The sequence below is a fragment of the Chroicocephalus ridibundus genome, chromosome 2 (assembly GCF_963924245.1).
Source record: "Chroicocephalus ridibundus chromosome 2, bChrRid1.1, whole genome shotgun sequence".
In the NCBI taxonomy this organism is placed as follows: Eukaryota; Metazoa; Chordata; class Aves; order Charadriiformes; family Laridae; genus Chroicocephalus; species Chroicocephalus ridibundus.
The window spans coordinates 57162529-57234617 of NC_086285.1; the positions used below are offsets into that span (position 1 = coordinate 57162529).

The 72089-nt window shown below is 42.8% G+C and overlaps 1 long non-coding RNA gene across 1 annotated transcript; it reads left to right on the top strand.

The window, feature by feature from the left end:
• The first annotated feature begins 12622 nt into the window (after nucleotides 1-12622).
• On the top strand, nucleotides 12623-40108 carry LOC134511522 (uncharacterized). The gene is made up of 3 exons (XR_010069898.1): nucleotides 12623-12769; nucleotides 35089-35201; nucleotides 39868-40108. It is a non-coding gene; the product is annotated as an uncharacterized LOC134511522 (long non-coding RNA).
• Nucleotides 40109-72089: the final 31981 nt, after the last annotated feature.

The window sequence follows — 72089 nt, forward strand, 5'->3', positions numbered from 1 at the left end:
CATATTTTCCTATGGGATGGATATATATCATCAGTCGAGTTGGAGATGTTCATATGTACAGTGAATCCAGGAGTGTAACCCATATCTATTGTAATGTAAGCCATCCCACCCCCTGTTTACAGAGTTTGTAAAAGAAGTGTTAACAGGATAGTGTAGAGAGGGAGGCAGTGATTTGCTGGGGCTATCAGCTTACAGGTCCTGTTACGGCTGGCTCCACTTGAAACTCTTCTAGTCCTTGTGTGATCTGGTCCAAATTGACTTACCTGTCTATACCGTTTGCATCTGTGGTGTGAAATGGGAATAAGGGTGTTTTATCTGTACTTTTTCAGCACTTAGAATCATGGAACCATTTGGTTTGGAAGGAATCTTTGGAGGTTACCGCCCTACCTCCTGTGCAGAGCAAGGCCAACTTTGAAGTTAGACGCAGCTTCAGGGTTAGATCAGGGGGCCCAAGGATGTCACGGTTTTTGCCTGGTACGTGAGACCTCATGCATCAGATTATGGGTTAGGGGGAGCCCATGGGGCAAGGGTCTTTTGCATGTTAGTCCCTGATGCAGGTATTCGAGGGATGCTTCTGGCATCCTGGGCGCTACAGGAGGCCAGGGCTTGGCACTACAGGCGGGTGGGATGTGGGCTCTGCACTGCAGAAGCCCCTGGGCTGTCTCCTTGCTGTGCAGGAGACATGCCAGGCCTAAGGGAGAGGTGGGACTTGAGAGAGTAACAAGAGGACAGGAGCCAGCACACCATTACTCTTGGAGGAGCAGCTGTGGCTTCCCAATGTAGCTACTGCACGCTGGGAAAGGGGTAGCAGTAGATTCAACGAGGAAACTCACAGTCCCCAAGAATAAAATAAAGTCTGAAATAGCCTTCTTGCTCCCCTGCCTGACTCATGTTCTTCAATTCCTGCTTTGGGTAAGACAGACATTTCCCTTTGGCAAAGAATTTGGGCTGCATGGTAAAAAAGGAAAGCAAAAAGAGAAGCTCCTGCAAATGAACTGCAGTTGCTTCACTCCAGCGCGCCTGTAACCTGCTCCCTGACCACCTCTCTTCTGCCTGTGTCTGCCTCGGAGTGCGGGCGAGCTAATCCCCGCAAAAGCCGAGCCTTTAATCGGAGCGTTAATTAGCTGGAAGTGCTGATGAATGCAGTTCCCCGCACTTGGTTGGTGTTCGAGCGCCCTCTCCTGGCGCGGGCCGCCCGGCTGGCCGCCCGCCCGGGCGGGATGGGGGGGGCAATGTCACCGCGGCGGTGGGAAGGGAAGGAAGGGGGGGGCTGCCTTTATCCTACGCTTTGGTGTATGTGGGTAGAATCCCATACTGCGTGTAGGATGTTGCTGAGCGCTCAAAACTTGGCCTAGTCAAGTTTCACAGGCTCCTTCCTACCCCTCTTCCCCACCCGATGAAAGTCTTTCCTTTTTTAGCTATGTTGTTTAGTGTCCAGGAGAAAGGTTGAAGTATCTCGCAACCTTTCCATCGCCAGCTTCTCTCACGGTGTGTGGAGGTAGGCATTAGCCTGGCTTTGCCCTTTAGTCTTGCTCTGTCCCTGTGAAGGAAGCATCATTTTCAACTATCGTTTCTCATCTCTTCCAAACACCTGATTCTAACAGTCTGTGTTGTTAGCAGCGACCCCGGAGTGGTTACTCTGAGGAATTTAATGCTGGTTACATACTGGCGTGTATGGAGATTCTTCAGGAACAGCCTTATAATTGATTTCTTGTCTGAGAAGAAATAATGCACGTATCTCACTGTTTTGACACCGTGACCACTATTAGAGGATGCATAACTTACAAAGGCACAGTAGCTAGACTAATAGTCTTGCAGTGAAAGTAGTGATTTTGCAGAACAGTCTGCATGTAAGTATAGTTTTCATTCATTTAAATACCTTCTCGTATGTTCAATGAGCTGTAATCCAGTGGAGATTTTTTTTCCACACATTCCACAAGGGATTCTTCAATCTCTTGTAAGCGATGAACTCCAGCAAGATAGGAACTGCATGAAGAATCATAGTCAATTACCACAGGGACCAGCAAAGACTGAGAGCACCAGGAAAAAGGAAGAACTTCCACATAGCTATGAAAAAGTACCTGGAAGGCGAGAAAAGGGAATTGCTCTGTTCTTGAACACAGATTGCTGTCACATGTGCAGGACGTTCAAGGAAGCTGGGTTGAATGAGGCAGGAGGGTTCTTTAGAGTCAGAGCAGCCTTTATCCTTGTTCAGCTCTCAGATCAAATATCTAACATACTGTCTGCTACTATCTGGAGTCTGCTTCTGACTTCATTTTGCTCACTCAAAGATCCAGGGAGAAGTCTGTAGTTGTGTAAGGCTGGACATGCCATATGGAATGCAAGGGAGTGGGAAAAAAAGCAAACCTTTGGCTTAGAGGCCACAGAGTTGACACAGACTGAGGTTGTGGGCCAGCCACAATTGTCTTGGGACTGCTGTTCTCTTCTGCTGGCATGTCATCTGCCTGCAACAATGTGCTGACTGAGCCCGCTTGTCTATTGTAGCGCTTATCCTACCACTCCTTTGCCCTGTAGAGGATTTCTGTACTTCAGTTGTGGATCATAGCACTAATCTTGTTTCTGTCCCTCTTTACTCAAGGCAGGAACAGAAGCAAACAGATTTTCTTGTGAGCACAGATATCACCCTAGGGTGTGGGAATGTGCTCTTTGAGATCCTTGCAGCTTTTACCAACCTGTGAGTCTCTCTTTTGTCTTCGTGAAGATCATGTCAGCACAGTATTTAAGCTTTGGTTGTGGTATTTAATAACACAGAGGAGGGTCACTCAGACAGCCCTCCTCTCCCAGCAACCAGACTACGCAATGCATATTGCAGTGCCGTGGGTAGTACCCCACATACCCTAAAAACTTGCGGAAGGTATGAGTAGAAAAGATGGTAAGGAGCAGTTAGACGAGTGTGTTTTGTTCAGTGAGCTCTCTGCAAACAGAGACTTGGTAATGATGAGGAAGAAGCTTCCTTTGAGAAGGGTTCCAAAGTGCTTGTGGGACTGGCAAGTACAGCTAGCAACTAAGATGCCTATGGGTAAAAATGTGTATCAAAAGAAAAATAAAAAGAATAGCTTAGAAGAATTAAAGCTTTGGCTTCTCTTTCTGTGCTTCCTCAGGAAAGGATATAAACTAGCAGTAAAATGTTCTCATTCATCTCAGCAAAAACTGTAGTGCTGTCAGAAAGATCTGAGATGTGTTAAACTTCTTCAGATGCGGATTGAAGTCATATCAGATCTGATCGCTCAAGAATCTGTGTGTCCTGAAATTTCACACGAAGCCATGCCCAGCAGCTCCCAGGATGGCCGTTGGGACACAAGGTTCTACTTACGGTCCAAAACATGGGGGGGGTTGTGAGCATTCTTCTTTCAAAAGTCATTTTCTTGCTGTTGTAGCAAATGCGGACAGTCTTATATTGACAGCATGGGATAAAGAAGTGTAACAGTGCATGAGGCCCCTTGAAGACCCATGGGAATAGCTGGTCCCGCTGTATAACAAAACAGTACCCAAATACTGGAAATTAGCCGAGAGCTACGATTCCCAGCTGACAGCCCAAAAGGAACAGAGAGGACTAGAGGCACCTCTTTTGGAAGGATAGGCTTTCAGAAGGGCCGAGGGACTAAGAGGCTGTTGCTAAGTGAAAGAGTTTTTATTCCCCCCTAGATTAATTTTAAAGGGCATTTCTGTCCAGCTTGCTCAAAAAAAGTTTATCACACAGCTATGGCTTTTGTTGTCCTTGGCTAACAAAAAGCAAAACCAACCTCAACTGTGTACTCAAAAGGAAAATTGTGCTTAACGTACATTTTCCCTCATGATCCCTCTGCTGTTCCTCTAACCTGCTTTTAAGGAGGATTATCTGGAGGTGACCTTAGATAATGTCATTGTCCATTATTAAATACTTGACCCCCCCTACCAGGTGTAGTGAGAGTGGTTTGCAGTGGTGCTTTTTGCGGAGATTTCTGTGCCGCAGGAACAGGACTGCACTCACTACACTTGTTTTACTCAGATCAGGATACAGAAAGCAGATGGCAACAACTTGAAGTCATTAGTGTAATGTTTGACACCGCATAATTTTTTTCTGTTTCACTGTCATAGCTGTTGCTTATTGCAACACCTGAGACTGATTTTTTCATCAAAGGGAGTCTTTGGAAGAGTGAACGGATTTTACCCGGAAAATCCCCAAAAAGAACCACATCACAACAAGCAAGCCCATTCCTCCTGGCATTTTGCCACTTCCACATGGAGAGTGGAGAATTTAAATCAAAACTTATTGAAATAAATGAAAGCAACGGTTCAGTTCTCAGCATTTCTTTCTGAGTGTTTGGTAAAGATGTGAAAGGAACTTAGATGAGCTGTTTCCTCCATCGCTAGTAAAACCTAGTCTCTTGATAGTTGCCACCATCTCTTGAGACTCAGCAGGGTGTGTGAGACGAGTGTGGGGTATGAGAGTGCAACCGTGTCTGCGGTGCCCTTCGCATGCCCTCTTTCCTGTTAGAGCTGTTATTACCGGTTTTATAGCAGCAAATCTAGATCTCGGCAAAGGTCATTGCTGCATTATGCTTCTGCTAAAATAGGGATGAACTCCTTCCTATCTGCTGAATTGTACTTTAGGGCCCTTATCACAAGTGATCCCCCTCTGTTGCAACGAGACGCCAGTTTTCCCCCCTTGCTTCACACTGATGGCTAGCTGGGACGCCCCTGGTGTCCCATATGGGCAGGTGGGACAGCCATGTCCACTGTCCATGGTTGAGAGCCTAAGCCCATCGTGACATTTCTTCCTGACTTGAGACATCTTTGGTCTGTTCTCAGGTGGATAGTCTGGCTTGGCATTGTGACTGTGAGTGTCAGGCTGGAGAGGGTTTTTCTGTGTGTTATTCCTTTGCTGTTGAACACAACCGTAAATACACTATTCATGTACTTATATATGTATGACCTTCTGAACAGCAACGCCCATATTCAAACATTCGGTGAGATCAATGCTGAAGACACCAGTTCTGTTCCGTGGTGTACTCTGAAGATTCAGTTGGACCTGGTCACACATCTTTACTGGCCTTCTGTGCCGGGTTTAGGGGGGTGAAGTTGCTGCAGATTTTCTTAGCCATCGCATTGCCCTGTGAATGTTTTGAGCAACTGATATACCTCGCTGGGTTTTCACTCAGTAACTTGAACTGCTGATATGTTTCGCCTTGCACATCGTGATTTGATATGCATAAACATCGACACTGTACTAATTGTTTATTAGTTTTGGCTTCTCTTTGAATTTTAGAGTAGGAATCATATTCTAAGAAATAGGTTTTTAGGTCAAATTCTCTCTTGCTTTTCCCATAGTCTATCATTTCATGAACTTGAATCAGTTTTTTTCATTTGTGTTCTTTGGAACTATCATGTCTTTTATCTAAGTATATATCCCAGGCCGTAACAAAACTTGCCCTGCCCTTTGCTAACTTTTTTCCATACCTGTGATACTGTGTTTTTCCTAAACTGCTGAAATCATCATATTACTCCTGCAAGGTCCTGTTCATTCTTTTCTTCTTAAAATGCCGAAATTCTGGGGATTTAAATGCTCTTCGCTTACTCTGTCCTTATAAAACAGTGGATTTTATTTAATACAAAACTAGAGGGAAGAAATATATCTCTGTGATAGTTTTCTGACTCTGCAGAGTGAAAAGGAATATGCCTTATTTTCAGTTGGTGGAGATCTGTTTATTGCCTTGCTAAGCATGTGACCCATCTTGAAGACAAATTATCTTTCATATCTGTGTTCTAGTTGCGGCTAAAGACAAAAATGTTTGTAAAATACGTTTTCAATTAGAATGCAATTAATTTATATAAGTAAACTATTATACTGCAACTGTAAAGCTTGAAACAACGTGCCAAAATTCTCTATATCAATACAGGCGTAGTATTTGTCTTCCATTTAGGAGTAAATGATGGCTACAGTGCTGTGGAGAGATGTTGGTATAAATAAATCACTGCCCTTCTTGCACTAAGTACACACGCATTCCTGTGAGAGGTGCATAAAGAAGAAAGTAGCTTGGTCAAGCAAAAATATTTTAAAATAAATGAGCAGAATTCTTGGTGGCTAAATGTTTGTTTATATGTATCTCTTAATGTTACACAAATGTTACTTTTTACAGGAATATCTTCAGTAAGGTGCAAAACCATTCCTGCCTAACTTACCCTAAACTGAAGTTAGTAAGAATTACTGTCATTCTCAAAGTGATGTGTTTGCTTCACTGCTTCTCCCAGTCATAGAGCACCATGTGTTGCAGGGCAAAGAGTGCCAGTCAATGACTTGTGAGCATTTCAAGCATCGATTCCGTGAGTGACCTCATTCACATGCCAGGGAACAGAAGACTGGGCAATTGTGACTGTGGGTGAAAATACCCCAAGCAGGGATTGCTGAGGCCGGAGTCAGCATACTGCTGTAGGAGTGAGCTATAGGAGTGATATGGAGCGTGGCAAAGCAAGGAGATGCCTGAACTAGAAAAAGGAATTGCTGCTGTAAATCAACGCTTTCTGCTTGGTTTCGGTTCCTGGGTAGATGGTGTCTGTTCAACCAGATTTCAGTTCAGCATTATGCCTCTCTATTATATGGAAAAATTGTCTCTGTCTTTCAATATGATCAAACCTCTTTTGTAAACTAAATCATCAGCCGTTATAAATCCATCACTTCCTTCATTCCTCGGCGATCTCTGGTACTGATTTTTAGACTGTCTTAGGGGAAGATTAATATTGACTTAACTCAGCAGAGTTTATTTTAAATATCTTATAATTTCTGGAAATGTAGATATGGTTCATCAATGCATTTTTTAAATATATCTGCAGCAGGTTGGTCAGAATGTATGAATGCTCTGTTTGATATTGGGCAGATGGCACATGTATGTCATTCCTCCTCTTCAGTAATATGTGCAACAAGTATTGCCCTTTTATCACCTGGACGGCTAGAAGAGGTTTATGAATCTGCAGCTATTTGTGGTGTTAGGCTTCATCCATATTATCAAGCTAAATTTTTTTATTAGCACTTAACCAATGGAATTTCTTTTGGCAGGTGCATCATTAGAATTATTGATTTGCATCTCTCTGTGTGGCTTTTTTTTCCAGATCACATAGATCTGAGGGTTTGTGTTGGTTAGCCTCTCTGTATGTGATCTATGACATCCAGAGCAAGAATCTTTTTAGCTAATTGCAAAGTTGAGCGAGTATTAATCCTAACATCAGGGATACAGCTGCATTTCTGACCTAGAGGGCCATTGTTTCATTAGGCCTGATTAACTACAGCATTATTCCCGTTTTGCTCTGGTGTGGATTTATATCAGTGTACAACTTCAGTAATGTGATAAATTAAAACCAGTGCGCCAAAACCTGATTCAGCTGAAGTCAATAGCAGCAGTACTGCTGACCTCACGTAGCAGAGTGACCTGTTTGAAAGCAACCGTGTCCTCGTATCTCAACTTCCTCATGGCTTTTTGTGACTGGGAGTGGAAAAAAGCCAGAACTTTTATTTTTCTTTTTTTACCTTTCTGTATGCTCTCAGCAACATGCTATTGTGCTGCTTTTGCAAAACACAGTATATATCTGTTACAGTGTCCGGTTCAAATGATACAGCTCTGCTGCCATTGTCTGTTTTGTTATTGTTTGCCCTGCATTCGCTAGGCCTACAAAAAGATCTGATTTACTGCCTTACTGTTACCCAACCGTGGGACGTTCTTGTGGCTTTAACTCTTTGACATATCCTTAAGAATGTTTTTCATTTGATTTTTAAAACATAATTGATCAAATGAAGGGAAGTTTACTGGCCCATATGCTTGACCCTTACTTAATGAATAGGAGCTCTTCCTGCTCTGTAAACCATTTGTTCTTGTTGAGCTTGCTAGCTGGCTTTTTGTACTTTAAAGTGTTTTTTGGATGATGTAACATGGACTGTCCCATTTGATAGTGGGGATTTAACACCATTTACCTCAGTCCAGCTCTGACAGTTTTACCAGCTGAGGATTTGGCCCTGATTTCTGCTGCTTTAATTTCACACAGGCTCTTTTCCAGCATCTCTGGTCAAGGTTAAATGAGCATTTCACAGCAGTCAGAGAAAACATCGTTGATTCATTCTGTATTTTACATATGAGCCTTTATTTTATTCCTGCCTGTTCAGAGATGGCTGTGTCAAGTGCCAAGCAGCTATCTAAACACTAAATATCCCCTTGTAATAGAATTACACAGATCCCTTAAAATCATGTTTGAATTCCAAGTTTTAAGGTAGTAACATGAATTGGCCATACCACAGCCTCCATGGTGGCAAATGAAAGACAAAGGTGTCAGACAGATAACGTAGTTCCTGAGATTACTTTGCCACTTATATGTGTCATAACCTCTCTCACATAGTCTTTGTCCTTTTCTCATGTGAAAGTGCTGCTTATGTACCAGCAGCAGGGCCGTTACATGAAGAAATGTCATTATGTACATGTGAAGAGTCTTCTCTGCGAGGAAAGGTATACAAACCATCACAGTAAATTGTTCCTGTTTTCCTGCTTTAGTTCCTTCCGACTGTAGTGGACTTTGACTAGATTGCTAGCTCTAGCCTTGCTGGAATAAAATATCTGCCCCCTCAAAAAAGTCAGGAGTGCTGTGCCTCTGGGAAAGCACACCACTACGTAGAGAGAGAAACACACAATGTATTTAGGGAATAAGCACTTAATATAAATGGATTCTGCCTAGCTTCTGGGAACCTGCAGCTTATGCTGGGCACCCTTATTAACTCACTCTGAGACCTTTGTCATCAATTTAATAGCATAACAATTCCCATTCTAATATCATGATACCTATATTCACAACACCGTAATATACATCGTCTTCAGAGGCATCCACTGAATATGGGAAACTGATAACTCCAGCTGTTGTTACTGCTTTTAACCCAATGTGATTTTGGGAATTATTCCCACTGTCTCTTATGTTCGGATGGTACAGTGCATAGTTTTTTATGACGTCTCGATTTTACTATAACTAATATGGAGTCCGTAATGTAGCAAGAGAAAGTTTGGATCTGACGTATGAAAGAATAAAAGAAAGAAGAGGAGTGGAGAGAGAATGTGAAAAATTTTAGAGATTTTGAGATTCTTTGGCAATGGTAGTTGTAGATCTGTTCTACTCCGATCAACCCCGCATGAAAATGAGATTGGCCTCATGCTTACCCTAGCGTGCCTTGACTGAAATGGATCTCTGGCTAACTCCCATTGGTAGATCCACAACAGGGAAATATTTGTATATCCTGCTAAACCATTTTTGCAATTCCTTTGTGCCAGCAGACTGATTAAAAAAAAACAACAACCACAGCCTGGGCCAAGATCTGGACTTACTTTCCAGTTTCCCGTATGGGAAACTTTATAGTATGTGAAAAATAAAGGGGACACCTGCTTCTATACAAGTTATGTTAAAGTTCTGTGGGACTTATGTGAAAAACAAAACATTCACTATTTCATCCAGGACCAGCCCAGAGGTTGTGCTTTCGTGTCCTATGGCACTGTAATAACGATAATCCAAGCACATCATTTTTGATTGCTGTGGCTTCATTTTCCACCTGCCTTGAATCTGCTTTGCTGCACACCAGCGTCTCAGCGAATGTTAATTCCCAAGAGCCGCGTCTGCCAGTTTCCTGCCATAACCACCAAACCACACACGAATGATTCCTCCCAGTACATGGTGTACTCGTTTGGCCTTGGAAACACAGTCCTGTTGCACTGGATCATCTTTAGATGAAGTCATTCAAGTCGCTAGGAATCAAAGAGAAATTTGTAATGAAGAAAAGTATATGGTGTCCCTGTGTTTAAATCTCATGGGCAGATCAGGGATATATTGTCCCTATGCACAGCGGCAAAGCAATAAACATTTTCTTTGCTGCTGCAAATGGAGACATCATGACACTGGAAGGGCAGGGGGGGAAAACCTCGGGTAAAATTCTTTTTAAACATGTTTAGCTTACAGTTCTGGTTTTTTTCTTCCTTTGACAACCTGTTATTTTCTACATTGCCAAATTCCATCTCAGACTGATCACAGCCGTTTCAAAATGCTGTGTTCATACCTCTGCACAGGCACCTAGCCCCTGATGGGGGAAGGTATGGTGTGTGGGCCTCCAGCTTTCCCCGATTGCAAGTTTCAGACACAGGAGGGTGGGTAGTTCTACAAGGCTGAGGAGCTGTAGCTGATCCTGAATGAACAGAGTCAGCAGGAGGAAAGATTTTGTATGCCCCATGTAGAGCTGGGCAGTCCCTCCAGCAGACCTGTCGCTATACGGGGGTACCTGCTAGATGCATTGTTTTGCACTGACAGTAATTTCTTGCTTTTCATCCTAATAGCAATGTTCAGCCTCCAGTTGTTTGCACTGCAGCATGCCTACGTTAAACCCACTTAATCTGAAACCATCAGTAGAAATCTGAACAATGAAAGTCACTGGGGCCTCTGGAAGGAAAACTAATTTTAGGATAGTTTCACATGTTCAATGTATTTGCTGCTTTATATACTATTTCCATATCAAATATCTGTTTTCATAAAATTTTAATCTGCAGCAAAGCATGGGGCAAGTTTGTTCTGTGAATCTGAATACCCTCGGTTCACAAGTTCCTGAACTTTAGTTGCTAGGAGTTTCAAAGTCTGAGCCAAGCTGAAGGGCAGCCCATTTTTGTAACGGTCGGAGCAAAACCCTTGATCTCAAACATCTTGGCTTATCCGAGATCCAAACCCTGGCCCAAGCTTCATAGCTTTAGCCCGTCTCTCATAGTGACCATCTATCATTCTGCTTTTATCCAGAGGGTGCTACCAAGAAACCACTTGTAATGTCATTATTCCCAAGATGTGTTTTTAATTGTAACAGAAGCTTAGTGTTGCCAGAGGTAAATAGAAGATATCAGATGGAATATTCTGGTAGACTTCACTGTGTTTTTGCTAGACTCATCTTTGAGGCTCAGCTCCTCATCTCAGCTCCAGGCAGAGGTTGCACAGCTGGTTCGTAGCAAAGAAGGGACGTACTGCACTAGGTTGCTGGTGAGCAAAGAAAGTGGTTAACTTTGTGTATGTCTGCACTTATGTCTCTGTGCAGTGTGCACGTTGTTGAATTGGACGGCTATCGTGGAAAGACCACTGATTTTCTTCCCATGTTCTTTAACTGTAGTCACATGTGGCCAAGCTAAACCCCCGCAGTGCAACTGTTTTTTCCTATTTACACATGTTACTAAGAAACATCAGCTAAGGATATGTTATTACAAGTTTGGGAATGACCCCATTCTTGGCACAGGGCCAAGCCAAACATTTTATTTCATTTAAAAAAGCAAAATGTGATAGAGTCAGTAGTTATAATTATGATTGGCAACCAGAGGTGGAGTGCTACTACGAAACAGAAAGACGGGAAATTCCAATAATCCTAATTAATAAGCATAGTCATTAATTCCATCAGTGGGATTATAAAACAGAAATGTCATTCTGTCTTAAGAGCGGTTTGGTCAGGAAAGGGCACAGGAGACAAACTGTAAAAAAAGACTGATTCATTGATCGTGGTGCCTTGATATGATAAAGATGTTAACATTGAAATTTTTATAAAAGATTTAGTTAGATTCATTAAGCTTCATGTCTATAATAAAAAAAAGGAAAATTAAAAAACAGAAATAAGATTTAAGTAGCAATGAAACAGACCTAGAGGGGGAAAAAAATTATGAAACAGTCTTATGAAATAGACAAAGAGGAATCTAAAAAACATTTAATTGTCTCTAAGCACAACACAGAATGCTTTCTCTTTGTTACACCAGTACCGTTGTGACCAATTTCTTAGTCCTCCCCTTCTCCTGTTTACATATACAAGAGGGAATATGTTGCTTTCTCTTTGACAGTGTCTTGTTAGAACATATGAACCACAACATTCTAGTAACAAAATTACCCAGTTTTTGTGGTTATTTTCTGAAGAGGGACAGTAATTCAGAAATGACTATTTTCCTCTCTTTGTACTGGTTATTTCATTGTGGACTCTAAATGCTGGCATGAGACGCACTGACTGCACTGGAGTAGAATTTGGAGGGGATGTTACTGGCGCACCCACTTGCACTGTTCTGCTTGAGAGTTTGTCAGTGTTTCAATAGCAAACCACTCCTCGCAGAGATTTATAACTAGGTCATAAAAGTTCCCTCCCAGCTAAAATTTTCACTTCTTTTAAGTTTTACGACACAAACAGAAAATAGAAGTCTGATTTTTTCATGGGATATATTTCATCATGATGCATAAAGATTTATGCACTTAAATCCCATTCTTGTTTGGGAGAGTTACACATCAGATTCCATCCGCATGCATCAGCATAGGGATACAGAGGCAAATCATCACCTGGTTGTCCCTAACCTCAGTGAAGCCCAGAGAATAACGCCGATTTACACCAGCCCCTCTGGCTCATATTCAGTGTCCTTCATTTGCTGGCTGTGGCCAAATTGTTTTTGTCAGTCCTTTGGTCCATATAATTTCAATGTACTGCCTAAACTAATGGTGGAGGAGAGGGAGAATCCTTTTCAATGTACCTTATAAAGCTGGAGTCAGAAAAATACATTACTGTATTAAAGTCTGAAATACACTTTTTTTTCTCTGTCAGAACCAGCAGCCTGATTCCAAACTCATCAGGGCTAATGATGTCTATTGCCCTCATTGTCTCTGTCAAGAACTATATAAAGCAACACCTGGAAAAGTGCTGAGTCCACAATATCCACAGGCCTGTTTTACAGGATGATCTCCACTGTTATGCCAGGTACGAGGTTTTTCACACACACTGAACGATTGACATTTCATTTGTTTATGAGTTATATTTCATGTCAGACATAAGGATTTATGCAGTTTTGTCCTGTCTGTTACCATTTGTGGACAAAATCTGCGCTTCAGTTCATGAGCACCATTTACAAACATTGTGTAGTGCTGGCTGTAAAAGAAGCGTATGGGCCGTTGCGTCAAAGGTCCTCTTCCTTCCTGAAGCTTTAGCAGACCTATCAGAGATTTATGTTTCTTTCCCAAGAGTACCGACTGTTCTTCCACAGTTACCCTGGACTCGTGGAAGATCTTCTCATTCAGCCAAAAGCTGGATCTTCAGGTAGTTGCGGTGAAAGCTGTAGGCTAGACAATTAAAGGATAGCGCAGTTGAAATGGTGCCAAATCCATCCTAAGTATGGGCTTTCTGCAAAAAAACACCACAGAAATACTTAGGCTGCCATTGCACATTACACTTTTCCTAATAACACTTGCTATTTCACCAATCCAGTTTTCAGGGATTTAGTTCTCTTTTGTAGACACAGCCACACTGTATTTCTTTAGCCAATAACTAGGGCCATGTGAAATGCTCTATGTCAAATCCCAAACCACCAAACACCGGCCAGGTTTCAGTTTTCGTTATGAACTCAAAATTCAGACCAGGATGGTCTGTTGAGGAAATGCTTTGTTAAGGTTCACAAACCTTGCAAACAAACTTTGGCCCTATTTTGATTAACCCCGCTTCTAAGGGGAGGAGGTATGTTTGAAAACCAGGTTGAAGATGGCACCTCCTGATGCATTTCCCAGGTCTTTGGCTTAGCCAACCAGACAAACCAAGCCTCCACTTAGCCACCGCTTCAGAGCAAAATTTGTAGTGCGGTCTGGCACTCTTTACCTCTCAGGTGGTTAACCTATGTTGGAGCACAGCACTGAAAGAGCCATTTCAAATGGTTTTGAAACATGCCTCATTCTCAGGACAGGCATGGAACTAGCTAATCAGAGCTGCATGGATATAGTGTTCAGGCTTCTTGGTCTCCATCCAAGGGTACTCAGAGCTTGAGGTTTTAAGTTACTGCTCAGTTAGTTGCATATTGAGAACAGAATGACAATTTTAACTTCTAAATAAGCTGATTAGAAACAAAAACTCCCCTCAACCCCAGTTTTAACGCTCTGAAACAACTCTCACCATTACAGCATTTGGGGGTGTGGGGGGCGGCGTTTGCATGACGGAGATACTTTTGCTTTTGTTTTTTGTCTCTCCTGGTGTTATATTCCTGAGACATTATTTTATCACCAGATGAAAGCCTTGGCAGTGAAATATTGCCGTGTGGCTTACATTAGTGATAGTAATAGTCTGCTCCGGAATTACCCACCCAACATGCCTTTGAATTTGCTTGATTGAATTGACCTGTCGAGGTCTCAGACATGGCTAATCTTTGTTCTCTGGCAGACTGTCTTCATTAGGACATGGCAGGATGCTGCAGAAGCAGCATTCTGATGAGATAGTGTCATTTCACAGTATGCAGAGCCTGTGGTCAGTGGGTTTGTTACCTGGCAGCACAGTGCATATTTAAATGAGGGCTGGGCTTTTTGTCTGGCTTTTTTTTTTTTTCCCTATGCATGCTAGCTCCAAAGCTGGGCTTCCTCATACCAACTCTTACAACACAGGAAGCCAAAATAGGCAGACTGTACGTGAAGGGAAACTCGAAGTCTGGGAAAGGCACTAAATCTAGTATTGGTTGTGGCACTGTTGAAGCTAATTCTGGCTGGCAAGTATAAATGGGACTGAGTAATGCTGCAATCTGTCACCTCTCACCCCAGTTAGTGTGACAGCACTTGCAAGGCATCCCATGTAAAAATAAAATGTATCTTAAAATGTGTTAGAAACTGGTATGAGGTGAGTTATTTGATTTGAAACACAGAGTTATCAAAGAAAGCAGCCCTCTCTCAGTTCGGCTGTATCCATGGAGCAGTAGTTGCTTCTAGAAGTGCTGTGGGTTTGTAAACTGTCCATGCAAAATATTTCCCTCTCTTTCTCTCCCAATACCTTAGTTTATCTATATATTTAGAAGATGTCCAACTTTCCATTCTTGATGTTCTGTTCAAGTTTATTTCACAATAATGAGTCACGTAAGAGAAGTAAAACATTTTTTTCCTGTGTGGCTGAGAGTCTGAGCTCTTTCCATCTTAGTGAAAGGGGGGAGAAAGAATGGGAAGAGTACTTAAGAGGCAAGTAGAGGATATGATGCACATATATCTAACACCAACCATCAGAATATTATCTGCAGATTGGGACATATATTGAGCATAAAAAAAAAACATCTTAAATTGATTAAAAGAAATCTTATGATCCTGCGTGTATAAATTCATCTGTCACAATCACTGCTACGAGATGTTCTTGAGATTAAGAAGAAAATCTCAAACTATCTGGGAAAAGGGACAGTGCGTCAGGTGGGGAAATGATAAGGAGAGAGCAGGAACCACCAGGAGAAAGAAGGGAAGTGAGAGTGGATGAGAGGATGGAAGAACCTCATGCTGTCTGGGAAATGAAAACAGGATTAGAATATAGCTGGGCAGGGGAGGAAAGAGAGGGAGAGAGAGGTGTGCTAAAGACGAGTCTCAAACTGGGGGGAAATTAGAACTCTCTGGATGGAGATTTGAGGGCAAACAGAAGGCAGGTACAAAGACTGTATATATCCTGTATGTTGGAACATCGTAAAGGGAGATACTGCAACAGGGAAGAGTGGATGGTCAGGGGAAGTTGTCATAGAACAGCAAGACTGAGTAGATGAGGAGCTACAATGTAAAATGGGAATTGATGCTGTCTAGACGATAAGACTGGGACTGGGAGAAGAAAAGGGACTGTGCGTAAGCATCCGGAGGACTCAGATTTGTTAGGCAAGTAGAGAGATGTGCTGGGAGCAGCGAGTGGAAAGGTTTCATGAGAAAGATGAAATTTAGATCCTGAGGCAGCAGCAGGGAAGAGATTAATGAAGGCAAAGCTGTGTCAGGGAAGGTGAGACAGGAGGGGTAATGCTGACATGGGATAGACAAATAGCCGAGGAACATGCAGTAGTACATGTGATATTTAGGTCCCCTCACAGTTCCTCTGCTGTCAGCAAAAGTCTGTTTAAATGCTACCAGAGTGCGTGTCATCCCACTTCAGTGTTGCCAATAAAGAGGTCAACAACCTATTGCTATAAGCTACTCCATTAAATTAAATTACTTAGATCTGTGTGGAAAATTCATATGGTTGACAGTGCAGTGCTGCAGTGCTTACAAGTAGTTTACAAGTACATTATGGAACTTCTGTTTTTTCACTTTGCTTTCAAGAAACATAAAAAAAAACCAACACAAAATGCACAGAAAAATACACATTGAGAGTACTATTAAAGTTTCACTTAAGCACCTGGAAGTTTGCAAATTTCCAAAGCACTCAGAACTTTGTAATCATGATTACATTTCCCTGCCCTATTCCACAAATCTGCTCTGTGATACCATCTTAAATTGAAAGCATGCTGTTTTTTGGGGTTTTGTTTGGTATTTTTTTTCCACAGGCCATTTACTCACTGACCTGCTTTGAGAGTGAATCAGGAATGAGTACTGGGGCAAGGTATTGCCTTTAATACTCTTGCTTCGGTTGTTACAAAAACCTGTGAGATGTATAGTAATGGAACATGGCAGCTGTAGGAAGAAAAAGAACAAGTCATACATCTACAATAGTTGAATACTGGCTCACAGAGTTGGATTCTCTCCCTTTGCCTTTACCATTCAGTCCCTGTGCCTTGCCAGGCATCACACTTTTCCGCAGGTGGTCACTAATTGTGTGTTCCTCATTTCTGGGGTCCTGACAGGAGACTCTAGGGTCTGTTTTGCAGAAGCGCTGAGCATTCACAGCTGCAACTGAAGTTAGTGGTACTTGTGTTTTAAACATATAAAGGACTATGTAATGTTATATACTCTGAAATATCCATATGACAAATTTTAAGGGAACTGGTTAGTGAAGTCAACTGGCATGAAAAATACAGGGATTTGAATGTGGAGGAAGTTTGGAATTTCTCAAGTCAAAGGTACAAAACTATCTGTAATTTGGATCCCAACAAGGTGGGTGGAAAAGACTTAGGAAGAGGGCCCCAGCCCTAACTGGATGAATAACCATCTCAAAGGGGATATTAAGAGTAAGCAGGGAGCTTACAAGGGATGGAAAAAAGGATCAACCAGCAAAGAAAGCTATGTCTTGGATGTCAGGAAATATACAGGCAAAGTGAGAACTGCCAGGAATCAGACTGAGTTGAACCTTGAAAAGAAAATTAAAGCAAGCAGCAAGAAGTTCTTTGGTTATAGAAATAAAAAGAGAACAAGAGAAGAAAAGAGATGAAATTGGAATGCTATATGAACTAAAGATATGGCAGGGATTTGATTCTCAAAATATAACCCAAAAAAGCGAGCAAATACTTTTTCAATTTTTCAGTTTTCAAATAAGGGTGGTGATGGGCAGGATGACAAACAGGAATAAGGATATGGAGAAACCAAAATGAGGTGAAGCAAAATTCAAAATGCTTACTATGATCATGTGAGAAGAGTAGATAATCTCCACTTCTGAATGTTGAAAGAACTGTCACATGAAATTGCAGGTCACAGGGAAACTAATTTAATAAATCTATAAAAGGGCTGGTGCCAGGTAACTAACAAGAGTAAATGACACGTTACTATGAAATTATATTTAATATTTCTAGTAAATTGAAAGCACAAGTGTGGTGCTGCTGAAAGGGAGGAAATCTGATTTGGGGAACTTGCCTTCTAGGCTCATCTCCCTAATATGCAGCATTTTAGATTATATTTTAAAGATAAGGACAATTAGAAATGGTGGGGGAAAAAACTATATTGCAGCTGAGGTGTATTGAATTTTGTCATGCCAGGATAATCTGATATCTACGTTTGATATGCAATGGCTTTTGTCTGTGTGTAGTTCACTGAAAATTTCTTGTAGATTATATATGGACAATGTAAGTCATTAAGAGCCAACAGACAGGGTTTAACACTGAAGCTTCAAGGTGAGTAAAAGGGTATGCAAGAATGGCTGGTACTCACAGGTGAAGGACAGCTGGCAAGAGAACACAAGTAGACATTTGGAAAGATGGTTTTGGTCCTTACCTACTTGAATATTTTCAGTAACAATGCTGGCTCAGAATTAACTGTATGCTAATAAAATCTGCTCTTTACTTCAAGACGGGAAGCACTGTCAAAAAAAAGGAGAGATCCAAATATCATATGCAAAGAATCGTATGACACTGAGGACTGGACTGTTTGTGAGGTCATTCATATAAAGAGCTAAAGCCAGAAATTTCTGCTCTAGGCTGAGAACTCATCAATTTTCCTATCCATGAGGAGGAAAAAGGCCTAGGGTTTTGAGTTACATTGTGACAACAAATCTTTTTGTCATTTGAAGGAGCCCAGGAAGCAGCAAATGAAACTCTTAAACTATGTCAAGGATAACTTCAGTAAAGATAGGAAAGTATTAACACTATTTTACAAGGCGTAGGTGAGATCCCAGAATGGTATACCACGTACAGTTCTGGCCCTGTGTGGTGAAGAATGATGAATTTAAACTAGAACCTATGTCTGTCTTACGGGAGAAAATAAAAACAGCTTTGCCTGCTTTGTCTGTTACAAAAAGAGGCTGAGGCAGGAAATTTTTAATCTCTATAAATACAAGTGAAGAGGTGGAGCTGGTCTGAAGGTATGGGGGCAGTGAGAAGAATAGTCAATCCTGGATTTCAAGAAGAGTTCTCTAAGCTAAAGGAAATTAAGGGCAAAAGAATGCACAGATATGAATTACACATGTATGTATTAGCCTAGGAACTGGGATAAGCTTTGTGAGTGTCAGAAGGCTAGTGAAAAGCTTCTGGTAGAAGAGAGATGAGCAAAAACGATGTACCACAGCTGCAGCTAGCATTCCTCCAGTGCATACTGACTTTCCTGCTGATTTCTCTCCCTCTGACCAGCAGCAGCCTGGATTCCTCCCTCCAAGCTCCACGCAGGTTGCTACATGTTCCGTTTTAAAATGTTTGTTGTTGCCATGTCCTTTGTGCCAGTACTTGCTGATTTTCTGAGGCCAGACATTACAAGCACATAAGTCACAGAAGAGACAAGGAATCTTGTCTTGCCAGCCCATTACAGCCTCATAAGTCTCACAGATGTTCAAATATATTGGTTTTGAAATGAAACTCCCACTATGTGGTTGAATTATTGCTGCTAGTGAAGGACCTGCCTCCACCCTATCTGGCTTCCCTTTATTGTTTGGTGGTGCTTTCATGGTTGTTTGCGCGACTGGCGTATCTTATTTCCAGTGATGGCTAAAGCTCAGTGTTCCAAAATTCTGGGCTTGGTTCCATTTATCGTGACACATGGACTTTCTGCACTTATTCCGTAGTAATATTCATGCTTTTCTTTACCTTGGTCTTGCATTTGCCCACAACAATGGGCTGGGTCAAGCTTGAAGGTCCATCCCTAACCCTGTATCTCATTTCTGAGGATGGTCAGGGCCAGATGACTGAAGAAGGCTGTGGACAGAAGGCAAATGTAGCAAGACTTCCTCAAAACACTCTTCAGGCTCCAGGAATTTGTGGCTCAGGTAATTCCTGAGCCAGAGATGGGGCCTTTGTTTTTAATAGCTCTGATGGATTTTTCTTCTGTGAATTCGTTCATGAATTTTTAAATGCAAGTTAACTTGTGGTATCCCACAATATCCTGTGGCAAGAGGTTAGCTGGATTTACTGTGAGTTAAGAAAGGGAAAAACTACTTTTTTATGTTATTGAAAAATGCTTCCTGCTTTTCATTTGATGCCCTGTGGCTTGTATACCAGAAGAAACAGTGTGTAGTTGTTTGTTTCCTATTTACCATGCTTATGCCACTTCTGATTTTACAGACATCTATCATATTGTCCCTTAGGCTGAAGGGTCTTAGTCGTTTTAATCATTCCTTAGATGGAAGCCAGTCTATAACTTTTGTCAGCCTTGGTATCCTGCTCTGCACCTTTACCAGATTCACTAATTGTTTGGGTGTAGTGGACAGTGGTTTCCTTCTGTGGTAGTTTGTATTGGGATTTCATATGCAGCCAGTACTGACAGGTGAACTGATAGCACCCTTGAATTCTCAAGAGCTCAGTCAGATGGTGTTTTGATATTGAGCCTTTAATGTAGCTCTGTCCAGTGCTCAAAGCAGTGCTTTGAGCTGCCAGCTTTGCAGAGTTCTTCAAGGTGCTTAACATTGTCCCTGTTCCTCCCTTACTTCTCTCTGAAACTCCCTTTACCTTGTCATACTTTCCCTGTATGCATGTGTCCTCTCTGGCCTTCTGCAGACTCCTTCCCCCCAACCTTGAGTGCCCCCATCCCAAGTGTAACAAACATAGCTCTAAAAAATGAATCTCTTCCTAACAACAAGCCTTACAACTCCAAATGCTAGCAGATCAGAGCCTGTCTAGTCTACTGCTCTCCCTGATTCCCAACCTTTGCTTGCCAGCTTCTGGTCCATCATCATTTCCTACCTGTTTCTCTGTATTTCTACTCCCAAAGCCCGAGGGTGTCTCCTCCTTGCTGTCTCCTGCCCTTGTACCCCCTACCTATGCTGACTTCCCTGGTGTAGCAATCATAACTGTTCCCCAAAGCAGCGTTGCTCAAGCTGATGATCTTGAACACCTCCTAAAAGAGGAAATGTAGCTCTTTCCGTGTTGCCAACACAAGAGCCACAGCTCATCTCCTCAGCCTTTCTCAGTTCACCATTGCGCAGCGAAGGGAAGGCATGGGAAGGAGTAGGCAGCCATCTGGTAGGTGCATGCACAAAGAGGTCTTCAGCCTAGGCACAGCCTTTGGTCCTGTTAGCTTCCTATTCCTGTGCCACTGCTGTCTCAAAGTGAATACCCTCATTTTCAAGTGCCTGACAGAGAAGGGGAGAAAGCTTCCAGGAATGAAAAAAAAGCAAAAGAAAGCAGGAAAAGGAGAGAGAAAGTTGAGTTGCCTCTTCCCCCTCCTTGTTCTTGCAATTGTCTTGAGGCCCCACAAGTGAGCTACCCCCATCTGAGAACTGCTGCCTTCTCTGCCTCACAGGCTGAGGCACTTCGAGATCCTCTTACTCTTTTCCAAGTCCGTTTGGGACCACCCCTGTATATTAATTGTCTAAGGCAGAGCTAGGAGGAAGCAGAACCCAGAAAACCAACAGGCAGTGCATGTAAATCAGTTTATTCCCCCTTTCATCCTCTGGTCTAGGCATTGTTTTTATCTCTTTCTCAGGTCTGACCAGTATCTCTCAGAGATCAAAAGATGTCTGGCTTCATCTTGTCTGCATTCACATACATTACGCTCCTAGTACTTGCTTGAGAATTGGTTGTGATTGTTGTCGTGTGATTAACTGGATAACCTGTTCTTGTTACCTTTGGCTACTGCAACAGGACCGTGGTGGACTACATGCTTGGTGCCTCTGAACCCCTCTAGTTAGTTCTTATCAGAAAAGATGGTTTAGTTCTTATCAGAAAACTTGGCTAGGTAGATTTGTGACAATAATATTGAGACTGATGATAAATGCCAAATGTGATGGCAAATGGTCAGGTGACTGGCAATAAGCCCAGTACCACAAGCCACTGCTGACAAGAACACAGCACTTTTGCCCAAAGCAATTCTGGTAGTAACCCCCCACCTTACTGGGGAGTGGAAGTCTTTTCAGCATTCTGCTGTGTAGCACCCTTCCACCTTGCTTTGAAGGCTTTCTCTTGATTAGTAGACCACTGGTTTATTTTGTGCTGTTTTTTGGCTATAATGGTTACTGTCATTTTTAGAACTACTCTTAGTGACTTTATCATGGCTAAGTTTTGAGCTGCACATGGAAAGTCATTTCTGGCTTCAGCTTGTCTTGTAAGTGTCTTCTTGAAATGTGGTTTTATATGCTGGAGGATGTTGAAGAAATTAATTATTCTTGATCCTGTCTCATACTGAGAAAATAATTCTGATTAGTTGCATGATTTGCGCTGACCTGCTGTTAGTGGGTTGGCCTGTCAGTGACACCAAACTTTGCACTCTAATATGTTTATATGTATGTGTTCGTTGCTTCCTGAAAATTTGCACTGAATAAGAACTAGTGAACTGATAAATTAATCCAGCCTTATGTTACTTGCTTAACAATGTTGTATTTCCAACAGACTAGAAGTAAGTCTCTGAAGTTTGTTAATCTAAGATATTCATGGAAACCTTTTTTGGTGGTGGGTTAATTAAACGTAAAAGGCACTTTTAACTTATCGTTTGCTTGCTACCAATCCAAATCTTTGCTGAGGCCAAAACTGGCATCTGTGCGAACCGTTTGCTACATTATTCCCATGGCCTAGTCATCCCTAACTGCCCCAAACCACAAATCATTTGCTCATTCCTGTTCAAGCCATCAGTCTAGCCCTCTGGGCTTTGCAGAATCCAGCAATAAATCTATCTCTGATGACCCAGATCTTCTGAACCTTAACCTTAAAATTAAGGTTAATAGTCCAGAGACCCCTAACAGTAAGAGAATTAATCACAAGCCATTTGTCTCTGATAGCCTAGCTTCTAGTCCTACAGGTCACGCAGTACCCAACAATACCACCATCTCTTTAGTTCTTGCTGTCCCAAAAATAATCTGAACCCTAACCCTAACTTTTAACCTAACCTGAAAACCAATATCTGATCCTGAATTAACCATGAATCTTTAGTCTGTGGTGCAATGAAGAGATATCGTTGGTTAGCCTTTGTGTTGATGACATCAGAAACTGAAAAATTATGGCTTATGGTTACCAGCTGTAAATTTCCGCGCTAGCCCATGGACTCATGACAGCAAGTCTGAATGAGTAGATATACTTTCTGCTACTATTATGGTTAGAAATGCAACTGAAACTAGCTGGCAGAAATGCTTAGTTTTGTGGCTGTAATAAATTGGCAGGTTACAATTAGGAGTAGGTCTGGGTATAGAAAATGAGGAACCGATGAATTAGCTTTACAACTGCATCATTTCCTCTTCAATGAGGCAAAGAAAAGGTCTGGAGCCAGAATCTTCTAGTCCTGGAAATAAAGAGACCTAGAGGCAGTATGGGCAGATGCTGCCATATTCTCAAGGTCTGAAAAATCTAATCTTAAATATCTAACGCTGACCTGATCCTTATTCCAGTACCTATGTAGAAACAATCCTACAGACAACTACAGTTTGTTTTCAAAACCCTAGACCTAATCTACCCTACGTCCAAGAGGCCAAGAATACTCAACTCCATACTCTTCCTGAGCTGTCCATCACCCTTTGCCTGGAGGACTTACAGAATGAAGAAAAAAAATTGTCCCATAGTGCCTCCTGCTTGAAATCTTTCCCTATTCCAAATGCTAATAATTGTCTTAATGCTAGTATAGAGGCCAAGAACAGGTAAAGACCCTTCTGGTACCTTCTCTAGTGCTTGATCTTTGAACACGGCAAATCTTCAGTCCTGTAATGGGACCTGCTATGTAATAACAACCTAAAATACTCAGTCCATGCTACTCTGAATGCTAAACCTAACCTAGCAGTTTCCCTATGCTGGTAAGGAGAAAGGATGCCTTCTGATTTGGGTTTGAATATGAGTTGTTCTGAGTGTTAGAATTTAGTTTAGGTTTACAAGTAGCTTCAGACAGTGAGAAATTCTGTGGCTGACTACAGAGAAATTCTACTTGCCCAAATCTTGCAAGCCCCAAGGGATTGTTAAGGTTGCAGAGAAATGGCTTATAATTCATTTAAGCCTATTGTAAGTCACAGTTCTTTCTTCAGGTTTGGGCAGTGCTTCAGACTGAGGAATCCTAGCTTTAGCTTTATTACTGAAACTCAGTTTCCAGTGAGGGAAGACGATGCGCGCAGGTAGCAGAGACAAAAGTTTTACAATGAGAGTGATTCCTGACGTGGGTTTCAGCCCTCTCCTTCAGGGTAGGATTTAGGTAGTGAAAACTGTGAAGCTAGATTTGTTCCTGAATCTTACAGCCACCGAGAGGGTAAAATGTGGGATGAAGTTAGTAGGGGAAAAGAAGTTATGACTAATTTCTTATCCCTCATCAGGCGCGACTAGTTTAAAATAGACTAGGACTAAACAACCTGCAACTCATGAGAACCATAAAATTACTCATCAACTATCTGACCTGCAGGGTACTTACCTCATGTTGGTCATGTTGGCAAGGTCCCAGAATAAGAAAAGTCCCTGGAGTTCTAGACTTCCTCTCCCCCAGCTTATCTCTGCCCTGAAAGACAGGTTCTTGAAGTGCTGAAATTACTCATCAGTTATTTTTTCCTGCTAGCTGTGTCCTTCATCTTACCCGTTATGACTTGCAAGGTACAAGCATAAAACTATTCAGAGAATTCTCCCCCCTCAGCTTCAGCCCTGAGAGGGAGGTTTGCCTCCTTACAGAAACAAAACTTAAATCATTTCTATCAAATGAACACATGAATCTGGTACAACTTGTAAGATTCAAGAGTAAGATTCATGTTGTTACTTTTTCTTTTCTGAAGGAACTTCTATCAGTACACCTAACCATATTCCTAACCATGATCTGAAACAGAAATTACAAACCATTAGAGGAAAAAGGAAGTTAATTGTGAACTAATTCTTCCTGCTAACTGCATCTCTCCGTCTTTACAACAGCAAGACTTGCAAGACTCAGAAATAAACCTCATTTTCTATTTCTTCCCATCCTAAAAATCCTAAGCATCTGAAACAGATGCTTACAACTCGAGAAGTTATTTGAAATTCCGAGGTTTAATACTAAAACTAGCTCTACTGGTTTTCTTTTCCTAAAACCTGATCCTAACTATAGTATTCATTCTGAGCTGAGTCAGAGGCTAGACAGAAAAAATCAATCATACACTCTTTCTCCACACTAACAACTACTTTCTTCATCCTTCTCTACCAGCACCTGCATGATTTAGGCTTGTGTTTCATTCTACATTTCCTCGTACTAAATTGCAACCCTTGAGCTGACCCGAACATTAAGCCTGAAGGTAGTAAAAGTAATCCAAGACAGTTTGCAATACAAACATATTACATTTTACATTGCAAACCCACATTTTAAGTTGTAGCGCTCACCTGCTCATTTGAAATTCCAAAATTCAGGAAGGAAAGCAGCTCCTTGCTTCCTAATCCCAACCTTTACCAGAAAGACGTTGGCTGTGCTGCTGCTCTGTGCCACAGTGCCCCCAGGCAGCCCCATGATTGCTCTGGCAAGGCAGCAGGTGAGCGGATGGGGGAAGGGGATGAGGATTACTAAAGCAACCCATATGCACATGGCTAGCTAAGTAGAAATACCCGTCAGCGTTGATCTTTATAGGGAGACACATGTAACTGGTTGCTGCAGCTGCTCCCTGAGCATACAGTAGGTAGTAAAGATGTCCTTCCTAACTAGTTCCTAGTTTCGTCTAATGAAATTGTCATGGGAGACCCTTTTTTCAGGCAATGGCAAATTAAGTCCTCCTCCAAGGCATGTAGCCTTATTCTGTCTATTGTCCTTTGTCATAAGACACCCAAACACGTCTATATTTCCCCTGTGCCTTGGTAGCAGGAAGTGTGGAAACCCAGCGGGCACTCCCAGGAGCTCTGGCCTTGAGCTCCAGGCCTGTGAAGTACATAGGGTCAGAGGTTGTCATGGCCAAGGGCCTTCCTTGGTCTCTGTACCTCAGGTCTTGGGGTGGTGTGAGGGGTGCCCAGAGGCTGTCCACACTGGGGTGTCCACTGCCTCTTCCTCCCAGCTGCCCATGGCTTGCTGCTGGGAGCCCGGGCAGAGAAAGCATGCCAAAATCTGTGCTGAGAAGGGGGTAATTTCCTGCAGTGTCCTAGCTACCAAAGTGTGCCCTACAGTTGCTTGCCAGCAAGCCGAAATCACCTGTTTCTAGCAGTTTCCTACTGTAGAAGAGTGTTTTCCAGTGTCCAGGAACAATTTTCTTTATTGGTGTTTATTAAGCTTTAAAGATAAAAATTAGTGTGTAGTAGTTTCTTACTGCATTGGTGGCAGAGGTTCCTCCTCATTCCAGTCCCCTTCCTCACCCTGAAGGCCTCACCGGATGCATCAGAAATCCTATCTCTTCTGTTTCTCGTTTCTGAATTCCAAAACAAACCTAGGCCTGTTCCCAAGAGCAATGATGAACTACATCTGATTCTGTCCATGCAGACAGACTTTACAGGCAAAAGAGACACCTTTTTCAGACCCCCCCTTCAAAACCTAGACATAACCACAGCTTAGCAGCTCCCAAACACCACAGACCTTCTGGCACTGGTGGGCCTCATAGAATGTCATCCTCTTATTCCAAAGCAAACCCAACCTAACTTTTCCTTTATTTTTGGAAATCTGAAGAGCTCTAACCTAATTTGACGTTGAGTATTGGGTTATGGATAAAAATGTAGTAAATCCAGGCAGTACAAGGGCCATAAAAATAAGTTAGGCATTTCTATTCTAGAAAGGAGAATTTACGGGAAGAGTATGATAAGGGTTTATAAAATCTTTAGCAGAATGGAAAAGATCAATAGGGGGATCATTTCTTCACTGTCTCCTTTAATACACACCTAGGGTAATAAAATGAAATAAGAAAGATGCATGTTTCAAAATGCTGAAGAAGTTGGTTCTTTTCAGAACATGTAACTAAGGCACAGAATCCTTGGCTGGATTACTGTGGATATTGTTTACATGTGCTCAAGGTGAGGTGAGACTAGACAAGATCATGAACATGAAATTCAAGGCTGAATGTTGGGGATGTATTATCAGGCTTACTCTGTTTTATACTCTAGGCATCTCCCTATGATCATTCTCAGAGCCAGGTGGACTGTTGGTTTGACCTTCTATAGTCAATCCATGTTCCTAAATCCAAGCCCTACGTGGCTTTATCAAGTGTGGCCAGTGATCTGAAACAGCTACAGATCCAGCCTTAGCCACATGGAAAAGCTGCTTTCACCTGCCATATGAAGTCCATTTCCTAGCCAACCTGAGCTCACAGCCCAGGAGCAAATCACACTGGCCAGCTCCTGATCTCCCAAATCCTGGCCCTGACCTTGAAATATCCCATGAACCTAGGATGCTAATTATAATCCACTTTTCTTTGAAAGTGCATGCAGTGAAGGATTGAACATACCTTCCCAGACACTGTCATTTCAAAGTTTAATCTAGTACTGTAGGTGTAGCCAGAACTAAAGGTGCCTCAGAAGTAATATTCATCTTTCACCCTTCCTTACCCCGTTCCTGCAAGTCTTGAAGGTTGTAGCAGTAATGATGCTTTTTTCATCTCTACTTCTCACATTTCTAATACCAACACTCGCCCAAAGCTATACCGTAGCTTTTTGACCCCTTATCTCCCAAGACATAAGCCTTTTGTTAGTGCTGGCAGTGCAGTCTTTCACCTAGCTCTGTGAGTGTTGCAGGATCTGGCAGTGAACTTGACCTCTTCTTTTTCAAACCCTAAAGCTGTTACCAACCTTAATACTAATTTTCCCAATCTTTCCATAAATCCTGACACCTCCAGTCCTCTTACAATCTCTCCATCTGCCAAAGGCTGCTCTTCCTTCTCAACTGGCCGAATGCTGGGACAGATTCCTTACACCCTTTGCACTTGCATTCAGTGGCTGAGAATGTTAATTTCTGCCTTTCATGTTCTTCCCACAGTATGTACACCGAGCCGTGATTTTCAGCCTGGCTGTGTCCTGAGTCATTGGCTTCTTTATCTTGCGTCTATGTACTTGTTCTGCGCACTAATGGCTGTCACTGTTTTGATTTTTCCCTTGGACAGCTCCGGTGCTGTTGACATTTGTATGCGTTTCCCCAGGGCTGGAGATATTTCTCTTGACATTTTCTCCTCCAAACTGAAATCACATGTCTCGCGAACGATGCTGTTTCTGATTAGAGAATCTTTTTTGTCTCCGGAGTTACATGTGGATACCAGAGTTCTCCATTGTGTAACTCACATATCTACGTTACCCTTTTCTTCTTGATTCTAGGTAAAAACAAAATACTTTCCCCGCCTCCATCCCATCCCCAATACCTATCCGCAGTATCTTTCTGCCTAAAATAATGTACAATTATCTATTATTCCTGTATTTCCTAGCCAAAGCACAGGGTATGAGATAGGGACAAATCTTTGCCTTATTAATCCTTATGGTCAGTTCTGTATTTTGGATCCATTTTTCCTTTGTGCTGTTTCAATGATTATGCAATTCTGTTTGTCTAGAAATCCAGCTTTCCTGTGGAGCGAGTCATATTGCTTCTCTCCATAAATGTTGCCTTGTTCTCTTCTTAAACACGCACCCTTCTTCAGTGTGAGCGTCACTCCCTCATCACTTCTATCCTAGGTAATAAAATGGCAGGATTTCATTATCCTTCAATTAAAGAGGCACTTTATTAGGAGAAGCCTGTTCACAGATGCTGCAAGTCAACTCCAGCTAGCACTATGACTACATAATGCAAACAGACTGGTGCCTCCTCCAGACTTTCTTCTCTAGCTCACACTCCATGCACGTTGCTACATCTCTAAAGAGAGACTGAAGCAATCTACACAATTATTGGTATGGTTTGCACCCTTTTCAGGTGGTGTTAAGGCCTCAAATAGGAGAATTTTGCTTACGAATTCCTTCTTTGTCGTCCGGTTTACAAGGCTGTGTTTCCATGGTTAACCCAGCTCAGCAGAAGTCATTTTGAAGAAGAAGTCATTAGTTTATTCAGTGACAAGATACCTTTCAGCTGAGTTCTCTGATTCAGCTTGGGGCAGGGGGGAAGGGCAGGGGGACAAGAAAACAAAACAGGGTGGAGGTGGTGGAGGGTTTATTTCTAGACTCTAGTCCTGACTTGGATTTTGTTTCTGCTGACATCAGATCATTGTTTCAAACACTGCTACACCCAATCTGGACGGGTTCAAGAAGAATTCAGACTGGCAGGGTCCAACATATACTCTCTGATAAATGCATCGATTGCATCTTTCAGTTCCTTTGAAAGCAGCAATACTGTAGTGATATATTTGGCCTGGTGTTTCTCTCAGAGGGTTATGCTCAATTCACTGGTCCTTGAGCTGCATTGTTTTACAGAGAGAGGTTTGTTTCATGCAATCTGTGCAGAGTTCATGCAATGTGCCCTCCGATCGCTCCTTCCTCCAATCAGTTCCAGTAATTTGGCATTACTAAGAAGAGGTGGACATATTTTGTTTCATTTCAAACCCACTCACACACTTTTGAAATGAGGAACAGAACTCCAAAAGGATTAGATTTGTTTTCCTTTTAAAGGGGGGCAAAATGCCAATTTGGGCTGCTGTGAAGAGAAGGAAGTCCTGAATTAACAATGTATGAGTTCCTAGCAGCGGCCAGACACTCTTCCCTCTGTCTCAGTTATGAAGAGGGGAGAAATCCCATGTTATCAGTAGATTCCACTTCTTAGAACTGCACCCGACAACTTCTGAAAAGCTCTCCCATTCATCCCATTCTCCCAGAAAGCAGTTCTGTTGTGGACAGAAATTGTTGTCCTCACATCTATTCGTTTCTGGATGGGAGGAGTAATGGCAGCTTGTGCACTCTATAGCAAGGCAGTTGCTACATTTGTCTGCTTTGAGAGGTCTGTTTTCAGGAGTCGGTGTCACTAACTCCTACTCATTTCCTTTTTGGGTTGATGGAATCTGGAGCAGAGCAAGGGCAGTGCAAGTGGAAGAAGCTGAGTAAAAGAATTATGCCCAAGCCCTGTCTGCTAATGCTGTTGCTGCTGCCACTGCTGCCCAGGATTATAAACTGCATGCAGGGTACATGGGGGATGTTTACAGCTGAAAGGAGTATGGATGCCAAAATACTCAGCTGCAGCTCTGGGCAAAATGTTTCTGACCGTGCCAGTAGTACGAAACTTTCTTGTTAGGCTCTTCAGGAAAGCAGTGTCCTTCAAAAGCAGCAGCTTAGTTGTGTCAGAGCAAAGCCAGTCTGAATTTATTTATGGTGGCATACACCTTGAGTTTTGCTGTCTTAGGGCACCTTGCCTTTGTCCCTTTGCTGCTGCTGGATTTTGGAATGGGTGGCGAAGTCTTGTATGTAGCAGAGCAAGCCTGGTTTTCTTTCATGCCCATCTCTCTGAACAGATGAAGAATAAAGCATTCACTTGCAGAACCATGGTGCTTTTTTTCCACAGCTGGTGAGGAGAAGAGATTTTGGAAGGAGGAAGGCCTGTCTAGCTCCCCATGTGTCGATTTACGTGACGTATTTTTTGCAGCTGTCCAAATTACCTCTTAAAAATCTGCATATTTGCAATAACTGTGCACACCATTTGCCGTTCCACGTCAGCTTAAGGTCACTGCCTCTTGCCACTGTGCAATGAGGCTGGGGCGATAGCAGCGGGGTTTGCAGCTGCGGCTTCAGATTAGCAAAGGTGAAGCTAGGTAACGGTGGGTGAGGGCAAAGCAGCTGGCACGATGGAGCTGTCTGCCGAGACAGCTGGCTATCTCTGGAGAGCAGTAGCTCCCTGCTCCCAGCTGCTGCTGCTGCCAGCACAACTTCTGTGCTCCTGCTCTTATTTTTTTTTTTTTCTCTCTGCTTGGGGCTCAGAAAGCTGAGCAGCAGCCCAGAGACTGCTTTGGTGATGGGCTTACACATAGCATCATAGTTTCTTGCAGATGTGTGGTACAATCAGCAGTGCAAACCTCTCGCTTAGAGCAGTCACGACTCAGGACAGCTTCTTTCAGAAGACGTGGCACCTAGCTTTTGTTTTAGTTTCTTTATCTTTTCTTTCTTCTTCCTAAAAGAATGCAAAGATTCTTAGGTAATAAGCCAGTTGCAGCAGGCGAGACCTTGAGAAAGAAACGCCACCTATCATTATGGGTGCAATAAAAACTGAGGCTTGAAAACCTTTACCTTTGCCGGCCATTCTCCCTGCTCAGCTGAGGGAAAAGCACTCCCTCTGAGCTGCTTGGGTGTGTGAGAGGCAGTGTGTCAGCCTCAGCGTCCTGCAAGGTGACCAAGATTTAGAGGTTGGAGAGGGACACCGATATTTTCATTCTCCTTCTTGTGGGACCTACCTCACCATTGCCGTTATTCCAACAGACACGGTGAAGCAGGAACAGAAGAAGGAGAGTTATGAGTTTTCCAACTCTCTCCAACTTTTTTTTTTTCCTAAGCCTGGGATTTTATAAAACTCTAACTCCAAAACATATTAAAAGCCTGAGCTGCTTACAAAACCGCCAGCTCCACAGGGTTTGCTTATCCCTAGTAATTATCACTTAATATTTGGCCCAGCACAGATATCTTTCAGTCTTATAAGGATAAATGTATTTGTTTCACTGCTATCTGAGCTCTTTTTCACCATCAGACTGAAACCTATAGTTTATTATTCCTGGACAGAGGCCTACACACACGATGTGTTACTTCTGTAGTTCCCTCAGTCAGTGGGAAATGTTTTAGTATTATTATCATTAAATATTTTGCCAGACGCTGGGGTCTTCCAGCTTTCACATAGATAGGGAGGGAAGGGATGTGTGGCTAAAGTGCAGGCTTAAGAGATGGGAGACAGGAGGTTCTTGTCTTTATCTGTGCCAAACTGCTTAGAGAGAAAATTCCTCTGGTAATAAGAAAGGTTATAAGGCCCTTAACTAGCTACTATCTCCTCGTACTCAGGCTTCTCAACCCATCAAACTAAATGAAGCATTTCATGACCACAGGTGCATTTAGCAGTAAGGCTCAGGCTTAAGTAACCTATGCAATACTTATTTGCATCATTGTTTCTTGGTATGCATAGAACAGTACAGGTTTAGTTTGTATTTTTGAAGGAGAAATTAAAGGATCCTCCTTGCAAAGTTCATAATTTCAGTAGGTTTAGTACTTTCTCAACCATTTTTTTTTCTTTGTTTACATGTATTTAATCTAAAGGGTTAATCTGCAACTGTAGATAATGGAGTTTAAATGCATAAGAGACCAATACCAACTTGTTTAATAACACTGCAAAAATACAAACTAACAAATAAATTTTAAGCTTACATCTTTCAAGGTTTTAGGGCTATAGTTCAGAGTGGAAATGATAAGCACTAGGTGCTTTAATACCTATGAAGCCTTTAATTTATGCAACATTTACAAATTTAATTATATTAATATTACGTATCACAGCGTGTTAGTCTAAGAGAGTGGTGTCAGGGCTGGGTGAGGCACAATATCAAGTATATTTGCAGTAGGAAATACACTAATTTCAGACTTCTGAATCCTCTTGTGCCATAACGCTGCTCTCCTAATTTGTCATTCCTAGACAAAGATCCTGGAGCTTGTAATACTCTTTATGAAAGTTGCCTTAACCACTGCCTGAAAACGTGTGCCAGTCATCTCATTTGGGCTGATGTGTCTGTAGTTTCACCAAATATTCCTCACTGTTCTAAAAGGGAGGCTTACAGGCAGCACCAGTGGTGTCATATGGGCAAAAGAGGAAGAGGAAACATTAGCAAAGAGCTGACTCCACAGAGAATCAAGGATCCCTAACTCCCATAGCAGCGCTCTCACCGTGAAAGGAGGAGGGTTGAACCCGTGCGCCTCACTCAGAGGTTCACTTCTCGGACTTTCTGTTGGACTTACTTTCAGTCCCCTGACCTCAGCCAGAGTAGCTCAACTTTGAAAATCAGGCCCCTTTAGGTACGATTGGAGCATATTGATTTCAGAGCTGAACTTGAGGAAATTCCAGTCTACTATATTACCCGTCCACCTGCACTTTGGGAGATGTAACTGGACCAGGAAAAAACTAGGGCTCGTCTCGTAGTTTGGCAGAAAGACGGGATGCAGGTGGATGTGGAAGAGCCGTATTGCCAAATGCAATAGGACGCTGATCCCTTCCACCCACCCCAGGAGCCGCCTGCTTTTCCCCCAGCAGCAGAGGCCATAAGGACCAGAAACTCACGCAGTGGCAAGCAAGTTAATAGTTCTCCTAATGGCCTACATGCGCTACATGCATCAAATGAAATGAGTATGAAAATGGTTCATTACCTGCCTGAGATCCAAGGTCAGGTTTTTCAAAGGAATTTAGGTACATAAAGTTGCAGGTGGACAGCTAGTAATGTTTACAAAAGCACTCATGTGCCAGATTCCCATGGATTTCAGTATGGGTTAGACACATGGAGATGGAGTGTCTTTAGGCATCCAAGTCCTTTGAGAGGTGAAGTATTTTGCATTTACTGCAGTGTCCTGCAGGGTGCATAAGGATTATTACTATAGAGCAGCTTGTGCGCTGTGAATCCAACATACTGGCTTACCCTGCAGTGACTTGTTCGTCTTCCCATACCCAGTGGAACAAAATCTGTTACGTACATCCCACGTATCTACCATCCAGGGAACAATGCCTGTTTGTGTTCTGGAAGCCTTCTCTTGAGTTTACTTTTCTTATTAAGAAGAGAAAAAGATGGGGGGTAGGGGGAGAGAGAGAGAGAGGCATCAGTGTCCAGCACACAGCACATTACCAGCTACACTGCCAATTAACATGCCAGGATTCCCTCGCTCACACATGTTATGTTGTTTTGATGTAACTAAACGACAGTTGCATTCAGCTGCTTCTTTCTATGGAAAAAACATCTTCAAAAGAGCAGATGAGCGTGACCCCATTTCTCATTTTGTTTCCCATTACTTTAATTGTATATATATTGAATGTATCATCTATCGTGGAAAATTGCTTTCGTCTCTGTAACATCTGCAGGACACTACTACGGCAAAGACTAGTGCATCTGCTGATGCAGCTTTTGCTCTCCCCATTTGTTATTCCGTTTCTTATTCACAAATTTCAAACCTGTGTTCGTGAAGCTAGCCTGCTAAACCCACTGATATCACTGGGAAGCGCAGGTGCTCAGCGACATAGCAGATCAGGCCATTTTTGTTTAGGTGTCTAAATATGCCTTTACTAGCTTAGACATTTGGACTCAATGTTTTTGCTCTGGGAGCATTAATCTTGCATCTCAAGTGTACACTAAATTCCAGTTTGCTTCCTCCGTCTCAGTCTGTTAAAAATTTGGTTCCATGTTTTTATTAATACCATTCAGCAGAGGTTTTTTCCTTTGCTTCAACCACACTGTCAACCCAGTGCTTGCTCATTGGTGATCCCAAAATGATCTACAAGTAATGGTCTGTGTATGCATACAACGTTCATTGTTAGAAGATGAATGTAACCCTGATGCTGAGGCCAATACTTCCAATTTCTTTGCGTGCCATCCTCTAATCCTTGTAAACCAGAAGAGACTCTGGTTTGACAGCAGGACTGGAAGGTTTGTGCGATTGATACTGAAGCTAATTTATTCTGTGAGTGGCTCTGTTTAATCCCGTGACTGTCTGTGTGCAGCGCATGCATATCATCCCCGAGTGCCTTGGTACACATGTTAACAATGGGAAAAGTACTTGGTGGAAGAATGTAACTTTCTAACTCAGCTGCTGCAGTTGGCAGAGGCTGTTCCTCCCTTAGTCCACAGTTTCTTACTTGACCTCGTGACTGCCTGTGGAAATGCCCCAAATTATTTTCTTGCGTTTTCACCTGCAGGACTTTAAATTAGAGACAGGAAAAGCATTTCAGCGGTATTGAAATAGATGTTTTTCTAATTTTGTGCTGTACTTTTTTAACTGAACTTTTCAAAGCATTCGTTTAAAGATGAAAATACACTAGTTGGGAAAAAGGAGGAGGTAGGAAACCGAAGAGTTCCACAGAGTTCTTTTTAATCCTGTTTTTAGGGAAGTAAAGACAGTTTGCTTCCCTTCAAATGAGCTGTCAGTTTACTCTCTAAAGCGAGTGGAAGTCTTTCTGAGAGCCATAGGGATCCTGAGATATCCGCCAGGGACAAAGGCATTGATGACAAGGTTCAGTACCTGGTCTCTACTTCTTGCTTTTTTTCCTTCCACTTGGTAGCATCACCCCACCCCAAGGGGTCCTTGCACCTTGTGAAGCCAGAGCCAAGTTTAATATATGGGACTGGGCCCGCAAGCCATTTTTACCCATTCCTCCAAGTATAAGCAGTTTTTCTCAGACCTCATTAGTAACAGAACATGCCCAGTGACAAGGCCCGGCAAGGTAATGCTTTAGAAACATCCCAAATTTATGTGTGTGTGTGTTTGTGTGTATATATGTCCTGGGCAAAGCAGGGGGAGAATTTTGGGGTTTTGCATCTCCTATTCTGCTGCTGCAGAAAGGACCCCAGCTGCCTGTAAGTGCTTTTCGACCGACCAGTTTGTCAGTTCAATTGCTGAAGGCCAGTTTTTTCTGGTAGTAAAAATTTTATATGTATATTATATAAACCCCACATTATATGTAGTTATAAAATTAAACATGATCTACTCTGGTTTGCTTAAATCACAGAAATCCCTGGGCAAAACAGAATCCAGGTTAGTGATAGTGAGAACATTTCCAGAAGCACTGAGCCCTGTCTTGCAGCTCCCATCTGAAAGACGTGCTTGTATCCAGCTCCTGAGGTACCATTTCTAACCGTGTGTGTCTGTAAATCCTTACAGCATTTTGAATCTCTCCTATATTGTACCTTTGATCAGATCAATTGCGTTCCTTGCAAAAATGAGTGGTTTTAAATTTTGTGATATCTTGAGCAAGGAATAATTATCAGGGAATCTATTAAGGAATGAATAAGTTTTTGAGAAGGAGCGAACCTGGATGATAAGTAAAGCTCATAGGTGATTTTTTTTTTAAACTGATGAGGTAGTTTAGTTCAAATGTCTAAACGCTCACATGTAACATATTCAGAAGACTCAGTCCTTTTCCAAGAGTCATGCAAGTTCCTGAGTTCCTAGGAATTAGGCTTGCTAGGTATTTCAAGAACAACAAAAAAATGAAGAAAAAATTGATGCTTGTAAGTCACTTTTGGTGCTTTGCAAATGTTACATTCCAGTCAGCTCTTATTTTAAGCACAAAAGCTTATACTTTTACCTGAAAACTGGCATTCTGGGGTTTTTTTTCAGGTGGGATTAATAGGTTTGCTGGTCTCTTCCTTGCTTGATAGAACTGGCTTCCTTTTATTTTTTTGAATGACAAACAGAATAGCCTTACAGTGCTCAGTAACCTACTTCGTGATAAAACAAACTAGCACACAAGTATTGTAAATTCACCACAAGCCACAGATAAGAGGGGAGAAGCTTACATTAGTGCAAATGTAAACGTGGATTTAGTGTTTGCATGTACTTAAGCCATTTACACATTTACACCTCATTCCTGTGTGCGAACTAGGAGAATGATAAAATGTGCCGAAAGCTTTGGAAATTGAATTGGAAGAGTCCTTGTAGATTTATTAAAAAAAAAACCCCAAAACCTCTCTAAGTTTTTCCGTCCTGGTCTCTAATATGTCTGCTTGGTCAATCCTCTGTTGAAGTCAGTGTGAGTTTGCCACTGATTTCAATGGAAATAGGTTTTGGTTCTTCTGCTGTAAATCCCCTGTTAAGAGAATCCTACTGACCAGTAATGACTCATTCAGAAACGGAACTTGTGACCTATTCGAAAAAGCCCTTTTCCGTATTTAGCACTGCTTAAAATGTATTATTTTAAAAAGTCATATAACGAATTAGCTCAGGAAATACAACCGAAAAGTTCCCTTTTTTTCCTCAAACCCAGCCTCTTCCTCTCTCTACTCAGCTCCTCCCCCCTCAAAAAAAAGTGAAGTATACAATAATGCCAGTAATTATGTGTTATGTGATTTTTATTGCCTTGCAATTTATTACAAATGTTTTTTGTGGGTGGTACGAAGTATTTGAACAGGTTTTCAAACTAGTCAGAAATTTATTAAATATTGGTGATTGTTATTACAGGTTGTGTTTTATGATCTACAGTTGATTTATACATACAAAAACCAAAAGGCAATGCAGTGTAACTCTTTCAGCATTCTTCTTGTGGTAATGCTCCACAATGCACAGTGAGCCTCTCCAAGCTGAAGGGCCTCTACATAAGCTGAAGAACAAAAGTGACCATTACTGAAGTAGAAACAAAAGCAAAAGTATTCTGCATGCCCTGCTGCTTCCACTAATTTCGGTAGGGTTTGTAGATAGATGGCATTTCCGCAGAGTTTTTTGCAAACTTTAGGAAACTCGAACTTTAGATGTTGGATTGAGAATGTTTTGCTAAACTACATGTTGAAGATCACTTGAAATGCACATGTAAAAATATCTCCCAAAGGAGGAGTCAAATAATTGCTGTTATGATGTATTTCTGATTAAAAATCTATACGATAGATTCAGGGAAAGGCAGAGGGGGCATCATGTATAACAGCTAGAACATAAGGTTACCCAGATTATTTCATAACATGCACTTTTTAAACTGTGCAGTAATGAGTAATAGTCAAAAAAGGACACATGGATGTATTTGCCCTGCAGATGTCCTGCAGATCCCAGGCTATCATCTAGCTGATTTTCTCAGAAGTGCTGGTAGACCCTCTATATCCTATCCCATTTCAAATACAGATTGTATCAACCACACCATGTAAGGATTCCCCATACATGTTCTCTCCTCATTTGTTTTATTTTCCCTATTGGTCACCCATCAGAAACAATTCCCATCCTGACTCGTTTGAGAACAGATAATAATGAACAGCAACTGACCACAGAAAATCTTAAATTTGAACAGGATGTTTTCAGATAAATAAGAAACATGCTTCTGCCTGGAAAAAAAAAAGAAGAAAAAAAGAAAAAAAAAAAGGAAATTCAAATGCAACGGCTGTTTATGTACATAAAGGTTTTCCTGACCCTTCTTTCCCCCCAGCTGGTAGAAAACAGTAGATTGCTGATAAAGTTAGAAATGGGTATTTGTTCCACCCTACTTTATGATGGAAAATCTTGAGGGAAAAGGGCATGGCTGTTGCATGCACTGAGGTGCCACCACCTTTTCTCCCCAAGCCTGGCAGCTTATAGACAACTAACTTGCTGGCCCAAAGACTGGGCACTTATTTGTCTTCATCTGCCAGAGGTAGTGGTGGTTGGGAAATGAGTCACATCTCCCTCTGCTTCTGTTGTTGAAGCAGAGGGATTACCAAACTAATGAGCTGCAAGACTGTCTAGGTGTCTCAAATCGTAAGGTCCCAAAGGAAAAAAAAAAAAAAAAAAAAAAAAAAAAAGGATGGCATGGGATTTGGGCCATCTCTGTGTACTTGCATTGCAGCCAGCAGCAAAAGGTTTCTGCTTCATTTCAGCCTTCAAAAGCCATGGGATTTTTTTTCTCATATCCTCAAAAGCAGTGCAAAAAGATTGGTATTCCTAAGCATAGAAGAAAGTGGTCCAAGTGACCCTCTGGATTAACAAGAGAGGGAAAAAATCCCAAGACATATATTCAAATCCATGGTGGGCTGCTGAAGAATAGCCTAAATTTTGATCTGAGTTTCTTTCTGGCCTTGAAAGCAAATACTGTCTAAATGAAGCAAGGATCCACATGGACATTTTCTCTGCAGCCCATTCCCTCCGCCGTGCTGTGCCTGTCAGCATAATCCCCAACGTTGCCTAAATCAAAACATGACACTGCACATACAGCCCTCCCCTAGGTAGCAGATGAGAGAAATGTCCTATAGCTTAAGCCACCTTTGGAATTCTAAAAGCATTATACTGATGGGAAAAGAAGTATCATGCTGAATGACAGTAGAGGCTTTTATTTATTCGTTGGTTGTTGGAGATTTTGGTTTAAAAATTCTGTAAACACTAAATCTTTGGTGGAAGTTTTAAGTCCCTGCTGAACCCATTGAAACACGTGGCTGTAGCAAAGAGGCACATCATTTCTTCTTTAGGCATTTAACTCCCATTTACATCAATGGAAATTAGATAATTCACACATCTGGTCCTTCGTCTAACATTTCCAACTGTGTCCTTGGGGTGCTGAATTTCAGACACTAAAACGGGCCTATTTTTAATTCTAAGCAAGTAACCTTCAGAAGTCTAGCTGCTGTTACAGTGAATAAAATTTGGCACTCCAAAGTGGAGGCAACTAAAATCTCTAATTATTTTTAATCTATTTTGTGTCATCATTTGCTTTTCTGTAAACACAGGCAAAACTATATACAGCTTCTCCAGCTATATTTGTATCTTCCACCTTTAATTTCAGATTTAGGGTACATGGATAAACATTCTTTTTCTTAACTTTGAGGAAGTTTTGATTTCCTCCACTATTCCTTGATCCATCCTAAATGTCCCTCTTCATATTTGCTATTTTCATTTTTCAAATTTATTACTAAAAATACAGACATGCACATGTACCCATACACATACATGTACACCCATAATTATTGTTTAGATGGTTACACATATGGGCCGTGTATTTTGCTTAATATGGTAAAACTACACAAGTTAAAATAGTTTTATTATGTAGTATTTGTAATGTCCGTTTCAGCATCATTCTCATTATGTAATATATGCATTTCAGAAGTACGTTTAAATTCAACACAGCTTAAGAAGCAGACAATTCCTTTTGTCTAAAGAACATATTCTTCTGTGGGTAGGTGAGACACTTGCTTTTTATTTCTCATCACAAATCATTCTTTCAAGTGTCTTGATAGTTTCATTGGTTTTTGTCTAGAACACTTCCAGGCAGTTAACTGGTTTCAGAAATAAATACAATAATTCAGATGTCAAAACCAGCATGAAGATCCACACTAAGTGCCCTGAGTGCAATCCAGAAAACATCATTTATCGCTAGGCACACCCTTCTATCGTTTATAGCCCGTGACTGAAACTTTGAATCCTGTGACATCGAAGTCAGAGCTTCCTTTGAGCTCTGTAATGCTGAGGCTTCACCTCGCCAATCTTTAATCAATGCGTTGTGGGCACGTTGCTCTACAGCTTGGAAGAGGGATCCTTATCTACAGTGACTTCCTGCTCTGTGACATTACACCCCATGGCAGTGCCCCAGCCGGGAACCTTCACCTAGAGCGCTAAGGGCATGTTTGGGTCAGATAGCATGACATTATTCTGTATCTTCCTGGACACATATCTAGACATCATATAGGCAGCTTGCTGGGTTGGCTCTGCCTCAGAAACATGCTCGGTGGCCTTTCTAGGCACTAATTGTAGGAAGCCACCAGGATGCTAAATTAGGACTAAGTACGCTGATCATCTTCTAGGTACTGGCCTTTCCCAAACACTTTTTTTTTTTTTTACACAGAAAAGTGGAAAGAAAAGGGCCAAGCATTCCCGGTGGGGACACTGGGAAGGACAGCAGCTGAACATGGGTGAGTCCTGCGTGAGAGTGTGTGGAAAACAAGGATAGGCTCATCCCCTCATCCCAGCCCTTGCATTCACAGAAGGGGTGACTAAGCCAGGACTTTGCCCTTTTTCAGAAGTCTATGATTTTCAATTTCTTTTAAGAGTACCGCCTCTGTGGTTCAGACATTCTTCTGCTTAAACTTTGCTATTTGCTTTCCGATCATGTTGCCCTGGTGGAGGGGTTAAACTGGAAGTGTGGAAATGCTCCCCTGAAGCCCCAGATGAGTTTCCCAGAAGTGTGCGTGATCCCTGGGCAGCATGGGGAGGGCTGGTTGCCCTGCAGGGTTTCACCTCCCTGGAAAGCGGTTGGAGGAGCTGCAGGGCCATGGGGAGCGCAAGGGGAGGCCATTTGCCTCAGAAATGGTTGGGTTTGAAGCAGGTGGGACCCCATGGATTGAGCCCACTCACAGCAGACTGGTGACCTTACACAATGGGACTGAGCCAGGTTGTGACAGATGGTATCCCTGGATCTGAGACTGGGTCCTGGCTCTTACTGTTTAGCTAATTAATTGGGAGGAACATACAAATTAACTTGGTAAATTGTGAATACAGTATAAACCCCTCTGGTTTTGTAGATAGCTTTAATCCTATGCTGGAGTAAAATGATAAGTATAATCTAAGTTGCTGGTAGATTTTAGTGTTTTTCTCCTGGCCCTTGTCAGTTGATTCACAGAATTCATTCTGGAAGGACACTGCTAAACGACCTATGAGCTGATGAGGTTTATTGGATAGGCAGAACCGATGGGATAGAGACGTTCCTGGCACTAATATGTACCTCAGTAGGGTTTATCTTTAGCAAGTCCTCATAGTAAAACTGACTTTGTGGAGTGTATATTTCCACAGCAAACGTAATCACTGAAGTGACGTATCTTACATCAGGTAGGCTGGAAGTCTGATTTCTGAGGCTGCTGCCAGGGATGTTTTACATAGCTAAGAAAGAAAGAAAGAAAGAAAGAAAGAAAGAAAGAAAGAAAGAAAGAAAGAAAGAAAGAAAGAAAGAAAAAGAGACAGAAATACCCACCCTCTCCCGACACTGGCGGATATCCCTGTGGCAGTGGGCGAAATGGGTAGACTGGGTTCATTGCTGTGCTTTGGGGTGACGGCTGCCACTTGGGGAAGGGCTGTGCCTGTCGAATGCAAACCAGTGCTTTGTGGAACCGCATCAGCGCGGGGAACCAGGGACGGCAGGGCAAGGGTGAGCACTGGCCAGGAAGCCTTTTCTTGCAGGCACGCCCTCCATGCCAGCAGCTCGCGGGGAGTCAATTGTCCCAGCTAAACCTCCAGAGGAATGTCCTCCTCTTTGGTGAGCTTCCAGATAATACACACACTTTAAAGCGTTTTTCTATCCCAGCAGTGCAACAAAAGGAGCTGCCAGGCTCAAGGCAAGAGCCCCATGCTCTTCAGTCGATTCTTTTGAGATGTGGGTGATGCCTCTGTGCCAAGATAGTTCATTTACCTCCACAGTGGCTTTTTCCAGCAGGTTTCCAGGAATGAGAAGAACAGCTGGAGAAACTGGATGTTATGCTTCATTGGTGGGGGGAAATTCTCTGTACTGCAATATTAGTACTCACTGCCTATTGTGGTCACCAAGCACTGTCATCAAGGAGGTTTCAAGGGGCTGGTAAGGAAGTGGGATGTACTGAAGCTCTCACGCTTGAGCAATTCAAGTCCAGAAGGGTAACGCAGGGAGTATGTTTATCATGTAAACAGTGAACTGTCTGTAAAAAGGGAAGTTTTATGCAGCGATGGGGATGTGGGAAATGAGAAACCACAAATTAATGAGAAACCCTACCGAGGTTAAAGTCATTTACTGATTAATTTTGATTTCACTTTGTTTGGTTAGAGTGGAAAGGGGAGAAGACACAGCATTGCATGATAAATCTTTTATTGGCATGGGTTTGAGATTATTCATAAGTGAGACTAACCCACATCAGTACCAATAGCTTATGCTGTACCATTCTACCAGGTATTTTGGATGTGCCACCTGGACAGCTGTTTCAGGCAAATTTTTTGAAACCTTACTGGAAATCGTCTCTTCTCTGTTTACCTGTAAATCTCCAGTAGGGTTCTCTGGTATTTTTTCTTTAGGGGGATTTTTGAGAAATAAATAAGTCACTAAAAATACCACTATAGTGATAATGTGACTAGAAGCAACCCAACTTTCCAGTCTGATTTCTTGGGACCTTCCAAGTATAGTTACAGGGTTGTGTAGAAAAACAGGAATCTCCCCTTTCTGTTCTGCCCACGCCTAGCCCTCAAGGTCATGCAGAAAATTACTTCCCTCCAATATCAGGATTTAATCTGATTGCTTCTTTTTGCCAAGGCAATATTTTTGGGAACTACTTCTCCAATTTGAGGAAAGGCTGAGAATGGTGGGGTGGTAGAGGATAGCTTCATTTTTAGGACCAGAGATGTGGCACAATTCTTAAAGGTTGTGGGATTTTTTTTAGTGAACCTTCTGGAAATGCACAGCAGATGCAATCTATGACAAAATGCCTATCACTGATTATATAGATATCAGGGTAACAACTTGTAGCCCAGAACAGCACCATTTGAGATGAGGGAGAGGTTTTTTTACCAGGATTGGGACAAAGGTAAAAACTTACTTTGCAGTGGAGTTCTTAGTTGTTTGTTAAACCTTTTCCTGCCTGGAAAGTGCTCACAAGGTCAGCTGTGATACTGGTGGTGGCAGAGAGAGCAAGGCTCAGGTCAGCGTCTTAAAAGCGCAAAGGTATATTCAGCTCCAAAGCATATTGCTTTGTCCTCCACCACATCATACCCCCACATGTGGGAATATTTCCCACATTCCAGAACTGGCAGCAGTTTTCAAAATATTAAAATGGAAAAAAAAAAGAAAAAAGGAAAGAAAGAAAGAAAGAAGGAAAGAAAGAAAGAAAGAAAGAAAGAAAGAAAGAAGGAAAGAAAGAAGGAAAGAAGGAAAGAAGGAAGGAAGGAAAGAAAGAAAAAGAAAGAAAGAAAGAAAGAAAGAAAGAAAGAAAGAAAGAAAGAAAGAAAGAAAGAAAGAAAAAGAAAGAAAGAAAGAAAGAAAGAAAGAAAGAAAGAAAGAAAGAAAGAAAGAAAGAAAGAAAGAAAGAAAGAAAGAAAGAAAGAAGGAAAGAAAGAAGGAAAGAAAGAAAGAGTGCCACAAAATCATTTCCTTCTTACTTTCCAAATGTGAAACTCTCAAATTGTTTAGAGAGTGTTTTGTCAAGTGGCGTGTGCTGCAACAAAGGCTATGTTAAATGCTGAATTAGTTGCAGCATGAAGATCCATTTTGTTATGAATCATCTAGCAAGAAATAGGTGCTTTATACCAAAGAAGAGAAACTAGTAACTTGCCCACTGCAGTTTCCAATCAGAAGCAGCATGGCACTCTAATTCTGGCAGATTGCAAGATGCCAGGCTGTCACCATACCAATGCTGTTTGACAGTGCTTGAGCAAACTGGCCTTATAATCTGAAAGACTGGCCTTCATTTATTGTATTTAGTTTTGGTGTGATTCAGAAAATTGCAAACTTCACTCCTGAATTTGCCAAGAGAAATTGGTGGGGTTTTTGTCTAGATACCTCAAGATACTTGTACGAACAATTTCAAATATTAGGGGCTAGAATCTCGTAACTGCATTCAGTACACAATTTCTTATAAGCCTACTTCCATCTACTTTACCTGCCATGTTTTCTCATTTCTTTCTCATCTTGGCCCCGTTTCAAGAGCAGGATCTTTAAATAAAAGCTTTCTAGTATATCATCTATATGATTACATAAGGATATAATATTGAGTACCGTGGTTCTGAAGCCTGACTTCCACGGTCACAGTAGACTTCTGGAAAGATGACTTTGAAAAATTATCTGACAACTTGATGCACTAATACACGTTCAAACAGAAGAGAAACTTCTGGCTATAGAGGATGTTGGTGAGCACCAGGACGAAGGAGAACTGGGAAAGAAACTTCCTTAGAAACACTTGCCTTATCCTACCTTGGTGAGAGGTAGGAATGTTTTCACATGAAGAACAGAAAAAACAGGAAAGTGCAAAAAACAGCAACAGTCTCAACTCTTCCAGTCTTCCATACATGAAGAGAATAACAACCACCACACTATTGTATGAGAAGTGGGGAGTCATGATGACAGAGCACAATTTGACACAATTTGAAGGCCATTTTAGGGCCTTCTGACTGCATTGTTTTAGACAGCACTAATATGATGCTAGAGTATCTATGCTAAATTGAAGGTTAATCCGGCTGTTTTCACCTTCCGAAGGCAAATTCTTCATTTAAATGTTTGTCCCTCAAGATGAGAGCAAGGCTAAATCTTCATACGTGCAGGTACGTTTATTTGCTCTCTTTATTCTAAAGCAGGCTGGACATGAAGAATTCAGGGCATATTTAGCTCACACAATTGCCATGCATCCATTGCTTCTAGTGTGCAGTTGGCTTGTGTTTGACCAGCTCAACACATGGGAAAAAGAAAAGTTATTTGTTGCATCTGTCCCTTTGGACTTGTCTCAGTTGCTTTTGTTGCAATGTAAGGTAATTGATGCAGTATTACTGTAAAAGCAAGGTTGAAAGAAATAAGGAAACTTGGGGTTGCTTCAGGAATGTTTTTCCTGTAATGTGGTCATGTTGCACTTGTATTTTATGACCAAATTGTTAATTCCTTGAAGTTGTGATATCACTATGATCTGAATGTACAAAGTTAATTTATTAACAAGGTAAAAGCATGTGAGAAAGAGACAATATTCCCCTGCAGATTGAATCATATGAGAAAAAAATAGCCATTTGGGAAATAATTGTCTCCTACAGACAAGAAGTAACAGAGGGGAATTTTATAAATGAAGTGTCTACACAGATTGAAAGCAAATCTTTTGAAAATATTCAGAACTCTAACAGATGAGGCATACCTACAATGTTGACCACTCCTATCAAACTCTGCTTCCAAATATTTTTGACTTTCCAGGTGATACAGATGCACAGCTGTATTTCAGAGCCTCAGAGTTCACAGTGTTTCATGTCTAACAGTACAATTCTGACTTTCTGAGTATAAGCCAACAGAATAATTTGTGGATGTAAATCCACCTTAGGTCAAGGTCAGATCTGAGTTCAAAGAAGTCTAAAGTTTCGGTTCAGATTTGTTTACTGTGAAATCCTGCCAGACCTCTATTGTCCGTTATGTCCTTTATGTCTTTTAACACAACAATTCAGTGATGGTGATTAATTCACAGGAGCCCACAAGGAGCCTCTTGATCATGTTTTACCACGTAATTGAAAATAAAGTTGAGAGACTTCTTTTCTTCTCATGATGCTGATGGAGAAGTGGGATCCCTAGGACTCATAAAAATGTTCCTATCTGTACCACATTTTACAACAATAAAACTTCTGATGGAGAAAACCCATTTCCACGTTCCAGCTCTTCCCCACTAATGATGCCTGTTGTGCAATGCTGTCATTATAGTTACTGGGTCCTATTAACCTAAAAGCTCTGATAATCCCTGTATCTAGACAGAAAGAGCCAGATACTTCTCGAGATTTCTGAAAAGAAGTTCAGGAGACCTAAGTGAAACATTTGGATCCATGAAAACGTGTAGCCATTTTTTCATAAGGCAGGTCTTTTGTAGGCCCCTTGATAAATGACTGGCAGGTCAGCAATGTGACAGCTACAGTACTAAAGCCACACTTCTAGTGATATTTGTACCATCAGGTCAAAACATGTCAATATTTCACCTGATATCAAACCGGAAGCAGGCTGTTTCCATTAAGGGCTCTGTCGGAACTGAAAATTCACAGTGCCTGAATCCAACAGCCTCGCTCGCCTTCAGCATTTTGTTTGTGATTCCGTCGCTACAGAGTGCTTGTGGGTTTTGATTCAATTTTCCCCTTGAGGCTCACTGTGTAGAAGTACATTGAGCAGCACTGTATGGGTGAATGTGGCTTCAGTAGTACCATTCATACGGTAGTTCTCAGCCTGAGTCATCTGTCAGAGTGAGGGACTTTCGCTCTAGTTCAAACGTTCCTGAAATCCAGAGGGGGGCTGATTTCATGGGTCTAGTAGAGGTTTCTCACAAAAATAGAGGTATATCCAGAACCACAAAGCCAGCCCCCATTGAATTTCAGTTTCCTTTACAGGTCATTATTGTTTTCACCACTTTATGGCAGTACTGGCCAAAATCAATCTTTTACAACTCCACTTCCTACTCATACTAAAAGAAAAAGGTTGGGGCATTTAATTAGAGCTATTTATATTTTCAAAATGAGGAAGACATTCTGAAAAAGAAATTGTTTTTGCAGCCAATTCGGGGACCTTCTGTCTACAAAATCTGCTCTAGACACTTTCCCACCACAACTTTCTTTCCATTATTAGGAACTTACACCGCGTTGTATTTAGCTTGGTATTTTGCCAAAAAATGTTCTTTAGGTCTCTATAGTACAAAATCTGACAGAAAGCATAACACAGGGAAAAAAAAAGGTATTTTTAAGTCCCTAGTTTTTTCCATTTTCCCATCAGAAAAATTTTAAAAAAAATATTAGTAATATAAATCCATCTCTGTTCCAGTTTTTGCTGTGGTTATTTATACCCTTTAAATATGATCCATGTAGAGAACTCCAAAGTTATTAAATCCGTTCAGATAGTCCTTCAATCTATTCAGAAGCTGAGTGTACCTGGCACAGGCACCAAGTATTTCCTTTTGGTTTCTGAGCTAGAAGTAAGACTTGAAGTAAATGATTTTCTGCTATGATAATGATGATACTACCAGACGTCCTGAGTGGAAAAGGCCAGGGAGGTTCCGATCCTGACTCACGTTCTGATATTGTCTCTTTCTTTTTTACCCTAGGAAAACTCAGCTCAGATTCCGTCTGTGGTTTTCAGTAAGAATAGTGCTTTTCCCTTCTTCCCGCACAATTTTCCAGCCAGATTGACTGAACTACAGAAAGGTCAAATGACTTACTTGGAGGGTAAGCCGTGAGTCAGTAGCACAGCTAGCATTGAATCAAATCCTTTCCCGTCTTCCAGTCCAACCACTAGACAACACACAATTGCTTTCATTGACCAGGGAGCTTTAATGAAGTCAGCACTAGCTGTGCTGTATGCTAGCATGAGTCTCTGAACAGTGTTAGGATACATTAGTATGAGTCTGCCAAAATCAGTCACCTTCTACCAGCAATTCATTTGGTATGTGGCAAACAGCAGACCTTGGGTCCCTTTCTTTCCTTGCCTTGTGTCCTGTCTGTGCATATCGCTATTTGCACGCTTAAGTCATGCAGCTGCGCTCCCATCTGCACTGGGAGTTGGTATGTACAGTTCTGTTCAGGGGCTTCGTTCTCAATCTTCAGGCCCTGGGACCTCCAACAGGATTTCAGCTGCCCTTCCGCTACAGTCAAGAAGAAGGAAAGGGCCCATTATTCTGTTCTGTAGTAATATGAGATCATGGTTTGGAAGATGTTCAGAAACGCTGGACAAGATAAACTCAACAATCTGTTTTGACCTTAGACTCTACCGATGTTTGGATTTAGCTGACCTATATGCATCTGCACATAATTTGGCAGATAGAAGTCTGGAAATTTTGCAGAGAGGCCGATGGAAGATACTGTAAAAAACAGAAAATATGTCTGAAAAGGACCTTGAGCAGGCATCTAATCTAGCCTCATCTAGAGCAGGATGGGCTTTATCTACATCATTTCTAGCAGGCAAATCAACTTCTATCCTCTGCCTCCCCAGGGAATCTGTGCTATCGCCTTACAACTCAAATTATTAGGTTAGACGTTTAGGGGACCTTTATTGCCCTCCCTTGTTGAAATGAGAGCGTGTCACTCAGGTATATGAGGTAAAGCAACAAAAAAATCAAGCTCATGCAATATGGAATGGTATGTATTACAAAGTCAATGATACAGAAGTAATTGTGTCTTCAGCAAGAATTCCCTTTCTCTTACAGTACCTTTTGCAGTACAAAGAGCCTTTTTTCCCCCTCTTTTTACTGGATAAAGCCTGGTTCTGCCTTTCTCCTAATAAGGCTCTATTTACAAAGATTTTCCAAATGTTATTCTACACAACTGCCTATGTATGTGAAGAAAAGGTAATAGGAAAAAGAAATAGTTTTCAAATGACACAGAAGATTTGACTTTTCAACTTTTCAAAGCCAGGAAATTAATATTGAATCATCTGACTGAATTTGCTGTGCTGTGCTGTGATGTTTTAGCTCATACCGCACAGAAGATAACCACTGTTCAGAGACCCTGCAGTAACTCAGCAAAATAGGATGCATGGAGGATGACGTTTCTGCTATAAATCATCAGGTCTATTGTGTATATGTGTAATAGAAAGGACTTGGGAAGTAGGGAAATATGGGACTGTTATGGAATACCAGAAGGAACTTTTTAGCGTGTTTCTTTTACTGATGACTGGTTGGCAGCTCAAAAAAACCCCTCTAATATAAAGTCACCGTATAAATTAGAAATGGAAAGAGCTACTATTAGATCATCTTTTCCATCTTCCTGTCACTGTGGAATTGTTCCCTACAGTGTGTTCTTGAGTGTTTTGTCCAGTCTTCTCTGAAATAACTTAAGCAACAGGGTTTCCATTGCTTCTCCTTGGAATCCTACCCCACACTGTAGTAGATCTTGTTAATAGGAAATGTTACCCTAAAGTATAAATTCTCCTGCTCTCAGTTTCATCTCATTAATTCCATTTATGCTCCCTTTTCTGGTCCTCATCAATTCTTTTGCCTCTTAAGTGTTTATATCCTCCTAAGACTTATAGGGAATTATCATACCCCAATTAGATATCGTTCAGCCAAGATATGTGCAAAGCCCATTCCCTTCATTTTCCTTCAGCCCACATCTAAGCCTTGGATCATTTTTTCCCTTCTCTGAAGTCCCTTCAGTTTGTCATCGAGTCGCCCTCAATTTAAGTTGAAGAGAGTTCTGGTCCCTACACTGCAGCCGGAGACGCAGCGATCGGGTTTCCAGAACACCAGCAATCCCCAACTCACCACAAAGTCAGATGGAGAAGACTGGCCACGGAGACTGCTCAGGAAGAAGAAGAAAATAAAGGAGAGTGGCAGTTTGCAGGGAAAGAGCAACGCAAAGTGCCAGCAAAACAGCACAAGCAGTGGTGCCGGGGAGGGGAAGAGCCACAGCAAACCCTCGCAGGAGCTGCACTGCCCCATGGCAGCCCCAGGAAGTGCTGGTAGGGTAGAAGTGGCCCCAGATCACTCCGTGCCCACCCCAGGCTGGTCGCGCCAGGCAGAGCTGGCGTCACTGCTTTGCCAGCATTGCTAACCATTTTGCAGTGTCCCCACATCATGACCTCATGAGTGGCAGCAACCTGGGAGAGCGTGTGTTTCGCAGATGGACAAAGACGACTCTGTGTACAGGTTTTTTCCTTGTGGCTGTAAAATTAAGGAGTGGGAGAGAAACCTGGGCTGTATCATAGTCTCCTGGTGGTCCACTCCCTCCGCCCAGCCCTGCAGACTGTCCAAAACGTTGTCATTTTACCCCAGAAGGCGAGCAGGCCTGGGGTAGATCCAGAATGGATTACAACATAATCCAATTCACAGGGAGGGGTATTTTTGAAAGAGGATTTTTTTTTTTTTCTGGCTGGCTGCCAAAAATAAATAAATGCTGTAAGTATAATGTAATGTTTTTAGAGGGCATGGTGATGGAAAGAGACGGCTCGTTTCCATATCCATGTTAGAGAGCAGAAAGGGATAATTTGATTTTTGCAGCAGCATGCAAAGCAGTCTGAGGGTACGTAAGGTATAAATGCTGGTATTTCACACTGAAATTTCAAATACAGTATTAGTCTGAAGAAAGCAGTGCTTCTTTTCCAATCAGAACAATGTACTATGGGTGTTTGGTCTATATTTCAGCATCAAAAAGCCTCCGCCTGAACCTTTTGTGACCTTTAAAGAGTTTTGCATAATTAGCTTGATTAAAGACACAGCACAATTTTAGCACCAGGGACCAAAAACCACAAATTACTGAGGATCGCATGTTTTGCAAAATAATACCATTCATGTGATTATTTGTTTTGCTCTAATCATTTTTGAAATATTACTCCGTTGCTTTGACTTGAATTGCTGGTTGTAGCAGATAGCCAGTTCCCAAATAAAATGTAAGTCTCTACAAAAATGTTTCCATTGCATGAGAAACTGTTATTGGATTTCTCTAATGTCATAGGGCTGAGTTTGATGTTTGTATAAGGGATATGACTGAAAAAGGCCCTCAGTGCAAGTACTTTTCAGCTACGTATTCTGTCATTTCACTGGGCCTTCCTCAGACTTCGCTTTTCCCATTTTGATTTTAGTGTGTTAATCTCAAATTTTCAGTGTGGCAAATCCAATAAAAACTAGACCCAGAATGTGTGATAATACATAGCTAGACTTTCGCATGCAGGGAGCATCAGGTCATCTTACAGAGAGCAGTTTGGGGACTGCTTTCATCAAGGAATCCACAGGATAAACCTGGGGACTTGTAACAGAGGGAAATACTGCCCTAATGCTCCTTGGACCGTGCAGGGTAGAAATTGAGTACACAGCGTGTCCCCAAAGCATTGCCAGAGTGGAGATACCTGTCTATGGATATAAATAAAAGACATGCCTTTGGCAAGGCAACCCACCTATCTCCTGCGTGCTAAAATGGAGACTGCCTAGTTGTTTTCTCTCCACTCACACAAGAGGCAGTAATTTCCCACTGCCTGGAGGTGGTGGAAAGAAAAATGCTCAGAATGTCCCAAGCGTCCCAGGCCCAGACGGAGAGCTCTTTTATAGGAACCTTATCCTCTGCCAAACACCATTTTTCTGCACTGCTTTGGTACGGAGTGGCTATGGATCTCTGCCCATCCCCTTGCCTTTTCTAACAGGTTTCCTGACACAACTCCCTGTCCCTCAAACAATGAAAAAAAGGAATCAGGCAAGTGCAGTTGGGTTCACACAATCTCAGTTCACGTGCCTATGTAGCTGTGTAAGGCCAAGCTTACATCCTGCTCCTCTGTCTGGTTTCCAATAGCTTCCAAACTGAAGAAAATGGTCAGCTACGTTACACAGCTTGCAAACTATTTAAAGTAACCCTGCCCTCGTCCATACTGTACCTACAGCCCTCACGGTCTGCCGGCCTGCTGCACAGATTTATGCAACCCTCTGCTGTTAGCACACCCTCATTGCTGCAAAAGATCTCAGCTCAAGACCTTCATGTGTTAAAAGAAATTAAGGAAGTTGCAAAATCTGTTGGTACAATAATAACAGTGGGTGTTCTTACAGAAACCAGTATAAGCTGGTTGAGTGGCACATCTGGGATGGTTTTAAGAAGAAACTTGATTAATACCACAGATGACTGCTATTTAAAGCTACTCGTTTTGATGCGTAGTTTGGGGGAGGTTCAGTTTACCCCTAAGGAAAAAGCAGGAGTTAATACAAACAGTGAGTGTACATGCTCCCCTGGATGGTATTATTCAATGGCAATTTAGATTTCATATTTTAAAAGTGGGGAACTTGATCAGAATAAAGATGAGGAAATTACAGTGAGGCAAAAAGTGCAAGGAAAACAGCAGCAAATCCCCCTTAGATCAGAGATTCAGCGTGAAGATCAGGTGAGATGATCTCATTTGGAAAGTAAAGTGAAGGACAAAGAAAAGGTCAGTTATGATGTGTGGTTCATGAGGAACCTGCTGCAGCTCAGTCTATAAGACGAACAAAGAAACAAACAAAACACTTTACCCAAGGAAGGTGAGGTTTAAATGAGAAATTAACTGGGCCATGACAGTAGGTGAAGATAGGAGAGGACATGAGGATAAGTCCACAATAATAAATGCTGCTTGTTGGATACCACATATGACAGTTGAATGCCAGTGAAAGATGATTTTGGAGCAGATAAATAGATTTGTGTGTTGGTCCTTTGTTGTTCAAAGATTCCTGTTTCCAACAGTGCACTTGCAGGGATGTAAGGTATGATCCGGGTTGAAGACTCTCAGGTTGGAGGAACTTGGAAGAAACTCATATTCAGTAAAGTAATAGGATACCAGACTACTCGTCCAAAGGAAGTGCTATGAAATAATAGGTGGGATACTGGCATTTACAGGGATTACTTTTCTAAGTAGATGTAGCTGTTATTAACCAGAACTAGAAAGTCCACAAAGTGACTATTTGTAATAGATCAGAGGAAGAAACTTCAAAGTTTCACATAAATCCTTGGGAAAGTGAGGAGCGAGTTAGCAATAGAGTGAAGGACCACATTTGCAGTGTACAGTTTGCAAAGGGCCAAGGCCACATAGACTCTACTAAGGAAATTCAGTTCTGCTCTTTGCCAGAGAGCCTGATCTAAGTATCTGTGTTCAGAAGTAGGTGAAGATGAGTGCTGAATCCTCCATAACGCACTGGAACTTTTAAACAGCCCTGTGGCAACGTCTATATCTTTGCGGGTCGGGGAGGAGGTTCTCTTGGTATAAGAGAGGCTAAGATCAATGCAGCTTTTGGATGAACAGGTTTTAGGCAGCACTCAGTTCAGCATACGGACTAGTTGCAGCACCATATGGAATGTGATGATATTATAGCAATAGATGTAGTGGATCTGATCGTGATCTGGCTTGCGCCAGTTCTAGGCAGATGCAACTCCTTCAGCTTTAATGGACTTAGCACAGCTTCACACTAAATGAAGTGAAATGAGTTTGGGGTAAAATATATCTACATTAAGCGATGAAAGACTTGTTATTTGTGTGATATATCTTTTTTAATTTCTCTCCTTTATTTTTTTTCCTTTAACTAAGTGCTAGCATGTTGTGTGGGGAGCTATTTTTTTATTCTTATTAACAGTTGCCATTCTGTTTGTTGTAAGCTGTGTGTGGGTTCCTGTGCAAGACAAAGGCATGGCGCTGCTCTGGCTGGGGAGTTTTGTGCCAGCTTTTCACTGAGGAACTTCACAGCAGTTTTGGACACATTTTTCTTCACTGGGAGTAGAGGGAAGAAAACAGAGCATGTGTGCACAGCAAAGGCAAGCTTTCCAAACCTGTTTAATCTCACCATACTCTTGCTGTGCAAACCCCGGCTGCTGTAAATGAAATGGAGCTGGGGGAAGCAAAAGCACAAGGAATAGAAGAAAGGAAACAAAGGAGAGAAGCAACGGAGAGGATGGGGATGTAACAAGCTGGGGAGAGAGGAGCACCGAGCAGCAGGCAGGCTGTGATAGCAACACTGCTCTTAGAAAAGAAGAAACCGGAAGAAATATTTCTTTGCCGATAAAAAGACCTAGAGATTTAGAGTCGTGCTGCTTTTCCTCTGTGTGAGGATTTGCTTCCTGACAGTCCATCTCTAGTCAGCAGCTTTTCCTGAGACCGGGTGGCTGGAGTCAATGGGCAAATGCTCTTCTAAAAGAAGAGTTCCCAGCTTGGTTTAACATGTATACGCAATTTCCCCTCAGGTCCTGATCGGCACGCAGCTCTTCCCATAGCCGCATGAATTGATACTGAGCCGCGGGTCGCTTGCCCCAGGTGAGGATGCATTTGGAAGGACAGGGAGGAAAGTGGGGGAAGGTGAACAGGCTAGGAAAGATAGGAAGCAGCAGAGAAGGCCAGGGCTGAAGTAAACAAGAAACTCATTCCATGGCCCTCCTTCTCTTCTAGCCTCCTGCTTGGCTGTGGCTGGAGTGCATCTGATGTGTAGGCAGCACTCAGGGCCCAGGAATTTGTATGCCCTTGACATTCGCAGGAATATGCCATCTACAGTTGTTAGAGATGCTTTTGTCTTGTCAACATGGGAAATGGCCTGGTTAAGGCCAGGCCTGGGAGGCAGTAGCAGATTAGGGAAATTGTCTTTGGAGTTGTCTGTATGCGCCAATGTAAATTTGAAAAGGACAGTATGCTATTGTTTTACTTTTTTTTGGCCACAGCTAAATAAAGAAAATATGTTGCAAATATAAGAGGTCTTTCAGCTACTTTCAGCTTTGCAGGCTTAAAAAGACTGATGAACTGGATAATAATCAGAGTTTGGGATTTCATTGTCCTATATGCTGCTTTGATGAAACATGAAGAAAAAATGCCTTTTAAATGTTGTCCTTTGTGCAGAAAGACATTTCTGATTCTTTCAGCTGATCTGCTGCCTTTGCGATTGCTAGCTGGCTGTCAAGTAGAAGTCAATAGAAGTCTGCACTGCAACAGCATGGTGGAGGGGCTGGGAAGGTAGACAGCCTGTGATACCCACCTACCTCCACAACAACTCTCCATGCCACGGCGGTGGTACAGAGCAAGAGTAACTCCACGGAACTGCACTGGTGTGAGACCAGGGCTTCAGCTGCACAGATGAGAAGTCTGAGGAGAGACATGAAGTGACCACAGACAGCAGAGCAAGGCGCGCTGTGAGTGTGACTCCTCTGCCACCCCGACTCTTCCTCTTTGCACTCTCAGTCATGCTGCCCAAGTTCGCTGAGCCAGACTCAGGCCAGCCAACGGAAACGGCCCTGCGTCATTTCTTTTTCGTGTGTTTCTGTTGGACCACATGACCTGTCAGAAAAGGCAGAAAAGAGAAACTCATTGACCGTGCATGAAAAGGGGCAAATGATCGTTGAACCAGAGAAGTTCCCGTGCGGATTGAGGAACCGATGAGGTGGAATTGCAGTGTGAGGCGCATCATGTGAGTGCATTAGCCATACTTGCAGTCATTTGCGTTGCCACAGCAGCTGTGCAATGCCAAGGGCCAGGGCACACACCTCTGCAGAGTTGCAGAAGGGAAAATACAGCATTTGTTCTGCTCTTAACTACAGTTGATGTCAACAGAGTCACAATCGACCCGTGTGAAAGGAAGAGCTTTTTTGTTTCAGTTTTTGAATGGTTTAATCTGTTCAATAGTTCTATCACCAATAACCTGCCTTTGAATGTAGCAACAATCCGCATTACACTTACCCCAGAGCAATCCTTAATAATGTAATTTTTTCTAATATGTCAAATGCTGCTAGGAAGCAACTCCTCAGTGAGGACTAGCAGCGTGGAAGGTTTCAGCTCTTGGAGTTCAGCTGTTTTTAATTACCCACACAGATAAGCGTAGCCATTTATTTTCTTTGAACTGGAAAAGGTTGCTTTTCTATTTTTAACCCCTGAAGACGGCTGAGTAATTCAAATGAAAGTACTCAGTCCAGAAATAACCTTTTTTTTTTTTCTCTTTTCACCCTATGAGGACCAAACCCAGTTTCTCATGAGCCAAGCTTTAACCCATACCTACTCAGTTCAGCTTGATTATATTCAGGCCAGGTTTTCGTAGCTCGGGAATAACCATAGTATCTGAGACTCATCCAGCAGGGCATTGAGCAACATGGCTTGCATTTGTCTTTTAAGAGAGAGTCCTTCTGCAGCAATGCTCACACAGAGAGGCACTACTTAGTAGGATTTTTCACCGAGTAAAATGCTACTCAACATGTATAAGGGTGACAAGATCTGGTCCAAAACAAACATGTATGACCAATTTTCCGAAAGAGCTCAGCATGTTGCCATTAATGTCACAATGGGGAGAGACTGCGTGCTAAGCACTTACAAAAATCTGGCCCTTGTTTGGATGTGAATGGGGGCTTGAGCTCTTTAGAAAATCTGGCTGCAATTGTGGGTGCTGAGTACTTAGGAAGCAGTGGTGGTCTTGAACCAGGGCTGCCATTACTCCCTGATTTACACCCTTGTCAGCCATTGATTTTCAGCAGAGTTACACCCTTCTGGAACTGGAGCAGCACAGTCATCATTTATAAATCAGAGCACATATAGATATTTTATTTTATTTTATTTTATTTTATTTTATTTTATTTTATTTTATTTTATTTTATTTTATTTTATTTTATTTTATTTTATATTTTATTTTATTTTATTTTATATTTTATTTTATTTTATTTTATTATTTTAAAATTTTTTAAAGAAAATGTTTTTGAAATATTACCCTGTTGCCTGAATCCAGGCTGCTCCTGACCGCCTGCCAGCTCCTAGATTAAATGTAAGTCATTACGGAATGTTTTCCTCACATGGGAAAGACTGGAGTGGCTCGGTGTTAGTTTTGCCCTCCAACATTAATTCTAATTACCTCAAAATGCAAACATGTTTGAGTTTCCAGCAGATGACATTATTTTCTCTTTGACATCAGACATCAAAGAAAGAAAAATAAACATGGGACAGTGACAGCATTAGGCCTCTAGTCATTTTTCAGAAGGTTTTTCATGTTCTGTTCCAGACTGGTTCTTCTTTAAGTCTTGTCTCGGATATTAGGGAGGGGAAAGGTTTACAGACTCAGAGACTGATGGAGTCTTTTCCCTTCCAGTTCTCTTTAAATAAGAAGGGGGTGGGGGGAAGGAGAGAAACAGTCTGGTTTAGATCAAGGTTGGAGTCTTGGGTTTTAGAGACGCACACACACACCAATACTTGGGTTATTTTTCTTAAATTTATTTTTAGCTTTTCTTCTGAATATTCATGGATAATACTGCTGCACTTAAAAATTGCAATAATTCAAAGAGAACACAAATTTGACAAATGTGGAATATTTTGCCTGTGCCTAGCAAACACAAGAGCAGAACCTCAGAATTTTGCAGATGTTTAGTACTTTTGAGACATCATTGTTCAGTCAGGTGTCACTGCTGCTGAAAGCTGATGTCGCCAGATATTCCCTCTACAAAGCACTGACCTTTCAGACATTTTGAGTCCATAGGATTTGAAAATGGACCAACCAAGGGAGCTCCCTCTCCTTCTGCTTTTCAGGGCTTGGGGTGTGCTAGTTTCCACCCCCGTGGCTTTTGTGAAGCTGTGGCGCTGGCAGCTCCAGGGCAACCTTCATGCATCCTGACTCAGTGCCAGGATCCTCTCGCCTGCACCCAGAGCCCACGTCTTCCCAGTTTTGTCCAGGCTCCTGGGGTGACCCTGGAGCTCGTGCTGGAGCTTCTCTCTGCATCTGAAAAATGGAAACAATACCACTGCTCAGTCTGACAGACACCATGGAGAGACATAAAGGCTCAGTGATTAGAGACCCTGACTGTGCTTTGGTGAGACAGGCTATAGAAAATTCTATATAAGAAATCACATCATGGGAAAATTACAAAAGTCTCTTCCCGAGGACAGGGATAACAAGGTTATTGCAGGACATGGCTGAGATGCACTGTGCTGGCAGGGCTGTGCCGGGAAGCTTGGACGACACATCTGTGCTGCTTGCTCCTCACCTTCTTGAGCACTAAAACTGACTCCTGAGCTTTAAAAAAGGTCGGCTTGTGACGGACAAAGCCTGCAGGAGCTGGTGCCGTTGCTGTGCAGTGCCCCTGTTCAGCATGCTGCTTTCTTCCCCTGGTGGAAAAATAGCTCCTTCCACTGCACAGGGTACGGAGTATTTTTTAATAACACACACACCCCCACACACCCCATTTAAAAAGTGTAGAAACAGATTCATTTTCAGTTAATAAATAACAATAAATAAATAAATAAGCCCTGCGCTCTGCAGTTGTTGCCTGCGGTGTGAGCTTTAGCATTTTGAAGTGTTCTCATTGGGACGCCACAAATGTTTGTAATAAAGCTGACTGGCAAAATCTTGGGCCAGAGCCTCTGGGCTGCTCAGCCAGCTTCACACCCATCCTCCCGACCCATTTTCCCTTGCTGCATGCCCAGGGCAGGCAGCAGATCCCCAGGGGCCCTGCAAAGGCTGTGGGCTGGGGTGGCTGGGCTGGTGGACATCAGCCAGCCCACCTCAGGCTCCCTGCAGCACGTTTATCTCATGCTGAGGCAGTTGAGGATGGTGGAAAAGATAACAGGGTGGAAAGAGGGATAAAATCCTTTTTGCATCTCTCCTCTGTTTTTGCAGTGGGCACAGCTGTAGCCTTGAACCTGGTGCTGTCAGGCTGAAATTTTTCCAAGAGATTTTATTTAGTCACTCTGTGCAATACCTGGAAACTTCGCTGCGACACTCTTTCTGCCAAGGAAGCATTGTAAGAAGGACTATGGATCCCTTCACAAAAGGTAGAGAGAAAATACTTGATTAAGGAACATGCTTTACCTTTCCAAAACTGACTACAGTGACTCTAGCAGAGGTCTAGCAGAAAACATCCTGAAGACCTCTTTTGAAAAAGAGTACAGAAAAACCTGCCCTACAAAAGTCAGTGTTTCCATTTGGGCACTCAGAAATGAATGTACTTAAAATCGAGCTTTGTACGGAAATTTGAACCAGCCTGAATACTAATATTGGCAACAGCTCTGCATCTTGGTAGAGCATACCAATCCTCTTGAGGCAGAACGTATCATTCGGGGATATGTTTTCAAAATTAGATAACCAAAATGTTCTTACAAATGGATTTGATTACTTTCTGTCTGTACAAGACCAGGTTTTTGTAAGGGAATGGACAACTGCCTGAGGAGAAATGGTGGTGGAGTACGTGAGTATCCTTTTTCACACACATCAGTGCATATTTGGTATATGAGGTGGTGCTTACACAGTTTTCCTTTCACTGTTCAGGCAGCCAGTTTTTAAAATGTAGCCTGTGGTGTTTCTGTTTCTTTGATGTTTTCAAATGAGATCTAGTTATTTTAACATGTCCATTATATCTAATTCGCTGCTAAGGCCATCTCAAGGCTTCAGAGGAAATCTGGATCAGGTTTTATTTTGCCCATTTATTTCACCCATCTCTAATTCAAAAGAAAAGGGAGCTGTATTCTCTGGTAAAATGACATTCACAACTTTGTGTTTATGATGTGAGAGATCCTCTTTCTTCAGAAATGCACAGTCCTTCCTTTCCAGTTAGCAGAAGGTCTGTTAGCTGCTAGAAACCTTGGGCCAACGGAGAGTGGGTGAGTTGTTCTCATCTCTTCTAGATGCTGAGTGATGGATAATAGTCAGAGTTACACGTACACACTTAGAGTCAGCCCAGTGCTTCACACAAGGTCATAAAGTGAGACCAATGATACTGGAAGAGGATTACATCTCCGCTGCGGTCTGAACCAGACGCTGCTGGGACTCCACCACGGGAACAAGCCTTACCTAAATCAGTTTGCGCTCAAGTCATGACTATAAATCAGCTGCACGCTTTTCAGGATGTAGGATGACTGTGTACAGCACTGGCTTGCTCACGAGAGGTACTGGGCACCCCTAGCCCTTTGCTGGGAGGGTTGTGCTTACAGAGATTGCTCGATCATTCCTCAGGTCAGGTCCTCACTAAATTGTATCCCTAGCAACGACATAAATGTACCAAGCTGTACAAAATGATGTACATGTGTGATACGTAGCAATGTGTCCATTAATATTGCGTGACTTGGTGGAAGAGAGATTTTTCTAGTGCAACTTCAGAAGTGCTTAGGACAACAAGATATTCTCTGTGGGAGCCGTCTACTTTCCACGTGGAAAATGCATGATGGGGTTTTGGGTAGGATTGGATATATTTTGCTGCTTTGAATTACTGTCTGGATGAGTCAAGCTATTTTTTGTCATGTCTGATCTCTGCGGTGCTGGCGAATGGTTATTTCTGCATGGACGGTGCATTAAAGTTCCGTTAATGGTCAGGTTCTCTTCAGCTGCAGATATTAATCTTTTAAAATAAAAATAAGTATTCTAAAATAATTCCTGTGTTAGCAATACCTGTTTGGCAGTTTCACTCTTTGTGAAGCATATGTCTGGATAGGAGTCAGAGCTGGTTTTGGAAGGGATGGACTATTGCCATACCCCCTTGCTGTTTCTTTAAAATCTGGCTCCAGTGCATCTTACAGCTTGTGGAGGTTTTTTTTTTTCTCTCTCTCTCTGTTTCATGCCTAGTGCTTTACACATTCACTAAGAATGTCTAGAAGTAAGGTAAGGAATTTGGGAAACTGTAATGTCCTTATCTCTTTTGCTGGTGTAGGTAGAACTATTACCTGGGATAAAAACACTGTTTTGTATGAGGTAACAGCTGCTGTTGCAGTAGGTACTGAGTGGGGCTGTGCTGCAGTCATTAATCTTGTGGTCCTCCTGTAGCCTTTCACTAATGAGAAATAAAAGCAAAAACATTGCTGTTTGGGGATTAGAAATGGCGACTTTGCCATTCAGGAGTGAAGACCCAAATCCCCTACAGATAGTAGCTGAACATCTTTGCAGATGAAGCTTGGTCTTCTGAGTTAACACCGCTTAACTAGTAGTAGCTCTTGCAGACAAATAGTGTCTAGCTGCTTTCAGTAGTTGCTGTGTTTTGGACAGGATGTGACCGTCACATGCACATTCATATTAACTCCTTGTGTGTGCGTACAAAATAACCATCCCTTGCTGAACCTACCAGCAGCCAGAGCCTGATCACAACTCTATGAACTCCCATCACAAGCTGGTCTATTATCCTGTCCGTTATCACTATGCAGCTAGTACATCAAGGAATGATTGCAGTGAAAAAATCATTATGTTTTAGATATTACAAACACGATGTTTTATACTTGCTTGAAATTTTAAGATCTACTGGAAAGAAAAACATACCTTCCAAACCCAAAGATATATGAGAAACATGAACAATGTGCTTTGTGCTGCCCTTTACTACCAATGTTTGGATAGCAGTCACTTGCTCCTATCTGCCAGAAATTAAGCTGGCAATATATGTACAGGGGACACCTACAGAAGTTCTTCATAGCATGTTCAGTTCCAGATTAGTTCTTTGGGAAATGCCACATAAGAAAGACAACAGGCAGTCAAGATGTTCTAGTGATTTACTATGTCCTCTGTAGGAGGAAAGGGGGTCGAGGGAGGTCATCCTCCCCCTCTACTCTGCCCTGGTGAGGCCGCATCTGGAGTACGGTCCAGTGCTGGGCTCCCCAGTTCAAGAAGGACAGGGAACTGCTGGAGAGAGTCCAGCAGAGGGCTACAAAGATGATCAAGGGAATGGAGTGTCTCTGGTACAAGGAAAGGCTGAGAGACGTGGGTCTGCAGAAGAGAAGAGTGAGAGGGGATCTTATCAATGCTTATAAATATCTAAAGGGTGGGTGTCAAGAGAACAGGGTCAGACTCTTCTCAGTCGTGCCTGGTGACAGGACAAGGGGCAACGGGTACAAACTGGAACACAGGAAATTCCATCTCAACATGAGGAAAAACTTCTTTACTTTGAGGGTAGCAGAGCACTGGAACAGGCTGCCCAGAGAGGTGGTGGAGTCTCCTTCTCTGCAGATATTCAAAACCCACCTGGATGTGTTCCTGTCCAACCTGCTCTAGGTGAAGGGAGGTTGGACTGGGTGATCTCTGAAGGTCCCTTCCAACCCCTACAATTCTCTGATTCTGTGAGTGCCCTGGATGCCCAGCAAGTCTATTGTGTGTGCAGTGGTGATACACCATGCAAACTGGGCAGCTGTTTCACCCTGAGGTCCTCAGAAGAAACTGGTTAAGGTGGGTTCTGTTTCCTAGCCACTGGACCGTGTCACATGTCATGTTACATGCATAGTGCTCCAGTTGTTTTATGTGACCTCTAGACAGTCCCACTTCATAAGATACCTTTTGCATGTGCCTTTCACAGCACATCTGTGAACTCCTGAATGTGCTATGGGAAACATAGACCAACTATGATGGAGTGACTGCATCAGTGGACAAGGGAAGCGCTATGGATGTCATCTATCTGGACTTCTATAAGGCCTTTAACATGGTCCCCCACAACATCCTTCTCTCCAAATTGGAGAGATGTGGATTTGATGGATGGACTATTCGGTGAATAAGAATCGGCTGGAAGGTTGCATCCAAAGAGTAGTGGTCAATGGTTCAATGTCTGGATGGAGATCAGTGATGAGTCGGTATCCCTCAGGGATCTGTGTTGGGACCAGTACTGTCTTCATCAATGACATAGACAGAGGGATCGAGTGCACCCTTAGCAAATTTACAAATGACACCAAGCTGAGGGGTGTGGCTGACACACCTGGGGGATGGAATGCCATTCAGAGGGACCTGGACAATCTCCAGAAGTGGGACAATGTGAACATCATAAGGTTCAACAAGGCCAAGTGCAAGATCCTACACCTGGGTCAGGGCAAGCCTCAGTATCAATACAGGCTGGGGGATGAAGGGATTGGGAGCAGCCCTGCCAAAAAGGACTTGAGGGTGCTGCTGGATGAAAAGCTGGACATGAACTGACCATGGCACTCACGGCCCAGAAGGCCAACTGTATCCTGGGCTGCATGAAAAGAAGCGTGGCCAGCAGGTCGAGGGAGGTTATTCTGCCCTTCTACTCTGCTCTGGTGAGACCTCACTTGGAGTACTCCATCCAGCTCTGGAGTCCTCAGTACAGGAAGCACATGGACCTGTTGAAGCAGGTCCAGAGGAGGGCCACAAAATTGATCAGAGGGATGAAACACTTCTCCTGTGAAGACAGGCTGAGAGAGTTGTGGGTGTTAGCCTGGAGAAAAGAAGGCTCTGGGGAGACCTTATTGTGGCCTTTCAATACTTAAAGGGGGCTTATAAGAAAGATGGGGACACACTTTTTAGTAGGGTCAGTTGCAGTAGGACAAGGGATAAAGGTTTTAAACTAAAAGAGGGTAGATTCAGACTAGATATAAGGAAGAATTTTTTTTATGATGGGGGTGGTGAAACACCAGAACAGGTTGCCGAGAGAGGTTGTAGATGCCCCATCCCTGGAAACATTGAGACATCTTGTTGTGGAAAAAAGATCTGTGACTGCTCATGTCCAACTGATCAAATCCTCCTGGATAAGAGACTGAGGACGTACTGGAAAGGGATGCGTGAGATGCTCTTCTTCCTGGCTGAAAGGAGCCCCCCCAGGATGTGCAGCTGCTTGGTGACCCAAACACGGGAGCTTATCCTCCAGCTTCCTATACCATGACCAAGAGGAAAGCAGCACGCTTAGCAGACATGGCAGCTGCTTAACTTATTTTACACCTTTAAATTGGTCTTTGGAGGGTAAAGAAGGTGAGCCCAAGGTTTGCAAAATTGGATAAAATAAGACTTCTACAGTCATGCTCTTAGGGGTGTCTAATTCCTTTTGATTTCAAATGCTTGTGAAAATCAGAGCCCACTTTCATTTTGTGGCATCAAAGCAGCCTAGTTATCAAATGTGATGAGCGCTAAAATAGCCCAGTTGAAACTGAGACCTCTCTCTCCATCAGGCTGTTTATATAAGATATCAACAAAAAAGCTTCCCTGGTATGTGTAAGGTTCCTGTTTGTATGTAGTTCCGGTCCTTCTCATAGCCTTTGGCACACACATATTCCATGTGCATCGCACTCTGAAGCGTGTGCATGGGCTAATGTTTCTAGCAGAGTCCGACACCCGCAGCTTGAGCCAGTACTCATCTTTTAACATGTCATTTAGTAAGAAACCAAAAGAGAGATATATTCTGCTCTCAATATTACTGGGTTCAGTCCTGAACCACGGGACGAAACACTTCTATGTCTAAACATAGGGATTGGGTCTGAGCCTGAGCAGACGGGATGGAAGAAAAAGGAGGACCCGTCTGTTATTTCTGGGATGATAAAATGGTACCAGTGGGAAGCAGGATATACCGACTACCTGGTTGTTGGGAGAGGGGCAGCATTTCGCGGTAGAGGCATGTTATAATAAGAAGTTCAGGGAATCCGCTGTGATTCAACAGCTGGTTCAATCAAACCAGCTGAAACTGCCTTCAGTACCATCCTGGACCAGATTTTTCAGAAGAATTCAGCAGCTTGGTAGCTAAGCCCTTTTGCAAAACATCTTGCCACTTATTGTCACAATAGAAGCTGCTGGATGCTGACCACTTCAGAGAAGCTGGACCAAATGCGAGATGCCAAGCACTTGAAACTCTGGCATTGAGCTCTGTGGAGAATTTGATCCATTATGTGCTGCTCCACTTCAAAGTGGGTAGCAGCTTGTGACAACCATACAGCATCACAGCAAATGTCACTTTTTGTGCAAACATTTAACCAACAGAAAGCGGCTTTTTAGCGTGGTAGTAAATTTCACCCAAATTTCAATTTGCTTTGATTTTTTTTAGAATTTTCACTGAATGGAAAAGAAATAACTGGGTTTGGGCCTTTCTGATGAAAATATTTACAAAATTTTTCAGCATAGCTTGGGGTGCAGGAATGACACAGGAAAGTAGTATTTCCTTACCAAGTCTTGTTTACTGTTTTCTGATATAACAAAAAGAAGATGATTAGGACCAGTTTAAAACCAGAAAGAGAGATGAAACCTGTATTTCTGTTGTTTTCTGCACATACTCACATTTTAACTTTGGGAGAAGAGAAAGGACACACACCTCGAAGGAAAGAGGAATACAGTTTAGCACAGACTAAGAGCTGCAGTTCAACTCTGCCGTCTGGGTTCAGACCCATCTCCAGCTTTCAGTATAATCTTTCTTTGGATATTCTTTTTTTTTAATCAAAACCAGGAATTATACAGCTGTTGAGATAAGAATAATTAAGAACAATGCATTTCCTTTTAAAGCTCCTCAAAGGATAACCTCTAATAAGATGAATTGAGCGTCTCATTCAGGCCACACACAAACGATGGCTCATATTTAGTAACAACATTTTTTGGGGCAAAGATAAGCTAATTTTGCTCAAGAACAGAGGGTGGTCTTTAAGCCTTGCATTTGTCAAAGAAACAAGCACTTTTTTATCTATTGCGTATAATCTTCCACAGCTCAAGAGGAATAACGTAGGGGGAGGGAAATTCAGGCAATGTATTTATGTTGGAGCACAGGCCTGAGCAGTTGAAGAGAGCACGAAGTTAAAGAGACAACGGGCTAAGTTGTAGAAACTGCACTTGCACTCCAAGACTTACATGTGCTGATGCCGTTGCTTCTGTAGGTACTCAGCCTTGCAAATAAGTGCTGGATGATCTGTGATCAGGGTGCCACAGAGCTCATCTGGACTTATAAGGAAAGCAAAAATCAAGTTTCTCATAGCCGGTATCTCTGTTGCTTTTCTTAATGCCCTTTTCTTTCTATGGAAAAGATTCACTACCAACACGCGTGGAGCTTCAGCAACATCATCGCAGTGGAAATGAGCCTGCAGGATGCTGAGGGGTCCCTGCGGTCCTCTGCTCCCTCCCCAGACCTACTGAGATCTGTGCCCTGTGGGTGCTTAGCACCTGATGGTCCTGCTCTCTCAGGATCCAGAAAGGCACAGTCAGACAAGGAATTACGACCCATGCCTGGTACGTGGCCCCTCTTGTTCTAAGAGAGCGTCTCACAGTTTGCTCTCGTGCACACTAGTGCGAATCCAGAGAAGCGCAGTGAGGATGCTCCTCAGTGGCCTTTGTGCAGGGTGTTGGAGAGCAAAGCACAACCTAGTGCCGCTTCTCCATGCCCGTGAAATGGTCCTCATTTGGAAAAGTTCGTGGGGGAAAGTCTTAATATGGAGAAAAGGCAAGACATACTGCAAAACATGCCACTGACAGGTTCTCCTCCTCCCCTCGAGACATTTCACCTGAAAAAAGAGAAGTACCAGCTGGAGTTATAAATGTTTCCAGCTCCTAATTGCCAAATGCTTCCCCTCTCCCCTTTGTATCTGTTACAGATGCATCATCCACATATGAATGTTTCCTGGAATTTGGTTCCAGAGATTTGAGCCTGTGAAGTTTTGGGGCCAGACTCACTCAAATGGAACTCCCAGGGAGCAGAAATTGCTTCTCTGTTTAAATCAAGAGGCTTATCAGGGAATGTTAAATGATTTTTTTACAGCTAGAAGTCAAAAGATCTGACCATTCTTTTCCTTGCTATTTGCTACATAGCTTTCAAATTAAGAATTAAAAAAATAAAATAAAATCCCAAAACCAACAAAAAAACCTTCTTTCCAGTCCCCCTGGTCCTCCAGACAGCCAAGTCTGTTCCTGTCACCACCCTTCTAATTACTGGAAAGACCCCACTTGGCTGGAGAGATCAATGCAGGATTGTTTTACACCAGCTCAAGATATTTTGCCTGCTTAAGCAGAATCTAAAAGAGTAATAGAGTGATCCATTAGCCAATCAAAGAGCACTCAATCAAGCAGTGCTCTGCATTTACCGAGCATTTTTCACCAGCAGCGATTAAGCATTCATTGATTATAAGCATTAATTAGGTCTAATCACATGCCTGTAAATGAGGTGTTATGAAAACATGAAAATGATTGCTGTGTTTTTAAATGGATTTTGGTGGTGGAGAAGGAGATAGGCATCTCTGGGGATTCTCAGGAGCCCCTCATGCACAAAATTCATAAAGACAAGGTATTCGTCACCCCCCAAGAATCAGGCCCTGCTGGTCCGTCCCAGGCAGGGCTGTCAAACATTAAAGCCTCTGATTTTGATTTTTGACGAACTCCAACCACTACTCCATATTACTCCATTATAATGAAAGAGAGCGCAACAGGGGAGAACAGGCAAGTGAGCCGGAGGCCTGGCAGCACTGAGATCAGTGGCACAGCCGCCCCGGCCAAGGACCACACACTGAATGGGGAACCGCCAGGGTCAGGAGTAACTCAAAGCAGTCGTAGAGTTTGCCAGACGCTGCAGGATTACCTGGTGTGATTTTGCTGTCATTTTTAATCCAAGGCTTGGCTTGAGGGTTTTTATTATTATTTTTTTTTAAGGCAATTCAATTTACACAGATGCCTATACGTATTTAACAGATTTTAGCTAAAGGCGAGGTCACCTGGTTTGTGCCTTAGGCTGAATAGTAGCTTACAAAACTCTGTTAACAACTCTATACCTGTCTGTACTTTCTGTACCTACCGGGTTGGTATTTGATGCATATGTAACACGGCTATAAGACAATGTCCAAATACACAAAAGGGCTTTTCTCTCCCAAGCCTGGTCCTGCTTTTCACAGCCTCAACCTTCTTGTTTTTCACACTCCTCCATCCCACTCTAATTTCCATTGTTTTATCTCACCCAGCTCTTTCTGTCCCTCCCCTCAGCAGGACACAAAAAAAACAACGGGCAAAGCCTTCATTTTGCAATGTTGCAAAATTGGGCGGGTTCATAGGAAAAATATCAAAAAAACAAAAAGGAAACCCAATCCTTTCTCCCAGCACCCATGGCTTGATTCCAGGGCTGAGAGAAAAAAAAGACTGCAAGGCTGCATTTGCAAAGGCTGGCATGGACACCTGGCTGCACGGCTGCCGGGCTGCCAAATTGCTCCCGGGGAACGGCATGAATCATGAGCGAAGCCTGGATCCTCCACACCGCGTGCACACGCTGAGCTTTAGGCACTTGGACGGTGTCGTTCACGTCCCGACACCCACTCTTCCCCCAAAAGTTAATCAAGGGTGAGGAGGTGGGGAGACCCGACGTGGCTGCATGAGTAAAATCAGCAGGCATGTAAATCCCGCAGTAGCACGATACGGATCGCATTCCCCATCCCAGTCTAGCCTGCTCCACCCTTCCTCCATGAATGGGGGCGGAAAGTAGATGCTCACACTGACACTTGCTCAAAGGCTGCTCTTGGTCTTCAACATGGCTTGCGCCCAGCATAATTTATGTGCCTAGCTTCTTTTGCATGATGCAGCAATCCTTCCAGCACACAGATGGGAAGGCTCACAGCCCTCATGTCACTGGTCCCTGCATATTCCGAAAGGCTTACTTTAAAGAATGTTGCTTTGCCCTTGACTTTTCTCTTGCCAGGGTACACGAGGAGGCAGGTCAGGGGGCGTAGTGCCACTGTAAACCAGAACATAAGGCCCAGTATGTGGTGGAAAGGCAATCCCTCAGTGGGGGTGATAATGATTATGATGGGGTATATTGCAATTAGGATACCGGAAGCGGAGCCTTTCAGCAGAGTGGATGCTGCATTAGCTCCGGCATTAAAGTGGTTGCACTATATGACAGTAATTTAAGAGGGAAGGGAAATCTGGGCACCAAATGGTACGGCAAAGGACCCTTTAAAGCCTGTGAGCTCTGATGATGTGCAAATGGCAGAACGCAGATGCTGACATCCCCGTAATACTGCAGGAAGGCCCAAACCAGAATGGGTCCAGATAAGCTGCTGACCTCTTGCTCCCGGATGTGGTCCCCCCTGGACTCATGGGTAAGGCGATGGGCAAAGCAGATCACGCACAACCTTGCCAGTGCTGCTGCTATTGCTCAATGGATGAAGCATTTGGGAAATGCATGCTGTTTCTTGACACGGTAAGTTGGGTGGCAGCATCTGAGTCTCCGCTTTCTTCTGTCAGTGTTTAATGACTCCACAGGTCTCAGCGGAGTTGCCTCCATGTAAAACTGGCACATCAGCAAGCCAAATCAGGCCTCAACATCTGTAAAGCTGGATAGGTTCACAAGGATTTAATTCCCTCTTAAGTATGTACAAATCACATGGGATGACACTGTCTAATTCCCCGCATTTCTACATAGCGCGGTACTGTCACTATTCACTGGGAAAGAATTTCATATTTGCATTTTCCTAAATGCAGTAATACTGACATTGCTCATCTTCTCCCAACACTCAGTAGCAATAACTTTTCTCTCTGTCTCTGGAGAAAAAGGCCCAGATTTTCCATATTGCACCATACTGTCTATGAGGGTCCTCATCCTGGTTCCATCACCTCTGCAGTGAAGTGGAGAGTAAGTGGAGAGTAAGCACATCTAACCGTATGCATCTAAAAATCAGAAATAAAAGCAAATGTAGATTTTTGCCTGTGGCACTCATAAAGCTGCAGGCCAACCTGAGGTTCTGCCTGCAGGTGTCTATTGGTAAGTGCCACCAAGCAAAACAGGCACTGGAGAGCAGATGGACACCATGCAATTCATGCCTCAGTTACTGACTCCACCAGCTCCAAAGCTAGGAGTACTACGGAGCCATTGGGGACCAGGACTTGGTATCTCAGGTGCAGTACTAATAACCTGGCCTTTCTTTCAAGAGTCACACTAGTCTCTCCACACGCATCCACGCTGAGCAGATGTACCAGCTCAGTTGTCTGCATCACGCGCCACTAAGGGTAGTTGGTTTTGCTCTGAGGGTGAAAGTAGGGTTTTCCCCTTGAAGAGACATAAGATTTTAGATTTTTACTTAGAAGGGTTTGTGTCCAGGCAGCCTCAGGCAAGAAGGGGATGTGCAGGAAGCGTGCTAGACTTTGCTCTTTACATAGATGACCGTCTAGCTCAAATGCAAGAATAGCATCACATTTTTGAATGCCCTAGGGTGTCCTTTTTAGTGCCGGTAGGGGGCATGCCCCAGCCCCAAGCTGATGCCTGAGGTCCTGCCAGGTACCCCAGAAGTGCCACATGCCCATGCTAAGGCAGACAGATCCACTTCCGTGGATTTCACACTGCAAAGGCATTGCTTAGGTGAAAGTGGGTTACATGCGGTACCGCCAGATCATTTCAGGGCAGGTACATCTGTGATTTCAAGACCTGGCCCCGCTCTGTTGTTTCTCTGCCACTCCAAGAAGCAATCTTAAAGGACAGTATCTGACATTTGTCAATGAAGGGGTGACACTGCTACCCAGATGAGACTTTCTGAAAGGGTTGTCTCACTAGAGGGTGACCAGGAGCTGCGCAGGTGTTACCCATCCACCCACACTCAAGCTTGCCCTGTCACTGAACCAGGCTTCTCACACCCAGGAGGGCCAGTCTCAGCGTTTAACCTGAAGGAGAACTTGAAGTTTCTTTTCAGCATGGAGACCCCGATCTGTCAGTGCAGGCAGTGGCAGACTCATCTCCTCCTGTTTGGAAACCTGGTGAGGGGACACAGTGCCACGTGGAGGCAGAGGTGCATCTCTGGGGGACTGCTGTGCGCTGCTATCAAGCCAGCTTCTGCAAAGGCTGTGTCACACCTACGGCACAAAATCCTGTACAAACATGTTTGTGTAAGAAATCACACTTCCAGGCCTGTATTTGCTACGGTTTCATTTCACCCAGGAGTAAAAGGCTGTGCTGGGCTGCAGCAGGGTCATTCCCAACTGTCAAGAGGAGGGAAAGCTGGCTGTGGTTTCTGCTCTGGGTCCAGCTCCCAGAGGCTGTGCGGATCCTGTACCATTAAACAAAGCTAAGCTCATGAGCTACACTTGTGTTGCTATTGTCTTTGCTGCTGTTTTTGTTGTTAATACCTTGGCCGCTGCTATTATGTCTGGTGTTTTTAGCGTGGGAGCCAAGAAAACAGCATTAACTGAACAACCTCAAGACAGCAGAGGCTGCCAGGTTAAGAAACCCTCTGGTGCTGGGAAGCAAAGCGAGCGTCTCTCCCCACTTCAAGGCTGTGACCTGTGTTGGCTTTTGACCATGGAAAGCCACACAGCCCTGTGGCTGAGCGACAACCGTGGTAAGCACAAGTGTTAACGACAATTACATTGTTTTGTAAACCACACCTGCTGAAGGTGAGACTGTAGGCGTTGGACAGGTTACTTGAAAATACATAGATGCTGGAACAGGGGAAAATACAGTTACTGTACTGGGAATTTTTTTAATTGCTCTGAATTATTCGCAATATCAGTGGTTTCCTGTGACATCAAGCTTCTGAACATTGCCTGATTGCCATAAACTGTGGTCCATCCAATTTTCCATTCCCGGCTACGCCCAAGCCACAGCTCATCTGAAAAGCTGCTTCTGCAGAAGACGTGTACCGGCTGGCAGGCAAATTACTGATAGATGGGGGGGTGACACAGAGGCACCTGGTACGGGGCACTCGGCGCTGGCATGGGTGGATCCATGTGATTTCTTCCATTGAATTTCAAGAGAAATGATGGTAAAACAGCTAATGAGTCAAAGGGAGGAAGTGAGAGCAGAGGCTAACGAAGAGTGTGTGAAAGAGAGAGCTCTGTGGACTGCTCTGCCTGTGCCAAGAGCCGGGGAGAGTTTCTGTCAGCTGGTTGGGAAAGTCGAGCAGCTGGAGAGTAAACTACTGTCTTGCCTGCGTTTCTGTGTGTCCGCAGGCACCACTGCCCTCTTTTGGGTGGAATTAGACCTGTGCACCAGCATACGCTCCCGTGTAGCCTGGTTGCAAGGATGAGGGACCACTGCTGTGGCGATGCTGAGAGTGATCCTCCCATGGGGAGAGCTGAACAGCGGGATGCCCACGCAGGCTCTTCTCAGTAAGGGTACTGGTTGACAGCACCATTGCCACGGCGTTACAGATGTGGCACATCAGCCTGCCGGCACATTCTGAGCCACCTGCGGCAGGCTCCTCAGGCAGGCTCCAGCAACTCCTTGGGTGAGTTGTGCCACTGAAGCCACAGTTCCTTCAGGCATTGCTTTTCCCCATCTCCGGCACTGCTGTGTCCCGTCATCTGCCGTGCAAGAGGAACAGAAGAATGGCTGAGCAGCTTTTGGCTTCAGCCTCGCTGCAGGCAGGTAATTATTTCAGGTGTCTCACGCCAGTGCCAAGTTCTGCTGAAAATAGTACATCTGAGACCTTCACCATGGAGGCGTCAAAACTCGTTATGTTGGGGCAAGGCGCACCTTGAGCTGAGCTCTCCTCCTTCATCCAAGCGCTTTGCTGGAGGGTTCCTCCGCAGCTGCAAGGGCTGTTAGCACAGGCATAGATTCAGGATACAGGTTGACCTACCGGTTCAACATATTTGGTGGCCTGTGTCCAACAACAATCAGATCTTGGAGGAAACGTGTATTGGTGCTATTTGTCTCAAACAAGAGAACACATCCTTTTGAGAACCACCTCATGCCCCCAGAAGTATCAAATTGCACTTAATTCAGCTTCCACAGCTATGAAATTTTATCATGCCCAGTCACAATCTGACAAAGTCCTTACAGTGACTGACGAAGTCCTTACAGTGAATTTGACTTGATGAGTTGCACTTTTTATAAGACCAGCTATTTCATTATGAAACTTTTGAGGTTGGAAAAAAAAAAAAAAAAAACAAAACCCAAACAAATAAGAACATGCCACTATTAATAAGGCCATCGTGCATTTTTACGTATCCTCCTTGTAGCAATTGTGGCTGCGTGTAAAAGGCAAGCATGCCTTGTGATCGTGAGAGACTGGCTAAAAAACATGAGTCACACAGTCGAACCTTGTGACTCGGTAGAACTAAGGAGGTCTCCTTAAAGGCAATTTGTGGAAGAATTGGAGAGAAACGCAATTTCTCAAGGTCAGCCAAAGGCTAATGAGCGCTCTTTCATAGTGCGATTGTATTGCCTGAATTTCTGTATTTCAAAGCCAGTCTAACTACTTTATTGCTGAAGCACTGTAACTGAAGAGACTGTAATAATATTGACAAGTAATCTTGCCAGAATCTGAGATAGCATTCAGCATAATATGAAACATTTTCTCCCTGCCTGGACGAGCAC